General features: G+C 41.7%; 3 protein-coding genes across 4 annotated transcripts in view; 1 reads left to right on the top strand and 2 right to left on the bottom strand.

Moving 5' to 3' along the window:
- Positions 1-10,484, bottom strand: part of LOC142199927 (patched domain-containing protein 3-like) — a 10,614-nt gene extending 130 nt beyond the window's left edge. The window contains exons 1-4 of the mRNA XM_075269858.1: positions 9,738-10,484; positions 7,918-8,039; positions 5,016-5,161; positions 1-1,646 (exon numbers count right to left, since the gene is read on the bottom strand). The exon at positions 1-1,646 is cut by the window's left edge and continues 130 nt beyond it. Coding sequence (XP_075125959.1) covers positions 1-1,646; positions 5,016-5,161; positions 7,918-8,039; positions 9,738-10,484 — 2,661 coding nt within the window. The remainder of the gene's footprint in view (positions 1,647-5,015; positions 5,162-7,917; positions 8,040-9,737) is intronic.
- A 14,334-nt stretch (positions 10,485-24,818) lies between these two features.
- On the top strand, positions 24,819-50,702 carry LOC142199926 (mycolipanoate synthase-like). Of its 2 annotated transcripts, none has more exons than XM_075269856.1 (7): positions 24,819-24,897; positions 26,846-26,919; positions 28,455-28,608; positions 31,341-31,501; positions 32,671-32,874; positions 37,006-37,187; positions 44,362-50,702. In XM_075269856.1, exons 2-7 carry the CDS (start codon positions 26,862-26,864, stop codon positions 49,837-49,839), a joined length of 6,237 nt encoding a protein of 2,078 aa, XP_075125957.1. In that variant the 5' UTR covers positions 24,819-24,897; positions 26,846-26,861; the 3' UTR covers positions 49,840-50,702. The 2 variants fall into 2 exon arrangements, with proteins under 2 accessions (XP_075125957.1, XP_075125958.1); XM_075269857.1 differs by lacking the exon at positions 24,819-24,897 and adding an exon at positions 24,924-24,943.
- Positions 50,703-58,646: 7,944 nt separating this feature from the next.
- On the bottom strand, positions 58,647-67,650 carry LOC142201181 (patched domain-containing protein 3-like). The gene is made up of 4 exons (XM_075272008.1): positions 66,913-67,650; positions 65,004-65,125; positions 63,443-63,588; positions 58,647-60,442 (listed from the first exon to the last, which is right to left on the bottom strand). The coding sequence occupies exons 1-4, from the start codon at positions 67,648-67,650 to the stop codon at positions 58,647-58,649; spliced, it is 2,802 nt and encodes a 933-aa protein (XP_075128109.1).
- Between the last annotated feature and the right edge of the window lie 4,439 nt (positions 67,651-72,089).

The raw sequence follows: 72,089 nt of genomic DNA, 5'->3' as shown, positions 1-72,089 counted from the left end.
TGTTTTGTCCTCTTTTAAGTCCATTTCCAATGATTTACCACTTATTTCTTGATTCCAGTTAGAATTTAACCTCTCATCGGGAAATTTATCTAAATGAGGATTTATCTTTGCGGTGTCATCTTCACTTCTACCACAATTCCGGAAAAATGTTAAAAGGACAGGCAGGAAAACCAGACCATGCAACATCCCAAATGCAATAACTAGAAACATAATTTTAAAAAATGTTCTGAAGATGTAACACTCAGCTGCAGAAAGGGCAACCACCCCCAAGATGGTGGACACAGCACCCTGTACTATAGGATAGCCAAGAGAATGTAATGCATCAATGACCCGCTCATTTACGTTGGCTTTCTGACTGGAGACATAGGCATAGGTAATGTGAGCAGAAAAGTCTACGGAGAATCCGATGCAGATGACAAGATTGATCATGGAGATGGAATCTAAGTTAACGTTCCAGTAAGTCATAAAACCTGTAACACCTACTATAATAGAGGCTATGGTAAAGGTCACCCATATGGAACACAAGGGATTTGGTATTAGCAGGATTGAGACTACAAGCATGGCGCCTGCAGCAACAGCAACATTCTGTATGGTGTTCTCTATAATAACAGCATATTGGTCAAAATATATAAATGCTGGATGATAGACGAGAACTGGGATCTCACAACTCTTTGCTATATCTCGTACTTGGTTTAACATGTCTCTCTCATCTACTGCTGAAGTAACATTTACCGTCTGGATGAAGAAACGAGACGCCATTATACCTCCTGACTGAATGTCCACATCTTGCATATAGTCCAGTCCACTAAGTAATAGTGACAAATTACCAATAAAGTTACTTTTATCACTAATGTTTAGTTTCATCTGGTTAGCTATCATTCTGTACACATTGAGCCAGGACTCGAAGAAAGATTCACTAACATAGGAGTTATTTAGAAATGACACCAGACACCTGTCAAGTTTACTCTGGACACCTAAATCCCAGTATGAAACCTCTTCAGTCACCACAACCATAACTCTAGGACCATACTCTGAAAAGTATAAATCATCATTGTCATAGAAGGAACGAACATAAGAATTATCAAGGGCTAAATTTCGTAAGTCAATTCCCTCTTGGACCTGAAAACACCCAAATATACTGCCGGCCAGATATCCTCCATATAGAAGTACAACAAAGCATTTGGTCCAGACGTTTGTCAGAAATGGGCCATACTGATTACGAAAAAAACTAGTGATGGGATGGTCGGTCTCTTTACCGGTGACTTGGTTATATCCTCCTCCAACACAACACACGTTATACGAAGAAGAACGATGGTCATCTTTTACTTCTGCCACCTTCGTACATATGAACCAGTGTCTGTTACTTTCTTCTCTTCTACCATTAAGAGCTAAGAAAGCCCCAAAGCAAGTGATGTTATACAGGAAACAGAACAAGATGGCAGTGCCGGTGTATATACAAAACGACTGCACTGACTGGAAAGAGGTCAAAATGCCAATGTAGAAAGCTAGAACATCTGTGAGAGTTGTGATAGTTATGGAGACGGCAGCTTCAGCGTATGTGGCAGCCATTCTGTCTTCAACTTTATCCTTTACCCTAGTTTGTTGCCAGCAGGAGATCATAATGAACATGTCATCGACCCCGACACCTGAAAGTATTTGTGAAAGCTTTTATTATAATATATATGTTTACAGAAAGCATTCTAATTCATTTCTATTGTCACATACACAGTCCAGTCCTATTAATGTGACCAGCGACTACTTTTGACGTCAACGTTAAATAACCAATCACAGAAGGCACGTGTCATCAGCCATCTGGGTACACTCATCATTGTGGAAGGCACGATGGATCAACACAAGTATGCATCTATCCTTGCGGACCATGTTCACCCCTACATGCAAAATGTTTTTCCTCAGGATGATGGCATCTACCAGCAGGACAATGCGATGTGTCATAAAACTCGCAGTGTACATGCGTGGTTGGAGGAGCACCAGGATGAGTTTACCATACTCCCTTGGCCAGCAAATTCCCCGGACATGAACCCAATCAAGAATCTGTGGGACCACCTTGATCGGTTTGTTCACGCCATGGATGCTCAACCACGTAACCTAGCGCAGGTAGCCATCACACTGGAGACGGCATGGCTCAATATCCCAGTGACATCATCACAACATCCCCTCTCTTCCTGCACGTCTCACAGCGGTCCACTCTGCCAAAGGTGGTTATTCTGGATTTTGACAAATGGTCAGATTCCTCAAAGTGAAACTATGAAAGAGGGACGAACCTCTCAAGATTAGTTTAATTTTGGGTTCATCAGGTGGATTAGCCCCAGATTTGTCACTGTCAGGACTCCCAGGAACCTATCTATTAAACTTAGTGTATAATACTGTTAGGGCCCCTAGGAACCTATCTATAAAACATAGTTCATAACACCGTCAGGGCTCCTAGGAACCTATCTATAAAACATAGTGTATAACACTGTCAGGGCTCCTAGGAACATATCTATAAAACATAGTGTAGAACATTGTCAGGGCTCCTAGGAACCTATCTATAAAACATAGTGTAGAACACCGTCAGGGCTCCTAGGAACCTATCTATGAAACATAGTGTAGAAAACCGTCAGGGCTCCTAGGAACCTATCTATAAAACATAGTGTAGAACATTGTCAGGGCTCCTAGGAACCTATCTATAAAACATAGTGTAGAACACCGTCAGGGCTCCTAGGAACCTATCTATAAAACATAGTGTAGAACATTGTTAGGGCTCCTAGGAACCTATCTATAAAACATAGTGTATAACACTGTCAGGGCTCCTAGGAACCTATCTATAAAACATAGTGTAGAACACTGTCAGGGCTCCTAGGAACCTATCTATAAAACATAGTGTATAACACTGTCAGGGCTCCTAGGAACCTATCTATAAAACATAGTGCATAACACTGTCAGGGCTCCTAGGAACCTATCTATAAAACATAGTGCATAACACCGTCAGGGCTCCTAGGAACCTTTCTATAAAACATAGTGTATAACACTGTCAGGGCTCCTAGGAATCTATCTATAAAACATAGTATCAGGGCTCCCTATAAATCCCTGATTATAATTAATAGTCCCCTCTTATCTGCATTTGTCCCCTCTTGTAAATAAAAGTCACCCTTTTAAGTAATAGCCCTTCTTCGTCAATTAAAATCTCCTTTATAACCCCCATTATAAAAAAAGCCCCTCTTTGTAAATAATAGTCTCCTCTTATGAATAATAGTCTTCTCTTATAGATAATAGTCTCTTCTTATAAATATTAGTCTACCTTTATAAATAGTCCATCTTATAAATTATCCTCATTCGAAAATAATAACCTGTATAAATAATAGTCCCATATTATAAATAATACTGTAGTTCCTATTTATGATTAGCCTCTCTTATAAATAACATTTCACGCAGCCTTATAAACACTAGTTCCTCTTTATAAATGGCCTTCCTTATAAATAATAGTCCCTATTATCAGTAATTGCACCGCTTTGACTTTTCAGAAAATAACAAATCTTCTGCTCCCCATACCCCGATCCCACAATAAGTGTAGCAGCCAAAGCTGCTCTCTGCTATTGATCTCTGACCCCCTGTGCATTACTTTCTATGGTAAAGCAGCTCCCTGTTCTGCCATAAGTTTCAACACTATTGGTGTACACAGCACACCAAGACATTTGTAGGGCCCTCAATTCCACTGTGCTAGTTGGTCACTGTTAGTATTGTATTTGTTTTGTATATTTTGTGTACTGTATTTATACCCTAAAACGTAGAACACCATGGAATGAATATAATAATGTACAGCACCATGGAATGAATATAATAATATACAGGACCATGGAATGAATATAATAATGTACATCACCATGGAATGAATATAATAATGTACATCACCATGAAATGAATATAATAATGTACAGCACCATGGAATTAATATAATGTACAGCACCATGGAATTAATATAATAATGTACAGGACCATGGAATGAATATAATAATGTACAGGACCATGGAATGAATATAATAATGTACAGGACCATGGAATGAATATAATAATGTACAGGACCATGGAATTAATATAATGTACAGGACCATGGAATTAATATAATAATGTACAGGACCATGGAACTAATATAATAATGTACAGGACCATGGAATTAATATAATAATGTACAGGACCATGGAATTAATATAATAATGCACAGCATCATGGAATTAATATAATGTACAGGACCATGGAATTAATATAATAATATACAGGACCATGGAATGAATATAATAATGTACAGCATCATGGAATTAATATAATGTACAGGACCATGGAATGAATATAATAATGTACAGGACCATGGAATTAATATAATAATGCACAGCATCATGGAATTAATATAATGTACAGGACCATGGAATGAATATAATAATGTACAGGACCATGGAACTAATATAATAATGTACAGGACCATGGAATTAATATAATAATGTACAGGACCATGGAATTAATATAATAATGCACAGCATCATGGAATTAATATAATGTACAGGACCATGGAATTAATATAATAATGTACAGGACCATGGAATGAATATAATAATGTACAGGACCATGGAATGAATATAATAATGTACAGGACCAAGGAATGAATATGATAATGTACAGCACCATGGAATGAATATAATAATGTACAGGACCATGGAATGAATATAATAATGTACAGGACCATGGAATGAATATAATAATGTACAACACCATGGAATTAATAAAATAATGTACAGCACCATGGAATGAATATAATAATGTACAGGACCATGGGATTAATATAATAATGTACAGGACCATGGGATTAATATAATAATATACAGCATGCTGGAATGAATATAATTATGTTCAGCACCATGGGATTAATATAATAATGTCCAACACCATGGAAACAATGGTTCTTTATGAATAAATAAATGAATACTAAGACATAGAGATATTGCTGCTTTTATACACTAACTTACCTAAAATAAGAAATGGAGCATTTCCAACTGTGATAACAAAAGGCACCCCACATAGCAATAACAGGCCGAAACTAGAGAGGACCGCTAATCCAGAAGAAAGGACTCCAAAAACTGCAACCCAAGATTTGTTCCTCACACAATCTAGTCTAAAAAGAAAACCAAAACGAAATTAGACAAATACACAACAAACATAACAGTAAAGATATAGAAGTGTCCCACTGATCCCACACAGCTTAAACTGTAACTAAACACTCACACAACTTGTGATTTTCTGGCAGTATTAGTGTCATTATTAAAATGTGTAATATACTTGATTAATGAATTTTAGCTCCTTTCTGTGAAATCCTGTACTTCTTTATTTCTTCACTTGTTATCTTTTAGAGATGCCCCTGCTTCTCATTGTGTATGGTGCATGGCCTTGTGTGTAATGCAGAGAAAATTAGGGAGAGAGTCACTTCAATCTCGGGCATTATAACACATGGAGACATGTTTCTGGTGTCTCATATGACAATCATATAACATTGTAGTTCTACCTGTGTTATTTCCGGAGATATCAACAGTTGAAAACGTAGTTAAGGCTGGAAGCGGCTGCAGCTACTTATAAATATCCCAATCTTGTGTTTTCAACTGATGACATCTCTGGAAATAATACAACTAGAACTACAATTTTATATGAAGCGATCACCCTCACTCTTATTTTCTCTGCATTATACACACGCCTGTACATCATAAAACAGCAAACATCAGCATTCCACATACTGTAAAACTACAGCTCCCAGCATACTCCATTCACTACTATTGGAGTTCCAAGAAGAGCAAAGCAAATAGACATGTTGGACTTGTAGCTGCGCAACTACTGGTCCAGTGGATGATGATGATGGACCCATGCCACAATCCTTGGATCACGTGATCGGAAGCAGCTCTCTTTACTATTGTATTACCAGTCAGATCAGGGGAAGAGGGGTCAGAGTGACCCAGGGTCAGAGTAACATGAGTTCAGATCGCTGAACCAGGGGTCATGATGTGGCCAGAAGCCCCGGATCCATTCTCATCCTTCGCTGGACCAGGTAAGTCAATTTATAAATATGATAAATATCATTTTGTATAGTTTACAAAAACGCAAAATCAAATGTAGTTATCACTTTTTTGGATATAAAGGTGAAGACACACAAAACGGCACCAGCCGCACATAAGGTCAGCTGCCACTTTCCTTCCTTGGATTGTTAATCATTCATGAATTATTCCTTGGTCCACCATTAAAGGCAGGTGCCATAAAGAGGGGTACCATGGATACTCCATAAATGATTAACATCTGGGCATGAAGTTACTGGTGACCCTGCATGGTGTTCCCCCGCCACTATATTTTGTGTTTTGAAAACCTTTAGAATAGAATTTTTATGATTACAATTGTCAATTATTATTATTTTTTTAATGTAGAGTGTGAGCCCCACATAGAGCTCACAATGTACATTTTCCCCCTATCAGTATGTCTTTTTGGAATATGGGATGGAAATCCATGTAAACACGGGGAGAACATACAAACTCCTTGCAGATGGTTTTATGCCCTTGGCAGGATTTGAGCACCAGGACTCCAGCGCTGCAAGGCTGCAGTGCTAACCACTGAGCCACCATCTGGCCCCCATCAATTATTAAATTTAACTCTAATGCATCCTATCAGAATCTAGCATATATTGTAAAACTGCTGCATATGCTTAGCTTTTTTCTATGTAATATATTCTGCTCCTTTTTATGCATTATCTTATTTATTGCCATATCTATCTATCTATCTATCTATCTATCTATCTATCTATCTATCTATCTATGATCTATCTATCTATCTATTTATCTATCTATCTATCTATCTATCTATCTATCTATCTATCTATCTATCTATCTATCATCTCCTCTATCTATCTATCTATCTATCTATCTATCTATCTATCTATCTATCTATCTATCTATCTATCTATCTATCTATCTATCTATCTATCTATCATCTCCTCTATCTATCTATCTATCTATCTATCTATCTATCTATCTATCTATCTATCTATCTATCTATCTCCTATCTATCTATCTATCTATCTATCTATCTATCTATCTATCCATCTATCCATTCATCTATTGCTGTCCATCTATATTGGTAGTAAATATGATTATGTAGCAAATGAACTCAAATTAATAGGCACGTTAATAATGGAATATTATTATTGGAATGTTATTAATAATGGAAGTCTTTTGAACAGTAAAAAGTAACTGTTAATGAATTGCAGAATAATTTTGTGTACTACATTTCACGGTTTGTACTGTACGGTTTTACATCTATGACCAGCTGCAGTATAAATGTATAGAATTTCCCATAAAATAGTGGGGAAAAAAAGAAGCTTTAAATTTTTTTTTTTTTTTTTTAAAGTTGTAAATCCCTCCTTTCCCTAGAATACATACATAGTAGAAAATTACTATGAAACACAAACACATTAGGTCTCCCTGTGTCTGACAGTGCCCGGTCTACTGAATATAGGGGATCTGCAGTGCTCCTGTTCCATCAGGAAGGGGTTAATAGGAGCACTGCAGATCCCCTATATTCAGCCAGGCTGAATTCCAAGCAGGGGGGGAGGGGGGGGGGAGAACAGTCCTCAAGCTCAGGGAAGGGGCAGACAGACACCCAAAACACCCCCTCCCCTTCCCCAGCAACTACTGCACCTAAAGACTCCGACCATTTTAATTTTGGAAATTTTCCAGTAGCTGCTGCATTTCCCCCCCTCGGCTTATACTCGAGTCAATAAGTTTTCCCAGTTTTTTGTGGTAAAATTAGGGGTCTCGGCTTATATTCGGGTCGGCTTATACGTATAGTATATACGGTATTTATGCAAATAAAATATAACAAAATTAGAAGTCGTACCTTAGACATGACACAATGGAAAAGAATATGGTAATAAAGTATGTTATGGCAAATAGTGGAATCACAGTTGATGTTATGCCTTCAAATTCTTGTTGCCTTGATAATGATGAGAAGTAAGATACCTAATAAAAAGAAAATAGAAGTTTATTGCGCACTTACATCTAATATAAGATTTCTACTGTGTATTTCTTTCTATTTGAAATAGAGTCAGGCTAAGACCCCACATTGCAGAAACACAGCTTTTTTTTGTTGCAGATTTTGTTGTGTTTTTTTAAGCCAAACCCAGTAGTGGATTGAGGAGAAGGGAAAGGTATAAGAGCGTCCTATATATTTCCCATTCCTTTTGTGGTCATTCTTGGCTCTGGGTCAAAAAAACGCAGCAAACTCTGCAACAAAAAAGCTGCATTTCTGCAAATTATTAAATTTCTTTATTGATAGCATTAACTAAATATTTTAAAAAACATTTGCTGTTTTATTTATAGCATATAATTTCCTTTTTTTATTTAATTTTTTGCTTTCCAATACAAAACAATGTTTGGAAGTCTAAAGTAGACAAATTACGGTAAAGTTCATGAAAATGTTGTATGTGACATCATTTGCAAAGTTTAAAATTAATTTTATAATTAAAAAAAATAATAAAATAATAATAAATTAATAAAATGAAATTAAAATTACATTAATTTAATAAAATAAAATAAATCTTTGGATTACTATAGATCAGGGGTCCTCAAACTGCGGCCCAAGGGCCACATGTGGCCCGCCAAGCACTTCTGTCTGGCCCCGCCGACAACACCGGCAGGCGTGCATTTATAATGAAGTTCCTGGGGAGCTCGGGCCAGGCCATGGAGCGCACTTCACTTTACCTATTGGAGGGCACCGCTCCCGATGTCTGTGCGACCTGCTCTGCCTCCGGCCCACTGTTTAAAAAGTTTGAGGACCCCTGAGATCATACATAAATACAGAAGAAAAAAATAGAACTACAATACTAAATCTGCTAAGTCTTGGTGTATGTGGAGATGTTCTGTAGATGAATCTTTCACTGGAAGCCTTTTTAACAGTAAAAAGTAACTTAAATAATTGTAGAATAATTTTGTGTACTATGGTTCACGGTTTGTACGGTGCGGTTTTACATCTAAATGTAGGAGCACAATAAAAAAAATGATAATATATAAAAAATTAGAGATCGATAACAAGCAAAAAAAAAAAAAAAAGAAGAATCAAAGTGTATGCTGTCTGCTTAAAGATTTTCCTATTTTTTTTTTTTTAAAAAAAATGTTCTGAAAATTAGATTTTCATAGTTATGCTGCTATGTATTAAAATGATGTATAGGGAATGTCTGTTAAATGTACATTGTTACAAATTTTTATTTTTTTTCACCAATTATTACATAGTAGTTTGAAAACTACACAGACCTTAAAATATAGTAATAGTTTAGGGGTTTTTTTCCGCAGATATTATATAAAAGGCTATAATAATACAATGTTAGGCTTACAAGTAAATTACATAATTTTTATGAGTATTGATTATTAATATCAGTATCAATAAATTACATTTTTAAAAGATAGACAGACAGATGATACATAGATAGATAGATAGATAGATAGATAGATAGATAGATAGATAGATGATAGATAGATAGATAGATAGATAGATAGATAAATAGATAGGAGATAGATAGATAGATAGATAGATAGATGATAGATAGATAGATAAATAGATAGATAGGAGATAGATAGATAGATAGATAGATAGATAGGAGATAGATAGATATATATATAATAGAATATAATAAATTGATAGAAAGTATATGGTTTCTATACCTGTATAGTCTTTAGTTGTAACTTGTCTATATTTTCGGAGATGGATTTGATGACGTAGTTGATCCATCGCTGGCTATTGTCTCGGTCCTCATTGTTGTCTTCTCTCAGGTAATACACTAACTTTAATGCTTGGGCTTTCTGCAGCATTGTGCCTGGACCCAATTTCACCCCACCTATGTATGAGCCTAGAAATATTCTATCTTGAAACATTGGGTATGTTATGTGCATTGTCTCTATTAAAGTAACATTATCTTTTACGATTGCTAGGAGAGGATTAGCTGGAATACACTTCATAGACTGGTCATATGCACAGAGTCCCTGAAAACTAAGAGTTGTACCTTGTCCAGGTTCTGTCACTGTGATGTTCTGCACCATCTCATCCAGCTTGATAAGTTCTTCGAAGGTGTTAACATTAATAACATTATCAGATGTGCTTACAGCTAGGAGAGAGACAAAAGTACCTTCTGTGTACAATCGCTGTGCAGAGAACTGCCCTGAGTCATTGGTGGCAAAATGCGTATTTACAAATTCTCGCTCAGTTTTGGCAGGACCTCCAACTGGTGTGAATTGTTCTTCTATGTCATTGGTTTGTCTCTTAGGTAAAAAGTAAAAGCCAGCTCCTAACCCAGCCGATAAAGCAAATGGAATTAGTAGGAACCACCAAGGGTACCGACCGACCAGCTTACCAAGCCGACTAAAGGCAGAAGAGAGAGGTTTCTGGACACAATCCGTCCGACATTGAGCCATTCTTCATACGTAGAAGTAAAGTAACAGCACGGCTTACAGACACCATAATAATAACATAGTAACAGAGTCATTGCCTTAATACGAACGCTAGATAAGTCTCAGTGACGAGACAAGTTTATGACTAGTACATAAACATTAAACCAATATAGCTTCTTGGGAATTCTCATGACATTCGGATGACGAATAATAAGCCTTCTATCTATTTATAGGTTAATTATTACCAATACAGTTATGAGAAAACAAAGTCCACGCTCTCTCTTCTACGGTTTCACATATCATAAAAAAAAAAAATATCTATTCCATAGAAAGTCTTCGATTTAGGTAACCACAAACTCAAGTAAACAACAAACACATCAGATAAGATAAGATAAGATAAGATAATCCTTTAATGGTCCCACATTGGGGAAATTTTCAGCATGTTACAGCAGCATAGTAATACAGACATAGGCACACATATGCTGAGAAGACAAGATATACTAGGAGTCCATAGCAGCTAAGGAACGGAAGAGAAAGAAGGAAGACTTCATGGTCATCGTCATAATCATTAGTCCTCTGTGCGGAGTGATCTTCGCTTGGTTTGATGTAGATTATACAGCCTGGTCGCAGTTGGAAGGAAGGACTTGCGATAGCGCTCCTTCTCACACTTGGGGTGAAGCAGACGGTCACTTAAAGTGCTGCCAAGTCCCATCAAGGTCTCATACATGGGGTCGGATTTGTTCTCCCGCATGGAGGTCACCACAGACAGTATCCTTCTGTCACCCACCACCTGTACTGGGTCCAGGGGGCTCCCCAGGACAGAGTTGGCCCTCCTGATCAGCCTGTCAAGTCTAATTCTGTCCCTGGTTGATATACTGCTCCCCCAGCAGGCCACACCGAAAAAGATGGCTGAATCAACCACAGAGTTGAAGAAGAGTCCCCTGGATTCCGAAGGCCCTCAGCCTTCTGAGCAGGTTGAGTCTGCTGTGGCCCTTTCTGTGCAGCGCCTCCAGGTGATCAGCCCAGTCTAGTTTAATATTGAGGAGCACGCCCAGATACTTATAGGTCCTGACTATCTCAGTACATGTTCCTTGGATCTCCACTGGGTTCGGAGCACCTCTCCGTTTACTAAAGTCCACCACCATCTGCTTGGTCTTCCCAGCATTAATCCTGAGCTGGTTCTGCTGGCACCATTCAACAAAATCCCAGTTTAAGTCTCTGTATTCCCTATCGTCGCCATCAGTGATAAGGCCTACTATAGCAGAGTCATCGGAGTACTTCTGTAAGTAACAGCTGGATGAGTTGTGCCTGAAGTCAGCAGTGTACAGTGTGAAAAGAAATGGGGCAAGAACTGTACCTTGTGGTGCCACCGTACTACAGATCACAGTGTCAGACACATAGTCCTGGGCTCTCACATACTGAGGGCGGTTTGTCAGGTAGTCTAGGATCCAGTTGGACAGGTGATGGTCCACTCCACCAAGGTTCAGCTCAGTAGTCCTGGCTGAATGGTATTGAACGCACTGGAGAAGTCAAAGAACATTATTCTCACAGTGTTCCCGGGTTTCTCTAGGTGAGAAAGAGCTCTATGAAGAAGGTGGTTGATGGCGTCATCTACCTCAATGCCCGGCCGATAGGCAAACTGGAGGGGGTCCAGAGCAGAGCTCACTAGGGGGCGTAGGTGTGTCAGGACCAGTCCCTCTAGGACCTTCATCAGGTGTGAAGTCAGTGCTACAGGTTGGTAGTCATTGTAGCCCATCGGGTTGGGTTTCTTTGGGACTAATAATGACATGATCCCATCATGTCATTATTTATTCAGCAAAACGAAGCCAAAATAGAAAAAAGCCAAATGTGAAAAACTAAATCCACCCCGTGAACATGATGATTTGATGGGTTTCCGTATGACTTTATCCATTTCCCATATCATTCTGGAGGAAGTTTGGCGAACTCATCATTACAATGCTGCCTCAGTTCATTGAGGCTTGTGGGCATTCATATATACATAACTTGGGATTATTGTCCTGCTGTATGACCCAATTTCAGCCAAGCTTAATGCGTTGGATACATGTCCTCGAAACTGATTGTAGATTACTTTGGTATACAGAGGAGATCATGGTTGATTCAATATCTGCAAGATGCCCAGGTCCTTTTGCTGTAAAACAAGCCCAAGACATTGCTGGTGCATTGCCACCATTGCATTTGACAATTGGTAAAGGAAGATGAGTATGACTGTCTTTTTCCTTATTACACCTCCCCTGGGCCGCCATCTATTATAGTCTCGGGTCTGAATAGTATATAGTATAATAGTGTCACTTTCACATTGACATAACTTTAGCTTTGTTTTACTTAGCTAGAAATTAGATAGATAGGTTTCTAGGAGCTCTGACAGTGTTCTGCACTATGTGTCTCGTCAAGTTAAGCAATGTCATCATTTTCCCCACTTTTTTCTAACTCATCATGGCAATAAGATTCTCGAGATTTCCCCCTAATGCCTCTAAAAGCATGACTACCACAAGTACCCTAATCCCTGCCATTCACTGCCTCAATGACCATTGACAGGCATAACCTTCACCTTTGTATCCACCACAGTAAAAAAGGCTGATTATTCACATTCAACTCCTCAAGAAAAGGAAGACTTGGACTAGAAGAAATATGAACATGGCTGTGTGGGTCATGGAGCCTGAGCACTGGTCCAACAGCATCCTCAAATTCAACAAGAGCTGAGGATTTGGGTTCACTCTAGAAGATGGTACAAATGAATGGATTGTTAAGTAGCTGTACCAACTGGACTGGTTCCCCAAGCTCCATTCTGGTGAGGAATTGCTATGATGGGGGCTATTTGGCTGCAAGTGTAAATTGCCTTCCAGGTGGGATTCCACCCTGAGAACTGGGAGGACTTCTTCTGTGAACAAGCAGTCTCACAAGCTTATTACTACTTTTGAGGGATCTAAGTTTGGTCCATGCCTTTCAGCATGTGGAGCATGCCCACTGCAACCACATCCCTAGAAGCACCCGGTGAGTAGCATTTGGGCTTCCCTGCAGGGGCTTCTGCCATCACCATCATCTGTAGGACACAACCTACCCATTATTCCTTCCATAAGTTGATCCTACATTAAAGGGGTTGTCCAGGCTAAAATTTTATTTTTTAATTAGGCCGAGGGAGGTGAAAAAAGAAAATATAAAACATACTCACCTGTCCAAGTTGCTCCAGTGCCTCCCAGCACAGTCCGGTCATGCTCCAGCTGAAGTCCCCACCATACCTAAGGAAGGCCCCAGGGATATCACTACTTTCCAACCAGTGGCCTAAGAGGTCATGTGCAGTGGCGGATCCAGGGTTTGCGGGGCCCTGGGCAATTGACTTTCGCAGCGCGCATCAGCAAATTAGGCCCCACCCACTTTTATGTTGACTCCGCCCCTTCTCATTCATTTTTCATGTGATTCCACACAGTATAATCCTCCTACAGTCACCTGTAAATTATATGTCCCCCCTCCATCTCTCCCCATTTTCATATACACCCTTCATCTACCCCTAGTTTCATGTCCCCCCCCTCTATCTCTGTCCCCAGTTTCATGCCATTCTCCCCCTTTATCTGCCCACAGTTTCATGTCCCCCCCCCGTCTCTGCCCCAGTGTCATGCCGTTCTCCCCCCTTCATCTGCCCCAATGTCATGCCATTCTCCCCCCCCCTCATCTGCCCCAGTGTCATGCCATTCTCCCCCCCTTCATCTGCCCCAGTGTCATGCCATCCCCCCCTTCATCTGCCCCAGTATCATGCCATTCTCCCCCCTTCATCTGCCTCAGTGTCATGCCGTTCCCCTCCCCTTCATTTGCCCCAGTGTCATGCTGTTCTCTCCCCCTTCATTTGCCCCAGTGTCATGCCGTTCTCGCCCCTTCATCTGCCCCAGTGTCATGCTGTTCTCCCCCCTCCATCCACCCCAGTGTCATGCTATTCTCCCCCCTTCATCTGCCTCAGTGTCATGCCGTTCTCCCCCCTTCATTTGCCACAGTATCATGCTGTTCTCTCCCCCTTCATCTACCCCAGTGTCATGCCGTTCTCCCCCCTTCATCTGCCCCAGTGTCATGCTGTTCTCCCCCCCTCCATCTGCCCCAGTGTCATGCCGTTCTCCCCCCTTCATCTGCCCCAGTGTCATGCTGTTCTCCCCCCCTCCATCAGCCCCAGTGTCATGCCGTTCTCCCCCCTCCATCTGCCCCAGTGTCATGCCGTTCTCCCCCTCCATCTGCCCCAGTGTCATGCTGTTCTCCCCCCCTCCATCTGCCCCAGTGTCATGCCGTTCTCCCCCCTCCATCTGCCCCAGTGTCATGCTGTTCTCCCCCCCTCCATCTGCCCCAGTGTCATGCTGTTCTCCCCCCCTCCATCTGCCCCAGTGTCATGCTGTTCTCCCCACCCCCTTCATCTTCCCCAGTGTCATGCCGTTCCCCCCCTCCCCTTCATTTGCCCCCCAGTTTCATGGGCCCCCTTCATTATGTTCCACCTTAATATTTAATACAAAACAAACACTTACACTCACCTTCTATCACTCACCTTCCATCGTTCCCCCGACGCTCCTCTCTCCAGTCACATACGCGATGCAGGAGCTATGACCTCAGCTCCTGCTTAGCTGCGACCCGGCTTGCGTGTGTAAGCGTGATGTGATGACGTCATCGCGCCTACACACGCAAGCCGGGCCGGAGCTTTAAAGCAGGAGCTGATCTCACAGCTCCTGCATCGCGTATGTATTCCAGCTCATCGGCGGACGGACGCCGATGAGCTGAAATCTTGACAGGCAAGTGCCGGGGGGCCCCCAGAGGCTCTGTGGGCCCCGGCACTTGCCCGACTATGCCGAGGCTGACCGGGACCATTGTGTTAGGGCCGGGCCGCGGGGCCCCGCTAAGCGCGGGGCCCCGGGCGGTTGCCCGGCTCCCCCGGCCCTGGATCCGCCCCTGGTCATGTGATCGCTGAAACCAATTAGTGGATGCAGAGGAAGGGACCAGGGATGTCACAGGTAGCAAGAAATTCCACTGCTAGAAGGTAGCAGCAATACCGGACTGCACTGTGAGGACACCGAAGCGCCCGGAAAGGCAAGCATGTTTTTTTGGTTTTCTTTTTTCGTTTTTTTCACGTCCCTGGCCTAATTTAAAAATAATATTTTAGACTGGACAACCTCAGTTACGTGTTGAAAAACAACACTACCTCTATAGCCCTATCTCAGGGAAATTTGCACTTTTATGCCTCCATGGAAACAGTTATTGATTATTATACAGTTTTACTTCTGCATTTCTTCTGCAGAACTTGATACTGTTTATATTGCCACCAAGACCTTATCTGACTTCTAAGGTACAATTGTTTCATTCGCACACCTCATCTCCTTATCTTGACTTCTGAACTTTATTTTGTTCTAGCATTTAATTATTGATTTTTTGCAAGATTTATGTGTCATATAATATTTTATATAGATGATCTAATATTCCAAGTTGACTCCAGAAGATGTGACCCCCAGGATGGTAATATGTTGGTACTTAAAGGGGCTCTATCACCAGATTTACGGATTATCAGCTAAAGATATGCCTCAATAGCTTTTAAAAAGGCTATTCAGGTGCTGCTATTAGTTTGTAAAAAGACCCCCCCTTTTTTGTTAATTACCTTGGCAATCGATATGTATATGAGCTTGATCGTGCACGGTGGGCGTGTCGTGCACCCCTTAGCGTCATAGTTTCTGGACGCCCACCGCTGCCTCCAAGCCCTCCTGCTTATTCATGGTGGTTTCTATTGAATGCTATTGAAAGCACGCGTATGCGCAGTAGTGCTCCCTCTGGCGCGCTACTGCGCATGCTCCAGCTCGCAATGTTCTCTATGGGAAAATGGCGCAAGTTTATGATGACAACTATGCTGGCCAAGAAGACCAACCATAGCAGGCCTCTGGGTTCCTGTACACATTTACATAGTAACAGGCATGTTATTAGCATAAAGCAGAGGGAAGAGTACTGGATCGCAGTCCTTTTAGAATTTGGCATCAGGATAGGATGTATAGACAGATTGCTGCAGCTATTAGGGAGACCACTGCAAGTGCCTTTTGCCCGTCTGTCCAGGAGGCTTCTGCAGTTTCCAGTCCACCTTATTCAGTCAGCGCTCCACCACACCTTCCAGTGCCACATTTACAAGTAGGTGGAGCAGCATCTGAAACATGACTGATGAACCAGATATTTTTCACCTTGTAGTGTCGATTAGACCCACAGCAGGTATCTGACACCCACCAGCAGCACCAGCAGGTACAGTCATACCTAGAGTGTTCCTACATTCCAGCAGATAACTCTGATCCCCCTGGAATTCTGGGCTAATAGGTTAGAGCGTTGAAAGACGTTGGCCCAGTTTACCATGGGAGTTTTATCTTATCCAGCTTAGAGGGTGTTCAATGCTCCAGCTGGCACCTAGGTGGACCAAACTGCCCACCACAAGTGTGCAAAAAACTACTTTAATCAAAATGAATCAAGTATGGATCTCTGAGGATTTTCACAGACCTCCGGGTAATGCCACGAATTGCATATGCCAATGTTTGTCTCCCTGCATTATATTCCCTATACTTTACTGCTGATCTGCCTACTACCCCAAACAGCTGGACGTCATCTCCCGCAGCCTGGTCTATCACGTTATTCCATACTGCACAGCCACTTATGACCACAAACGCCACCACTCAGCCAGACATGTCCTGCAGGCTGGTCCATCACATTCTACTACTCCACACTGTTGGTGCCACAACATTGGCACACAATATTTTACTAAATTGGGGCCCCACCGCAAAAAAACAGTGCCTTGCTACTTCCAATTTGCCATTTCGGTGTCACATCTGCACTCAGATAGGGGTAATGTTTTGTGACAATTTTATAAGATTAATCATTTATAACTTTCCAACTGGCAGGATAACCGCCATATGCCACAAATTTTTGTGGCACCTTGGTGCTGCACCTGGTCATATAAAGGGATCATCTTTGGTGGCTTTTTATAAAGTTCATTCTTTAACACTGTTTAGTTTACACGCACAATGAAAAGGCAACTACGGAATATGGAAATTTTTTTTCAAAATTCTGTAATTGCCTCTACCACACTAATGACATAAGAACAACAAAATGAAACAAAACAACACCATTGCTTCTGCAAATATCAATGCCATGTCACTGCAAAATTCTACTCCCAAGATTGGTGACTTTTTTTTGGAAAGTCACTTCTTCTAAATCACTTTTCAACCGAGCACACTGACATGAATATTTCTTCAAAATAACAAGCCTGTGCCCTTACAAGTCCCTGAAACTTTTGTACAAAACCATTGCTTTTTCCATTACAATTGCTGTGTGTGTATAAAAAAAAATCAGTGGGTAAGCAGTGTGCACCTTCTCCCAAAACACACTAATTCTTGGAGTATTAAAATGTTGAAATACACATAAGAAAATGGCAGCGCAGTGTATGCTTATACTAGCAGCTTGTATCCACTGCTCACCATCCATTTTTCCATAGAAATACATGTCATTTTGACATAACTTCAGCTGAGTTTGCCTTAGGCTGGGTTCACACAGGGATTTTTGGACCGGATTTTGAGGTGGAGGCCTCAGAATCCGGTCCAAAAAAACAGCTAGCCGTAACTGGATGCCAGTGCAATGCATACAGTGCAAAAGTATACAGTCGCAGCATTCTGCTCCAAATTAGGCCCAAAGGAATGGGCCTAGTCGGGAGGGAGTGTTGCGCTGCAGACGTCTGTGGCTTATTCAACCGTGGATTCCACCTGAAGAAAGGGCATGTCGCTTCTTTTTTCTGTGAGCAACAAACAAACTGCTCGTGGAAAAAGGAACCCATTGAATTTAATGGGAGGTGGTTTATTGAGATGGATTCTAAGGCGAATTCTGCGTCAAATTCCGGCCCAAAAAACCCAGTGTCAACTCGGACTTAGAGAGCTATAAATGGATTAGATAGAGTCATAGGAGCCCTGGCATGCACTCTATTTTAAGCCAAATTAACCTCTGGTTTGTGATAAACTAATTTGACCCAAAAGGAATCTTTCAACAGAACCGCCTGGAACCAAAACAAATCTTCAGAGGTTTATTCATTCTAGCTGCCTCCAACCTCTTTCTCTGATGTCACCTTGTCATACTCACCAAGTTGCCAGGTCCTATTCACAACTTAGACATCATGGGCAATGGCATCATTTCCCCCTCCTTTTTCTAACTCAACATGGCCATAAGATTCTCGAGATTTCCCCCTAATGCCTCTAAAAGTACAACTACGACAAATACCGCAACCTCAGTCATTCACTGCTTCAACGACCAAAAGACATAACCTTCACCTCTGTATTGAAAAAGGCTGACTATTCTCATTCAACTCATCAAGAAAAGGAAGACTTGGATTAGGAGAAATTTTATTTTTTAATTAGGCGCAGGAAGATGAAAAAAAAAATCCAAAATATTCTCACATATTCCCGATGCTCTGGTACCTCCGAACGTGGTCTGTTCCTGCAGCTCCGTTGTAGCCCCATCACACCTAAGGAAGGGACCCTGGAACATTACTAGCCGCCAACCAATGGCCTCAGAGGTCATATGACCACTGAAGCCAATTAGTGGCCACAGCAGACGGGATCCTGGATGTCACAGACAGTGACCAATTCCAATGCAAGAAGACAGCAAAACAGCAGGATCGGATTGCACTGAGAAGACACCGGAGCAGCGGGAACAAGTGGGTGATTATTTATTTTTTCACCTGATTAAAAAATTATATTTTTGTCTGGACAACCTCTGTAACTTGGACTGAAAAATGAAACTATCTCTATAATCTTATTTTATAATCTGCACTTTTATGCTTCCATGGAAACATTTACTGATTATTATACAGTTTTACATCTGAATTTCTTCTGCAGAACTTGATACTGTTTATATTGCCACCAAGACCTTGGCTTCCAAAGTTTAATTGTTTTATTCGCACAAGTCATCTCCTTATCTTGACTTCTGAACTTCATCTTGTTATAGCGTTTAATTCTTGATTTTTTGCAATATTTCTGCTTCATAATGTTTTTTATACATGACCTCTTATTCCACTTTGGCCATTCACTCCCGAAGATGTGAATCTGAGGATGGTCATATGTTGGTACTCAATGTTTGATCATGCCTGATACTGTCTTAATATGCTTCTGCCTTTGTACCTACACTAGTGGCCAAAATTGTGGACACGGTGCAATTTTTTCATTGAATTTTAGACGTCAGAAACACGCTGGGAGCTCAGCTGTTGTAACAATGAGTCAATATGGATATAAAACTTTATTTAAAATAGCATAACAAAGTAAAACGTTTAGCAATATCTAAACATTAATGTGTGGCTAAAATGAAGAAATTCACATACCTGTCCAAAAAGACACGAAACAAGAAATTCTTCCGATATCTTCAAAGTTTATAACCCTCCAAACACAGTAAACATAACAGTAAACAAACATAGACTGAAAAACATTAAAGACATAGCAAAACCATAGAAATATCTCAATTCACAAACGAGTCCACAATTTTGGCCACTAGTATACAGTATATGTATGTATGCTGCCACTAGAGATGAGCGAACACTGTTCGGATCAGCCGTTCTGAACAGCATGCTCCCATAGAAATGAATGGAAGCACCTGGCACGTACACTTTGCCGGCGGCCGGTCGCAGTGTCAGGTGCTTCCATTCATTTCTATGGGAGCGTGCTATTCGGAACGGCTGATCCGAACAGTGTTCGCTCATCTCTAACTGCCACTATTGCCACTATGTATATACTCATTAACACTGAAACTGCTATTACACCAAGATGGACAAGCTTAGGGCAGTAACTACCGGGGTAGCAGCGGTAGTGGCTGCCACAGCGCCCCTGATGTGTGTGTTTTTATTTGTTTTTTTGTTTTTTAATAGGATGTTACCTGCTGGAGTAACCCCAGCAGGTAACAGGCCCTATTTACTTACCGATCCTCACTCCTGCTCACGGCCGTCTACACTTCCCCTTCTGTGGATGTGGCTGTGAGCAGGATCAGGGATCGGTAAGTGAGGCTGCGGGCCCATGAACTGCCCAACCACTGCTATCATTATACTCTGGGGTCTTTTTAGACCCCGGAATATAATGATCGTTAGACCAGGGGAGGCAAGAGAACATAAAAAACACTGTTACCTACCTCTCCTGTGCTCCGGAAGGCTTCGGGCCTGTTTGGTGATGTCACAGATGTCACATAGCTCAGGCCAACGTCATTATGCATCACGATGCGATGAGTCAGGGAGTCTGCGGGAGTGCGCTGGAGCCAAGGAGAGATAAGTAACACAGTTTTTTTTTGTTGGTATCCTCCCCTGGGTCTCTGATCATTATACTCTGGGATCTAAAAATGCACAGTCTAAAAACTATTTTTCCTTTACTGTGAACTCCATAGCAGAAAGAAAAAAAGAGCCGAAATGCAGTTTTTTCTTTTTTTCGCCTCTGATAAAATTGGAATAAAAAGTGATCAAAGCAATCAACATTCCCCAAAATGGTATAACTAAAAGCACATCTGGTCCAGCAAAATAAGATGTCATATGCATCCCCATACACAGAAATATTAAAAAAAAGTTACCGGTGTCAGAATATGGCGACTTTGATTGTAGTGACCCGCAAATACAGGTAACATGTAGAGATGAGCGAGTAGTATTCGATTGAATACCTCGCTCCCATAGGAGTGTGTGTAAGCGGCCGAACACCAAGGGGTTAAGCGCAGTGAATATTCGATGCGCTTAACCCCTTGGTGTTCGGCCGCTTACACGCACTCCTATGGGAGCAAAGTAGAGATGAGCGAACGCCGTTTGATCTAATAGGTATTCGATTGAATATCAGACCTTTCAGGATATTCGATTCCAATCGAATACAAGGCCGCAAACGCAGTAAAAATTCGTATCCCTTCCCACCTTTCCTGGTGCTTTTTTTGCACCAATAACTGTGCAGGGGAGGTGGGACAGGAACTACGACAACGGAGGCAGTGAAAAAAATTTAAAAAACCCATTTCCTGCCGAAAACATGTAACCTCTGATTCATAAGAATAGTGTCGGCCATCTTCGTCTCATTTTTGTTTTGGAGTGATACGGAGAGAGCGTAGTCTCAGGGCGATACAGTGCTTTCATGGCTTTGGTTAGGCAGGAAATAACTGCTCTTTTCAGAGCTTAATTAATCTGCAAATCATGCAGCGTAGCAGCAGGGGACGTATGCGAGGATGTGGACGTGGATACCCAGCTCTATATCCACTCCACAGTCCAGGTACTGGAGAGGGGCTGCCAGCAGTGCCCCTCGTCAGTAGAAGCAGGGGACGTGGGCGAGGACATGGACGTCGATATCCAGCTGGGTATCCAGTCCACAGTCCAGGTACTGGAGAGGGGCTGCCAGCAGTGCCCCTCCTCAGTAGCAGCAGGGGACGTGTGCGAGGATGTGGATACCCAGCTGTATATCCACTCCACAGTCCAGGTACACATCCAGCAAGGTATCCAGTCCACAGTCCAGGTACTGGAGAGGGGCTGCCAGCAGTGCCCCTCCTCAGTAGCAGCAGGGGACGTGCGTGAGGATGTGGATACCCAGCTGTATATCCACTCCACAGTCCAGGTACATATCCAGCAAGGTATCCAGTCCACAGTCCAGGTACTGGAGAGGGGCTGCCAGAAGTGTCCTTTGTCAGTATGAGCTTGGGACGTGGGCTAGGATGTGGATACCCAGCTGTATATTCACTCCACAGTCCAAGTACTGGAGAGGGGCTGCCAGCAGCAGCAGGGGACATGGGTGAAGATGTGGATATTCAGCTGGGTATCCACTCCAGAGTCCAGGTACTGGAGAGAAGCTGCCAGCACCCAATTTACTCTTCCTCCTCATCCTACAACCCCAGCCCCTACTCCTGAATGTGATTTTTTTTTTTTATATTAAATTTTTTTCCCCCATTATTCCCCCCCCCTCCAGGGGCTTGCAACTCAATTTTTTAGGGCTCCAGCCCAAGGGCCTGCAAAATAATTTTTTAGAGCTCCCCCCAAGGGCCTGAAAATTAATATTTTAGGGCTCCCCCCCAACGGCCTGAAAATTAATGTTTTAGGGCTCACCCCCCAAGGGCCTGAAATCTAATTTTTTAGGGGTCACCCCAAGGGCTTTTTAAAGGCTGTACTGATGCCAAGGGCCCAAAACACTGCTTTTTAAATATAACCAACAAGTAGATATATTTCAGCTCACCATATAATATGAATTTGAAACGTCCGCTGGAGAGCACGGTACACAGTGAACTCAATCCCGTGATAGTGGTACTTGATAAAATGGTCAAGGAAACCAGCTGCATCCAAGACGGTAATGAAGAGCTTCTCGGTAGTTAAAATTTAACTTTTATTTACATACATAATATATATAGTTACATAGTAACTGCTATATTCAGCCAATCTCACTAAGTGACGTGTTTCGGGAAAACCATGTCCCTATGTATGTAACTATTTTTATTATGGATATAAAGAAAAGTTAAATTTTAACTACCGAGAAGCTCTTCATTATTGTCCTGGATGCAGCTGGTTTTCTTCACCATTTTGTTAAGTACTACTTTTTAAAGGCTCTACTCACTCCAAGGGCCAAAAACTAAATCTTTGCAGTTTAAAGGCTCAACTCACCCAAAGGACCAACAAATCTCTGCTGGTACAAGGCTGAACTAAGTTAAAGGACCTAAAACTCTGCAGGTAAAAGACTGAAGTCACCTGAAGGGCCTCAATCTCTGCTCAGCTTAAGGCCGGGTTCACACGGAGTTACGTGCCGCGAGATTTGGCACGTAGACGCCGCGTGACCCTTTGCGTGCCGTACACGCTCCCATTCATTTCAATGGGAGCGGGGAGCGTATGCGCCGCGCTAGTTTGCGGCCGTGAATAAATGCACGGCCGCAAACTAGCGCGGCGCATACGCTCCCCGCTCCCATTGAAATGAATGGGAGCGTGTACGGCACGCAAAGGGTCACGCGGCGTCTACGTGCCAAATCTCGCGGCACGTAACTCCGTGTGAACCCGGCCTAAGGGCCTGTAACTTAATTTGGAAGGGCTCATGTTAAGAGCTAGAAAAGTGAATTTTGGAAGGTCTTACCACATCATACACACACACACACACACACACACACACACACACACACACACACACACACACACACACACACACACACACACACATCCACAATGACAGTTCAGGGTGGGTACTGTTGGATTTCCCATTGTCTATTCCGTCTGTGGTTGTCTTGGGCAACGTGATATAAAGGGGTGGTTGTTACTGTTTGTTGAGCTTAAATTGGGGTTTGTGTCCATCCATTTGGGGAGTAAAGAAGGTTTCCAGGTATTTTCCCACTTTGATAGAGGTTTTTTTGAATGTGGAAAGTGTGTAGTTGTTAGGCAGTGATGTTGGGGTAATAGAGGGTCTTTGGTGTGTTAGATGCCCCCAGACATGCTTCCCCTGCTGTCCCAGTTGCATTGCAGACGTGTTGGCATCATTTCCTGGGGTGTCATAGTGGACTTGGTGACCCTCCTGAGTCGAATGGTGGCTTCCCCTGAAACGAAGCATTTTCCCCCATAGACTATAATGGGGTTTGATATTCGTTTGAATAGTCGAATATTGAGATGCTATTCGGAACGAATAACGAATATCGAATATTTTACTGTTCGCTCATCTCTAGAGCAAAGTATTCAATCGAATCCTACTCGTTCATCTCTAGTAACATGTCAATTTTAACACACAGTGAATGCCGTAAAAGTAATCAATAAGAAATTGGCACAAATGCGTTGTTTTCAATTCCACCTCATTCTGATTTTTTTCCCCAGCTTTCCAGTACATTACCTAGCAAGCTTACTATCACTGTAGTGTGGACGAAAAGCTTCATATACTGTATATACTTCCACCTTTGTTGAACTCTACACGCTCAGTGTTTGGGACACAGAATATTGTGGTCACTGTATACCAATAAGCAGGGGATCGATGATAATCATATACCCGGGCATTTCACCATTTTTGTGTCCTTATCTTGTCTGGCTAGGTGTATTAGACTTTGCTACATCATTGATTCAATACGCAGACTGTCCATAAAAAAACATCATGGTTATTATTATCATAACAAAGACAAAATGAACTCTAGATAATATAGTTACCATGACTCAAGATTGTAATGTGTAATGTTTAACATTTATATTATTCTGATGACGCAATTATTCTCAAGAATTTTTTCTTATAAAATAAGGAAGAACTTTATAACCGTTTGGGATATTTCAGTAGCTTCGCCTTTAGGGTATATAAGGGAGGATTGGAGACATGGAGACAGAGTCAGATTATCTGGAATGACAGCTGAGCATCCAGAACCCTCTAATCTCTGAAGTCTGAAGACGCTGGGAGTTGGTGAACGACTAGAGGATTCCCTGAATCATCAGAGATAGGTGACTACTTGTGCGTGTTTATCCACTTTGTATGTCTACCAGGGCTGTATGTATAGCTGACCTTAAATACACATCAATATAGACAATGGAGTAGAAATTGGGAACTATCTCTAAATATACTGTATATACTGCATTTTCCATAAATAATTGCTTTTTCACAAACACTAATTTACATTTAATAGTACAATGCTAACAAATACTATGCATTGTAATGTGACTTACTAAGGCCTGGTTCACATTTGTGTTGGGGAGTGCGCTTGAGGACCCCGTCCCGAACAAAAACCTATATGCATTAACCCTTTCCCGCCGATGGCATTTTTTGATTTTCATTTTCCGTTTTTGACTCCCCTCCTTCTATTTCTCCGCTCCCAGAGCCATATGAGGTCTTAATTTTTACGGGACAAATTTTTCTTCATGATGCCGCCATTAATTATTCTATATAATGTACTGGGAAGCAGGAAAAAAATTCAGAATGGGGTGGATTTGACGAAAAAATGCATTTCTGCGACGTTCTTACGGGCTTTGGTTTTACGGCATTCACTGTGCAGCCAAAATGACATGTCCCCTGTATTCTGTGTTTCGGTACGATTCCGGGGATACCAAATTTATATGGTTTTATTTACATTTTGACCCCTTAAAAACAAATCCAAAACTGTGTTAAAAATGTTTTTTTTCTAAAAGTCGCCATATTCCGACAGCCGTAACTTTTTTATACTTTTGTGTACGGGGATGTATAGGGTGTCTTTTTTTGCGGGGCCGGGTGTACTTTTTAGTTCTACAATTTTCGGGGAATGTTATTGCTTTGATCACTTTTTATTCAAATTTTTATCAGAATCAGAACATTGAAAAAACGGCGGTTTGGCACTATTGACTATTTTTCCCGCTACCGCGTTTACCGAACAGGAAAAATATTTTTATAGATTTGTAGAGCGGACGATTTTGGACACGGGGATACCTAACATGTATGTGTTTCACAGTTTTTAACTACTTTTATATGTGTTCTAGGGAAAGGGGGGTGATTTGAATTTTTAATACTTTTTATATATTTTTATATATTTTTTTTACTTTTTTTAATTTTTTTTTCCGCATTTATTAGACCCTAGGGGTGTTGAACCCCAGGGGGTCTGATCACTAATGCAATGCATTACAATGCTAATGCATTGCAAAAAATCATCCTTTCTTTTGCAGGCTGCATAGACCAGCCTGCAAAAGAAAGAGCTTGCAGACAAGCCTGGGAGCCTTGTAAAGGCTCCCGGCTGTCATGCCAATGTGACGTCGGCCCTGGAGCAAGCCCATGCGCCTCCGGGAAAATGGCGCCTCTGGCGCCACGGTCAGAGGGGTTAATGCCTCCGATCGGTCCGGATAAAGCAGTAGACATCCGGCGGCTATGGCGGCTGCCCGGCTCCCAGGCCGACATGCGCCATACTATTACGGCGGATGTCGGGAAGGGGTTAAAAAACAGTTAGCTAAGAAACCTCACGGACTCCGTAGACTATAATGAGGTCCGTGTGGTTTCCGCTCGATTTCTGCATAAAACATACGGAGAGAGAAAGTGCTGCTTGTGTTGGGAAGGTTGGAAGAATTTTGGAAATATAAGGAGTCTACTGTACTATGTCTGGTCATGGCAAAGTGTTCACGGCGGTCTGGGCAGAATGGAGATTTAAAAAAGTGTAATTTTACATGTAGAGAAGACTGTGATGTTTGCTGTATTCTCTTCTACAGTATATTCCATAGTGCCGAAAAGTAATACTCATCCAGAAACAGTGTCTAAACCCATATTCACACAATGTTACAGAAAAGTTAGTTCTTAACCCCTTCCTATCGTGCACCATATGGAGTTCCCACAGCGAATGTATTGTAAACCAAAAGATGGTACCAGGTCAGCAGTTGACACCATAAAAATTGTTCTATCTTAGAGCCGTATCCAACAATAATTTATCTTTTACAGCTAGAGAATTAACAAGATGGAGGAGCCAGAGGATCCCATAGCAATAGTCGGCATAGGATGTCATTTTCCTGGAGGTGAGTGTTACACACTATGAAGGGGGGCATTTAATGTTCTTTTTTCTCCTGTAGCTGGGTGTGATACAGTTTTTAGGCTCGATATGTTTCTGTAGCTGTGTTATCGGTGTATATAAATTCAGAGATCCTTGCTAGAATGAGCTGAACGCCAGGAAAGGAGACAGGAGGGGAGCTGAAAGCGGCTTTTCCCCAATGTGGGGCCATAGACTGAGTGTAGCATAAGTCTGGGAATACCTGCGGAAAACTGCCTCAACAAATAGAGGGGTAAAGTAAAATTGTAACAGGATTGTCCTTATGACAGTCCAATATATCCAAAGGCAACAATGGGGGTGATGTGTATGGCCGGAAAGATCTAACTAGACATACTTACCGTGTTTTTCAGACTATAAAACGCAGCTAGGTTTTAGAGGAGGAAATAGGGAAAAAAAATTTGAAGCACAAAATGGTACAATATTTAATATATGGGAGTTGTAGTTTTGCAACAGCTGCAAGGCCACATTGACAGGTGACCCTGCAGATGCATAGAGCATTTTTTTGCAGGGCCAGATGTACTTTTTAGTTCTACCATTTTGGGGAATGTCTATTGCTTAGATCACCTTTTATTTAAATCAGAGGCAAAACGGTGAAAAAACCCCGGCGCTTTAGCACTTTTGATTGTGACGTTCACCGTACAGGAAAATTATTAGTAGACCAGGCATTTTCAGACACAGGATACCTAATGTGTTTGTGTTTCACAGTAATTTTCTACTTTTATATGTATTCTAGGGAAAGGAGGGATTTAGAAATTTTCTTTATTTTATTTTTTTCAAGCTTTTTTTAAAACTATTTTATTAGTCCCCCCTGCCCTTAGGGGGCTTGAACCTGCAATCATTTAATTGCAAGTCCCATAGATGGCAATACAAGTGTATTGCCATCTATGGGAGATTCTGTATATTACTACTGAGGCTGGTCATAGACCTTAGCAATAGTAATATAGCAGTGACAGGCCTGGGAGCCTTCAGTAGGTCACAAGTCAGGTCAGCTCCAGCAATATCGCCATGCAGGAGCTGGCCTGCAATTTTACAGGTATGGGGCTGGTGGGGAACGGCCCCGGGGGGTATTTTACACTTTGGAGGGAAGGGGGGGGGGGGGGTACGTTTTTATGCCTACAATTAGAATGCATTCTGATTGCGGGTATTAGCTTCGGGCCTCCGCGTATAGCGGAAACCTGGTTGCTCTACAGCAGAGCGGCCGCTATTACAAACTCGGCGTCCGGTTTAATAGAACGTCGGATGCCGGGGAGGGTTTTAGACACCGACACAGGTGCCGTGGCCTGTGGCATCACTACGCTCTTGCCCAGCAGGAAGCCAGCAGTGGCAGTAGCGTGGCGTTGCTGCAATTCCACTCCTCCACCCTCCCTTAAAGTCCACATTCGGACTATAAGATGCACCCTCATTTTCCCCTCAAATTTTGGGGAAAAAAAAGTCCGTCTTATAGTCCGAAAAATACGGTACATTATTTTTATGTAATACATTTATGACACCTTCATTCTACAGGTGAAGGAATTGAAAATTTCTGGAAAGTTATTATAGAGGGAAGAAATTGTACAACAGAGATACCAGAAGAAAGATTTGATCTTGAGAAATGGTATGATTCTGATCACAACAAACCGGGCAAAATGTACACCAGGCGAGCCGCTTTTATAGATGGGTGAGTAGACTATGTGTATGAGTATTATTGAGTAACTAATCCTTAGAAAGTTACTCTAGTTACTATAAATGATGACATTTCCAAGTCAGAATGATTCCTACAGTAACAATGTAATATTTAGACATTGTCCCACATTTACTAAGAGTAGTAGCCATTCTTGGCTTTAGCACAAAAAATTGCAACAAAATTTGCAACAAAGAAAAAATCTGCGTTTCTGCAATGCATTTCCTCAACAGTATCATTTATCCTCATCTATGCTCAGTATAATACATTGCAGGAGGCCGATTGACCTTTGATTATTTATATTTTTCCTGATTTGCCATACTGAAACACTATTGTAGTAGAGATGAGCGAACACTGTTCGGATCAGCCGTTCCGAACAGCACGCTCTCATAGAAATGAATGGAAGCACCTGGCACGGCGAGATGAACCGTCTAAAAATAGGTCATGGCCTATTTTTGCCACTTTAACTTAACACGTATGAACCCGACAGCCTCAGCATAAAATGCTCAGTTAAAGTGTTGCTCCATAAAAATACACCTACTCACTATTCGCAGAACAGGGATGTGTCTCATAGTTTGGGGCCCCATCTCTAGCACCCCCACCAATCCTGAGAGCAAGGGTCACGTAAAGCCTTGTTTGAATCCAGCAATCGTCATATACACACACTGCTGCTCATCTAAAACTTTCATCTATAAGCCACAGATGAGAATGAATATAAAAAAAACATTTCTCATTCTAAAAACTTTGGTGCATCGTTGTGATACATGGACATTGAACTGTGTAATGCTGTGGTGGCATTGCACGGAAACGAAACAATCGCTGCTGGCAGGGGCCTAACTATCGGGGTAGCAGCAATAGCCGCTGCCACAGAGTCTGGGACATTGTCTTTCTAATAGGCCGTTACCTGCTGGAGTAACCCCAGCAGGTAACAGGCCCTATTTACTTACCGATCCTCGCTCCTACTCATGGCTGCCTGTGCTTCACCTTCTGCAGAGGAGGCTGTGAGCAGGAGTGGGGATTGTAACTGAGGCCACGGTCCCGCGAACCTCATTATACTCGGGGGTCTTTTCAGATACCGGAATATAATGATCGTTGTTCCAGGGGAGATGATAACTTCACCTGGGCTCTGGCAGGCCTCGGGCCTGTCTGGTGACATCACAGATGTCATGTGGCCCAGGCCAGTGTCATTATGCGTCACGATGCCAGCCTTGGTCAGATGACGTCTGGTCCAACAGTGAAGGGGTCTGCAGGGATTGCACCGGAGCCCAGGAGAGGTAAGTAACAGTTTTTTTATGTTTGTATCCTTGTAACATCTCTGCCTGTTCGGGTCACTGCACCACCCTCTGCTCGCGTGCTGCGGCGCAGGAGGCGCGTGCAGTTTGGTTCTTGGATTAAAGTTTTTGGTCGCACTGTGTGAACTCGGCTCTAGTTCTGTGATTGCATTTGCACCACACCCGTCTTCTGCCTATGTTGCCTCTGTCCATTAAGTGGTTAATCTGGCCTTGCCCTGTGATTGACAGCTGCCTTTCTGTGAACTCCATGGGCGGGTTCTTCCTCCCTATTTAGCCTTGGTTCCCATTCACACCAGTGCTTGTTATTGCCGTGCGCATACCTGCTCTTACTGTCCCTGTTTTGCTTATACTATTATACTTGACCTTTGGCTTTCCTCATTGACCATTCTCTTGACTCCGATTTGGCACTGCATCGCTCTACTGTTACTGACCCCTGGCTTGCTGACCTTCCGTTGTTGTTGTTCGTCTTGTCTGCGTTTTGTGTTTCACGTATTTAGGGAGGGACTGTCCTCGTGGTTGTTGCCTATTACCTAGGATAGGGTCTGGCAATAGGAAGGGAAAGTGGGGGGCTTCAGCTTAGGGCTCACTGTCTCTTGTGCCCCTCCCACGGTTTAACAGTTCTGGGAATTGCTGTCTTAGCAATTCCCTTTCAATCCTCCTCTGGGTCTCCGATCATTATACTGTGGAGCCTGAAAAGACCCTAGAGTATAATAATTGTTCATGGGTGTCCACAATGGGCATATTACTATGTGCAGGGGCCTCTATTTGGCATAATACTGTGTACAAGGGCCACTGTGGGGCATAATACTTGTTGCAGTGGCCACTATGGGGCATAATACTGTGTGCAGGAATGTGGGGTTTGTGCGGGGAGGGGAGGTTCAGGAGGCCCCATGACATATGTTCGCCATTCCTAGTTACGCCACTGGCTGATGGATTCTCCCATAGTTGATCTATAGTTTTCTATCAAACAGACACCCTGTCATATACTGCAAAGAAAAAGATAATTCAGATAGGGCACAGAACTGCTAAGGCTAGGTTCACATCAGCATCAAGAGACTCCAATGCAGAATCCATCGTTGACGGGAATAAAAGTCCTGAAAACCGTCAGAAACCTGAGGTACACCCAGTAGACCCCATTATAGTCTATGAGGTCTGCGGTTGTCCACGGGTAACCATTGTTTTAGTGGAACTCTGTTGCTCGAATTCTCTGATGGACCTGAACAATGGAGAGCCCAACGCAAATGTGAACCCAGCGTAAGAACTAGCTTTTGCTTCACTTTTTGTGTTTGAATAGAAATAGTCAAGTTGCCACAATTTAAAGGAATCATGTATTAAATAATAATATGTTGATAGAATTATATAGAAGCTATAAAAATAATATATTATATAGAAGATATTTATGAGTATTGGCTAAAAATGGTTTCTTTATTAATTAAGGATTACTGAATTTGACAACAAAGTATTTGGAATGAATAATGCGGAGATTGACAAGATGGACCCACAACACAAGCTGCTGCTTGAGTGCACATACAGAGCTCTAGAAGATGCCGGCTATGCCTCAGAAAGTATACAAGGAAGTAAAACTGGAGTCTTTATAGGTAAGACATCTAATGTAATAAATCTTCTAATAATTTAGATTGGCAGGGTTGCAAAGAGGAGTCAGAAAGAGAGAGAACACTCTAGGGTGCCAATGACATTACATTCAGTAAATGGGGCTGAGCAGTAGATATATACACCCGTTAAAAATACTGCCAATTCCCAGAACCAGGGAGAAGAGGTGCCCTAACCCTGTCTTGAGCCATAGGCTTTCTGCCCTACCACTTTCCTATTTGTAGGCCCAAAGCTGCCTTAGGCCTGCGACCTACAAGTTTCCAGGAACACACAGGAGATGTCTGCGTAATCCCAACTCCTTGTAGGTAGCTGTGGCTCAAATGTCTTTCTGTATTTTCTTGAGGTCACCGGCTTCGGCACCAGAATTTCCTGTATTAGCAAATTGACAGATTGGACACAAATATCTATAACAACTACTTCATAGATTGTTCCTGTCACACAGTGATAATAGAGATGACAGATTATGATCTGCTAGGTCATGTAGGAGACTATATATAATACTATTATAAGGATAATGGTCCTGTCCCTCCACAGGCATAGATGGTACTGGCTCTAGCGGCCCATGTAATGCTCTACAGATGCATCACAGGACTGATATGTGCCTTCTCACTTTCAGAGAATAGAAAGGGGGGCAAACCATGTAGCATTACAGACTGCAAGACAGATTTAGTGCTACATACATGTGCCGAGGCCCCCTCACAATATAATGCCTCCATACTGCCCTAACAGAATGCCCCATTAGTGCCCTCACACAGTATTAGGTCCCAATGATGCTCCCAGACATTATAATGCTACATTAGGCCAGTGATTGGGAGGGGGAAGCAGAGGAGATGTGGAGTACACAGACCCAATATCATTGTAGCCAATTAAACATAACCTGAAGGGAAGACCTCGCAAAATAGGTAATTATCAGAGATAATTCGAATACTAGATCCATAGGAATGCATGTTAGCGGTCGGCGTCACCGGCCGGCACTTAACCCCTTGCAGTACGGCCGCTCCCATGCATTCCTATAGGAGCGGAGGTATTTGAAACTATTCGAATCTAGTATTCGAATCATTTCTAGTAATTATTATTATTATTATTCCACTACATGGAATAATTAAAAGAAAACAACTGTTACTACAGATCAATGTTCTATTTTACACATTTACAGGTCTCATGAACAGAGATGCAGAAATTATTTATAATGATTCTTCAGAGAACATCAATCATTTTAATGGCACTGGGACGGCAACAAGTATAGCCGCTAACCGGATATCATACTGCTTTAATCTGACGGGTCCGTCCCTAGCTGTTGACACTGCCTGTTCTTCATCCTTAGTTTCCTTACATTATGCATGCCAGGCCATCAGACAAGGTAAAAACAATGAAAGGGTTTTGCAAATTTAACAGAAATTTTCCGTACAGGTTTTGTTGTTCAGTACCAAGATGTTTTTGCAAACGCTTACAAGTGTTGCCATAATAGACAAATTACCCCATTACAAATTACCCTACAAATTACCCCATTTTGATAACTTCATCTCTTAAGGTATTAATTTGCTTGAAAATCTTTCAGGTCCCATTTTGCACTTAAACAGGCATTTATTTACTAAAATGATTGAAAGCATGGAAAAAAAAGAAACAATGAGTCATACAATAAAATGACGCTGCCTACAATGACAGCGCTGTTGCAAAAAGTAAGGGGGCCTGACTAAAGAACCCCTTTAGGCTGAGGCCCTGCATAGCAAACCGCTGCTAAGAAAGGCTGTGGGAAAAAAAACATAGCGGAAATGCATTGCATTTTTTTTTGCACTGTTTTTGCTGCATTTTTGCTGTGATTTTTATTCCTCTATTAAATCTATAGGAAAAATGTTCGCATTTCTGAAGGTAAAATTGACATGCTGCATTTTTCAAAAAAACAGTTTTTCTGCAGCGTTATTTTCACTGCACTTTGCAGGTAGTGTTAAACACATTGTAATTTTTTGTTGTTTGCAGAAGGCAAAAACACTTTCCCTGTCGTCATACAGCAGCACAATGTGGGGGTATTTCTATACCTGCGTGCTGATAGGACAGATGGAATATTTTATTCAGCAATTATTTTAATTATGCATGACTATGCCCTATAAGAGCGCAGAGACCTCCCCCCCCCCCACGTTTTTTTCTGTCCTTCGGACGGTAGGACAGGTGGGGAGGACTTTGTGTCCTCCTTGATCGGGGTTTTGGGCGTTTTGTTACCTCTCCTCGGCCTGTGTATGAGGTCCTTGTCCTTTTCTTTTGTTCATCTTCTTTGTTTTCTGCGGGTGGCAGAAATGAGAGAAGAAATTTCAGTTTGCGGGCTGCCTATCTGGTCAGTTAGCCGCAGTGCTGCCTGGTTCAGTTAGGCTCCTCCCGCTTGTGGTTAGACCACGTTTCTGTCTGGGAGGGCTGCACTTGCGGCCTTGTTTGGACCGCGCTTGCCGCCTAGTTTAGCTACGCTCGCGGTCTCGCCGCGCTGCGGCTTATTCTGGCCACACTTGCGGCCTAGCTCGCAGCCTAGACTGGCTTGTCGCTTACCTTAGTGGCAGGATCTTGCAGCCTACTTCCAGTCCCTTTCTCCACTTCCAGCCTACTACTAGGCCGTCTGTCTGGTGAGGGGCAGGCCTTGGGCAGTGTTGGTTAGCTCCCCACCCCTTGCGGCCAGCTCCTTGCTTGTGGGGCAAGATCTTTTTGTTTTATCCCTGCTTTTCTTGCAGGGTCTCAAGGTTCTAAGCCCCTTTGTTCTCATTATGTTTTGGCGTGCAGGGCGCTGTTGGCAGCGGGTGGCCACGCGCCTTCCAGCCCCTTCCCTATTGGAGATCCCTACTCTGGAGGCTCTGGACCTTACTAGTTACTAGTGGGGCTTGCTGGCACTAGCCTGTATTTGTGTAGTGGTTGCTTCATTGCTTTGGAACTTCTTGTGCTATTCAGCTCAATTATTCAAGCTCTGGGTGGCCTCTTTAGTGAGTATGCAGGTCTTGCTATTATTCCTATGGTCATACACTAACGTGTTTGTTCCTTCTGTAGAGTGAGTGGCTTGTAGCCCAGTATGTCTTCTACTACCCCTCCTCCGGAACACCATAGAAGACGGAAATCTCCTCTAAGAGGAGGCATCAGGCCTTTTTTCTCACCAAATCCCCCTTTTTTCTCACCAAAAAACCCCAAAAAAACAGAGGGAAATAAATATTTTTCTTTCCCCTTTGGCCCAGGCTATGTATGGGCCCGCAGCCGATCTTGCAGAGGCCCTCTTCCCAAGAACATTTCTACTCGAGATGTTATTGTCTGGGTAAGAGACTTCATGATGAGTTTTTTTCTTTTTCATGACCGTCCAGCCATTGGACAGCCCTTTTTTCTTTCTCTTTTCTAAGGACTCCAGGGATTCCATTTCCCACATCACCAAGAAACAGCGCACTGAGAGGCGCTCTTTGTCATTAGCCGTCATTAACCATGGACGACCAAACTGTTTCTTCGGACGAGGATGTCAATTCCAGCAGACCCATACTCCCCATGGATAAGATGGGGGAAACTTCTGAAGTCCATCCGGTCAGGCAACCAGGATGTTGATGGGGAAGCCTCCTCGTCCACCTCTGGGGGGCGTAGGGCCTTCCATGTGGACGCAGCCCTAGCCAGGTTGATGGAAACGGAATGGAAACATCCAGAAAGAGCTCATCTAGCCTCCAGAGTATTTAGAACCCTGTATCCGATCTCCCCATTCCAGCTGGATCGATGGAGCCCTCCATCTAAGGTGTATATGGCTGTGGCGAAGCTCTTCCGCCGTAGTGTGGTACCTCTGGATGATGGCTCTAATTAGCAAGACCTGCTGGACCGACGCGTGGACGGGACCCTCAGGAAATATTATTCGGCCTGCTCTGTGCAAACTTCGGTGGCCATATCCTCCACCGTTGTGACCGACAGTCTTCGCTCCCGACAACAACTGGAACAAGATATCGATTCCGGGGTTCCTAGGGATGATATTCTCTCATCAATGTCCTCCCTGTTCACTACTACCGATTATCTGGGCGTGGCTTTCCGTCAACAGTTTCTAAGGGCATGGCACTGCCGCCCGGAGACCCCTCTCTTTGGAGAACTCCATCAAGAGTATATTCAGAAGGGCGTCTTGGAAAAGGTCCCTCCTTTGGGCAAGGGGAGGTGAGGGTCACACTAGACCAAAGGGTCTCTACCTTGCATGTACCCATTGTTCAACCACACAGGAGGTTCCTCAGGATTGCCAGCCAGATCCCCCGTCACAGGGAGAATTACCAGTTTGCAGCTTTACCCTTCGGCATTTCATCCACTCCTCACACCTTCACCAATTTGGGGGCTCCAGTCACCGCCGCTCTCAGGCTTCAGGGCCTGTTCATAGTTTCCTATCTGGACGACTGGCTTATAAAAGCTCGGTCACTCCCAGTCCTCCAACATTATCTTCTGTTAGCCACCTCCTTCCTGCAGAGGTTATGGTGGCTAATCAATTGGGAGAAATCAGAGGTGACACCATCCACCTGGAGGAAGTTTCTAGGTTTCCTGATCTCACTTTCCATCCCAAGGAGATTAAGAATTCAATCTTTCTGCAATGTAGGGCCTTAACCGTAAGGCTAAGGCCCCACGGGCCAGAAATGCAGTTCTAAAGCGCTGTGGGGACAACTATGGCGTAAACGCATTGCGGTTCTTCCCGCAGTGCTTTGAACAGAAAGTTGATGGAGTTTTCCTCCGCGGACTTTCTGTTACAATTATATCTATGGGGAAGCCGCCGGCGTATCCGCACTGCGATTTTTTTCCGTAAAGTGGGGATGAGATTTGCATGAATACCATCCACTTTGCAAGTACTGTAAAATTCTGTGATTTTTCCAGCGTTTCTGGACCTTGGGGCCCCGGCTTAAAAGAGTTATCCCAGCTAAAATTGTATTTTTTAATTAGGCCGGGGCAGATGAAAAAAAAGAACAAAAACAAACATACTTACCTATACTCAATACTCCGGTGTCCGTCAGCGCAGTCCAGCCCTGCAGCTCTGTTGTTTTCTTGCAGCGGACGTCCCCACCGTACGTGACTGCTGAGGCTACTGATAGATCTCAATGTTCATGTGACTGTTGAAGCCAGTCAGAGTCCTCAGCGAGGGCTTCTGCAAAAGAGGAAAGCGGAGCCATGGGAATGGACTGTGCTGGGAGACAGCGGAGAGGCGGGGACAGATGAGTATGGGTTTTTTTTTTACCTCAAAAATGTTTATTTTTTCTTGGACAACCCTTTTTAAGGTTAAGGCCCCGTGTTACATAAGCACTTTTTGGTTTGTGTAAAATGAATGAATGCATGAATGAATGAATTAATTAATTAATAAGATTGATTAACAACTCATCATAGAACGTCCTCTCTAGCCTCATCTGATCTGTGTTTATTGTTTTTAACAATAAGTTACCCCTTAGTTTGAGAAATAGGGGATAATATTGTATAATTGCATTTAATAGATTTAAATTTAATAATTTATTTTATGTACATTTAAAAGGTGATTGTGAGATGGCGATATGTGGCGGTGTCAGCTGTATCATCGAACCTCGCATCTTTGTTGCCCTTTGCAAAGCAAAAATGCTCTCTGCTGATGGCACCAGTAAACCTTTCTCCAGTAGAGCTGATGGATATGGAAGAGGAGAAGGATGTGGCATTGTTCTTCTAAAACCTTTAAGAAAGGTATTACATTTTTACTGTCTCAGTATTTTCTACAAACCTCTTGCAAGGCTTCTTGTCATACAGTAACTTTTAGTTTCAAATTTAATGTAAATCTAATACTTGCCCCTTGTATATATCTCATCTACTGTTCACATGAACCCTCTCCACACTGCAGCCATTTGTCTTTTTTCTTTTTTACTTCCCACCTTCCAAAAACAATAACTTGTTTTTTTTTCTTCTCCGTGATTCAAGGGCTTGATTTTATGTGGACTAATTTTACTTCCTAATAACTCCATTTAGAACTCTGTACAATTGTACAAGGAAATTGAAAAAAAACCCTGAATGGGGTGGAATTAGAAAAAAAATTACGCAGTTCTAAATTTTTTTTGCTGTTATTTATTTATTTATTTATTTTTTACAACATTCATTGTACCTTAAAAATGGTTAAAGGGGTATTCCCACATTGCATACTCACCAGTCTTCACTGCTGTAAAATCTTCTTTCATCCTGGTTTCTTGCGTCATTTGGTGGGCGGGGTTTCACATGCAACCTGCCGTTTAGCTCCGCCCCCAATTTAGCGTGTAGCGTGTATGACGACTTCATTAGAGATGAGCGAAGTTTTAGGAAATTCGATTTTGACACCGGATTTTGCCTTAATTATTTAGTGGCGCATAGCGTTAAAAAACAGCTATTTCCTGGCTGCAGAGAACCTGTATAGTCGTGTAGTACACTGTGCCTTGCAGTAACATGCATAGGGAGTCTGCTGTAGTAGTTAAACAATACAGTGAGTCAGTATGACACGCACATGACAGGTTTCGGTCTTAGAACCGCTGCACACTTCACTTATTTGGCCAGTTACGGGGCCAAAACTGACCAAGTAACTCAAGTGTGAACTCAGCCTTAAACGTCGATGTTAGTGCCAAGTATAAGAAACTGTGCATAGGCTCAAGATCCTACTGTAGCGTGAAAGAGTGCACTACTTTGACACCCTCATCTGCTGATTCAACATAGATGTCTACAGAATCTGTTCTAGTAAATGATTAAACAAGTAGAGCCCCCCTTGTGGAGAGGGCAACATAGTGACATGGCGACATACTGTTGATGTAGTAGCAGCATTAGGAGGCCAAAGAGATGCAAATCTATTCTCCTGGATGGAATTAGGAGAACAGAGTGCACTCTGTACACCACCCTATAGAGGGCAGCATCCTTAACATCATGAACGACTCAGTTATAAAGTCTTTTAATCATGATATGGATTTAATTGCCAAATCAGTATTTCTGTCCCAAAAGGAACAGATTCCCAACTATGGACAGCGCTGTTTCGGCCTATTGGGCCATCCTCAGCATAGTGTAGGGATAAAGAGAGGCAAGGTGATATAATGTGGAGGTAGCAGCAGCCTTAGGAGGCCATACAGTGACCCAGTGGCAGAGTGGGGAGGCGGCAGTAGCGTGAGGAGGTCATACAGTCACCCAGTGGCAGAGTGTGGAAATTGCAGCAGTCTTAGGGGCCGTTCACACGGAGTAAACGTGAGCTGATTATGGCAAAATACACATGTAAAAGATACACGTGTAAAAATCAGACTCTCATTGGCTTCAATGCCATTTTTTACACGTGTAGTAACAGCCTTAGGAGGGCATACAGTGACACAGTGGCAGAGATTACTGGATAAGAATTATGATTTTTTGGAAGTACTATAATGCAAAATGACTTGCAATTTTATACTTGAAACAGAACGGCTAATATGCCCCTTATTTATTTCCACACTAATAAACACCTTTAAATAAGTGTTAGAATAACAGCTAACTGCAGAGATTGGTGGCTAAGAATTATTGATTTTTGCCACTACTATATTGAGAAATAGCCTTTAATTTTATACTCTGAACAGAATGGCTAATATGCCCTTTATGTCTTTCCCCACTAATAAACGCCTTGAAAAAGACGTCAGAACAGATGACTGCAGAGATAACTGAATAATTCCATACTGAAAGATGGCCTGTAATGTTATGCTGAAATGACTGTACCTAAAATGGCCGCTGGTTTTTATAGGGCTGTGACACCACAGTGCCGGCTGGCTGCTGATTAGCTGCACGCTTGGCATTGTGGGTGATCCCACAATATCAGAGTTCCCTGCACCTTGTGAAGCAGCTATTTTATTAAAAAATGCGATTTGATGCATTGAAGCATGAGGAAATCCAGATTGGCGAATTGAAGATTTCCTTAAATTCGGATCGAATTCCACTTCTGCAGCTTCAATTTGCTCATCTTTAATCTTGATCTTGTTATATTCATTTTTTTGGAAGCCAAAAAAAGCAGCTATTCATGTATTTAGATTTTATGTGCGCTATATACTGATGGTCTCAAACACAATTTGAAGACAATATATTCAACAATTTACTCTTGACAAAGCATACCTATTAAGTAGGGTTGAGTGATCGGGATCAGAAAAGATCGGATGCCGATCGGCGATCGAGTAAATTTCATGATCGCGTTCAGAATTCTGATCCCGATCTTTTCCGGCGGGATCGAGGTCAAAGGTTAGTTCCCACAATGCTTGGCTACTGGCTAATCCTTGTGGGGAAAAGCTAACATGATGCCTGAAACTCAGGCACCATGCTAGCTATGGGCAATAATGTGATTGGTTGTCGGCAGCATCATCACACCCCTCTATATAAGGGCTGTGATTATGCTGATGCCACCATTGTGCTGCACATTGTAGCTAGGGAGAGGAGCTCAGTTGTAGCTAGGGTCAGTGTAGGCAAATGCTTAGCTGTGCTAGCTGTTCTGTCAAGAAGGGAGCTGTGTTCTCAAAGTATATACACCTTTAAGAAAAACCTATACCTTTTTATCAGAAAGACAGCAGCTGTTCCCATCCAAAAGGTAGCTGTGTTCTCAGACTATATACACCTTTCAGAAAAACATATACCGTATATACTCGAGTATAATCCAACTTTTTCAGCACAGTTTTATACTCAAGTCAAGGTCCACGGAGCACAGAAACTTGAAGGACCTGCATAAATTAAAATGCGGAGGTCCTTTAGTGCTACTGCTCTGTGATTGGCTTGTCATGTAAGGTCACGTGACTGTGATGTCATCAAAGGTCCTGTAGAAACTAGAATGTAACATCTGCAGATAAGTCAGTGGCCATTATGTGCAGGATTCATTGTGCTATATAGAAGATGTCTGTCATATCGAGGAGAGGAAGTACAGTAAAAGGAAAGTAACACACACATATACCTGCGGCTGCCTTCACCAGCATCCAGGCCAGTCCATGCCATAGTGTGGAAGATTGTTCAGAAGAGCCAATGGATGATGATTATGTGAAGAGTCTCCATGTTTAGGTCTCCATGTGAAGAGGATCAGGGAACTACTCCTGAGGATGACGTTCATGTTCGTTTGCCAGTGCCACCAAAATGTTATCCAATTAATGCACAAATCCCAGTTATAACACGCACACCAGTAAACGCTACTCCCACCGGCATTGTGCAACCCAAAGCGCCTAAAAGTGTTAATCCAAAAAAGAAAGGCTCCAAACAAACTGTGTGGTTATATTTCACCAAAGATAAAAATGACCCAACGAGGGTGATATGCAAGACTTGCAAGCAGTCGCATAGCCGAGGCGAGGACACTAGGCACCTCAATACAAATGCTATGCCTAGGCATTTGAAATCTGTACACCCAGCACTTTATAAATTATTTAATGAACAAGAAAGTAAAGAGAGGGATGTGCCTGTGAATGTTGATCCACCACAAGCTTTGGCAAGTTCTTCCACGTACTTTTCCAATGCCAGTGCCACGTACACACCAACTTCATGTATGCCAGGCGGCAGTGCTGGACAGCAGTCAAGCAATTGGCATAAAAGAATTACAGGAGCCACTGGCCAAAGAGCCACATCTGAATTCCGCATGCCAATTGCTCCAACATGTTCCTCTCTTTCTGGCTCTAATATTCAGCACACCCTCCAGCAAGTAGTAGAAAGGAAAAAAACCTATTCAGCCACACATGAGCGTGCTAAGCTGCTTACCTCCAGTATTTCAAAATTACTGGACTTGGAAATGGTCGCTTTCCGCTTTGTTGAATCAAAGGCTTTTTGCTCCCTGATGGCCCATGCTGTGCCCCAATATGTTGTACCCAGCCGCCATTACTTTTCACAAAAAGCGGTCCCTGACTTGCAGGAGCATGTCAAGCAACAGATCAAGTGTGCTCTAAAGCAATCTGTTAGTGGATTTGTGCATTTGACAATGGGCACATGGACTAGCCAGCATGGGCAGGGTCACTACCTATCTCTGACCGCACATTGGGTCAACATTTTTGACCCTTGCTAATATGTTGATGGCAGTTTGTCGTCTGTTCTTCCAACACCAATGAGGGTCGTTCATGTCATTGGGGGTTCCAACTTCCCCTTCAACAAATTCGGAAACTTCATTTCCTGAGAGTTCCTGGGACGGAATGAGTTCCTGAGTTCCACACCAGAACCTCCACCAAATCATGGGTCTGGAAATGCACTTCATTTGTATCGGCGTGCTAGCGAGCGAAGGCTGCAAGCAGTACTCAAATTAATTAGTTTGGGGGAACTGAGTCACACTGCCAAAAACATCAAGGATACTATAATTGGTGAAACTGAGTTATGGTTTGGTCCGTTAGACTTCAAAATAGGCAACGAGGTCTGCGACAATGGTAGAAATTTGGTGGCGGCCCTGAATTTGTTCCCATTGACGCATATACCTTGCCTTGCTCATGTATTCAATTTGGTTTTGCAAGCATTCTTGTAACACTATCCCGATCTTGCACCCCTGATTGACAAAGTACAAACATTGTGTGCCCATATACGATGATCTAAGGTAGCTTCATCTCTCATGGCTCAGTTTCAGCGCAAACACCTCTTGCCCATTCACAGGCTCATATGTGATGTCTCCACCAGGTGGGGACATCAGGCATATGTTGCAGAGGTTTGTCGAATAGAAGCCAGCAATAATCGATCTTTGGATGATGAGAGGGGCCCGACGTACAAATGTTCTCCCAGTATACCTCCATCTTATGGCTGTGGAGCGGGAAAAGCTGCATGACGTCTGTTTGGTTCTTCAGTGTCTGGAATACTGAACAAAAGTGGTCAGTGCAAACAACACCAGCGTCAGCATGACTGTGCCACTTTTGTGCACATTGAAGTACAGTCTCATAACTTTGAGGGATCAGGCGTGTGCAACAGGTGGGGAAGAGAAGATTTTCTTTGAAGACACTCAGGACTTGGAAGACCACCATGGCTACCATGATTCCAGGGCAGGACAGATCTGGCAATGGTTGGAGACTGGGTCACAGGCTCGAATAGCTTCTGTGGGTACTTATTCACAGCAGGAGGAGGGGGATGAGGATGAGGACGATTTGGATCAGGAGATTGATGTTATTGAGGAGGAGTCATTCCAGCAGTCCCAGTCAACAGGCATTGTGCGTGGATGGGGGATGCAGAAGAGACTATAGTCAGCTTAGATGAGTTGGACAGTGATGAATCGCCGCCAGGTACATTGGCACACGTGTCATTTCACGCTAAGTTGTGTTCTGGAAGATAAACGTGTCAAAAACATGCTTGCAGATCCTGAATACTGTGTGGCAACCCTACTTGATCCTCGTTTCAGGGATAAAGTTCCGGGCTTCATTTCCATTACACCATAGGCTTATAAGGATATCGATATGTATCATCAAAAACTGTTGGACAACTTAATGGACACATTTCCTACAGAAAGCAGTGAGTCAAGATCATCTCCAACTCCTGCACACCATTCACAATGCCGTGGTGGTCCCAGAGACAGAAGCATAGCCTGTTGCGAGGGAAATGTGGGCATAATGGCTAATGCTTGGCTGTCTTTGTTGAGGCCTACTACAGCAACATTAAATGTAGAGATATCAGACCGAGACAGCATTTTTTGTTGCAAGTGGAAGACTAAATGAAAACTCGCATAGACCTCTTACTTCAAGAGTCTTTCCTGCTGGACTACTGGGTGTCGAAGCTGGAGATGTGGCCTGATCTTGCCCAGTATGCCCTGGGGTTACATTCATGTCCAGCAGCTAGTGTCTTTTCAGAACGACTGTTCAGCACTGCTGGTGGTGTTGTCACAGAGCTTCGGACAAGACTCTCTGCTGACAATGTCGATCGCCTGAGTTTCATAAAGATGAATAAGTCCTGGATTGAGAAGGGCTATAACACACCGTTGGCAGATACAGCATTATAAAGAAATCAATGTTGTTACAAAATGTCTCATCGATTTTCTGTAGCTCCTCCTGCGCATAAATTTTTTTTTTGTATAAGTTATACATTTTCAGAGGCTCATATGCTTCAATTTTTGGACTCTATGCTACTAAAAAACTATATTTTAAGGCATATGCTTACTTTGGAAGAGGTCACTCATATGACTGAGGCTCATATGCTTCAATTTGTGGACTCCACTCTGTGTAGTGATTAAAAAACAATGTTTTATGGCCATTTAAGTGTTCCATTGCTCATTCTGTTCATTCTAAGAACTTGTATGTATTTTTTGGTAACTTTTCATAGCTTTTGAAAACGGTCTTAAAAAGAAAAAAAAACCCATTAATTTGCATTAGGATCAGAATTGGGATCAGGATCGACTGGAAAATGATCGAGATTTTAAAATCGATCCCGAAATCTCAAGATCGGCTCAACCCTACTATTACGTAAAAAGCATTCCAGATGACTACCTCATGAAGCTGATTGAGAGAATTTTGATTCGATATGTGTTCCTTCATAGCTAGGGTTAAGCCTATCTTGAGATTTCAGGATCGTTTTTAAAATCCGATTTTCAAACATTTTCCAGCAGATCACAATTGTCAAATTTGCTCGATCGCCGATCGGAATCCAATCTTTTCTGATCCCGATCACTCAACCCTAATGTTAACTTTTCTCACAATGGTTGGCCAGTAGTGTAACGTGAAACCTTGATCCCGCCTAAAAAGATCAGGATTGGAATTCTGATCGCGATTGTGAAATTTGCTCGATCATGATCAGAATCCGATCTTTTCTGATCCTGATCGCTCAACCCTATTCATAGCTATCATATCTTCAATATGAATTTCCAACGCAGAAAATTAAGAAAAACAAGAAAAAGCATAGACTGAAAAGGTGTGTTTTAACTTTTGATAAGTATTTCACGTTTGACATTTCTTTCTTTATTTTTTACATTGCAAAGGCTAAAGAAGAATGCTGCAAAATCTGGGGAGTTATAAGTGCAAGTGCTATAAACCAAGATGGACGCTCAGTATCACCAATCACAAGGCCATCTCAAGAACAGCAGGAAAAATTATTACAACACATCTATAGTAGGATAAAACCATGTTTTCTACAATATCTGGAGGCCCATGGTACTGGAACACCAACTGGTGACCCAACAGAAGCTGCCAGCATAGGAAATATCATTGGGAAAAAACATAATAATGGAAAAAAGCCACTGAAGATTGGATCTGTTAAAGGAAATATTGGTCACACTGAATCTGCTGCTGGAATTGCTGGGTTGATAAAAGTTCTTCTCATGATGCATCATGAAATTATCCCTCCATCTCTACATTATTCAAGAGAAAATGGCATCAAAATGATTGAGGAATCCAATCTAGAAATTCCAACTAGTCCTGAAAAATGGCAAGAAGACATCAACTCTGGAAGAATGGCAGGAATAAATTGTTTTGGGTTTGGAGGAACTAATGTTCATGTTGTTGTTAAACAAGAAAAACAAGAATATCCTAAATATCATTCAAAAAGATTTTCTGAACTATTCATATTATCAGCAGCCTCAAGCAGATCCCTACAACTCTGTATTGAAGACACAAAAATGGCATTAAGTAACACAACATCCTTATCCCTGGAGAACCTGGTCTACACAGCAGCTTGTAGAAGAAGTCATCGACATTACAAATACAGAGCCGCATTTCTGGCCTCTTCCTTAAACCACTTACACCAACAACTACAAGTTGTGACCAAATACGCTCCTGTGGTTAAATCCGATCCTCATATTGTGTTTGTGTTTTGTGGGAATGGAGTCCTTTATAAAGGGATGTGTAAGATGTTACTAGAACATGAGCCAATGTTCAGAAAAAAATGTGTAGAGATAGATGAGATGATCAGAGGTTATACTTCACTTTCTGTGCTGCAGTTATTAGAGGAAGAGTTTGATGACTTCTCGAGGCCCGATGTGGCTCAGTTGCTGCTCTTTACAGTTCAGGTATCATTAGTTGCTCTTCTGACTCATTGGGGGTTGAGGCCAGATTGCATTGTGGGACATTCAGTTGGAGAAGTTGCTGCTGCTCATTGCTCTGGAGTTCTTTCACTTGAAGATGCTGTAAAAGTCATTTACTACAGGAGCAGTCTGCAATGTAAAGTTACTGGAGGGAAAATGTTGGTAGTTGGAAATATAACAGTCAATGAAATATCAAATATAATTGCACCCTACAAAGGAAAAGTTTGCATCGCTGCTTATAACAGTCCGACCTCATGCACTATTTCTGGAAACAGTGAAATAATAGACCAACTTAATAAATCTCTGTCCAAAGATTACAGTTCAAACAATGTATTTCTCCATATACTTGATGTCCCTGTTGCTTACCATAGCCCTATGACGGACCCTATATTAAGTGACATACAGGAGAAGCTGAAAGATCTACAGGCAAAAAAAATGGAGGTTAATCTTATTTCAACAGTGACAGGTAAACCAGCATCCAAAGGAGATTTCACCACTGGTGGTTACTGGGCTAAAAACATTCGTGAACCAGTTGTCTTTCAACAAGCTATAGAAGTTTTAGCAAAAGATAAAGAAAACCTTCTGTTTATTGAAATAGGTCCTCGGAGAGCGCTACAAAGGAACGTAATTGAAAATTTAGGATCCAAAACAACAGTCTTACCTGCTATACAACCTAAGAAAGAGTACGAGACCATCTTTTCTATGCTGATTTCACTGTTTACCCAAGGATACAATCCTGACTGGTGTAAAATATTTGAAGCATATAAATCTTCTCCATCCACAATTCCAAGATACCAATTTGATTGCAGCACGAAAGATATTAAATTTGAAAAAATTAGAATTGGAAAACAAACAGCATCAAGTCCCAACCATCCATTGATCCAGACCATGAGTGAAGATTTTAAGTTCAGGTGTACAGTATCAAAAGAAATGACACCTTATGTCTATGAACACAAAAATTGGGGCTCTGCCCTTATTCCAGGCGCATTCTATGTAGAACTTGGGTTGGCAGCTGCAACGACCAACCTCAAACCTAAATTGCCTTTAAATTCTCTGGAAATCAGTGCAACATTTTCCAGCCCCTGTGTCCTTCACCAAGACTCTGTGGACCTGGACATAAAGCTGCACCATGAAGACAAAGCAACAGTTTTTGAAATTCTAACATCACATGTATTTGCAAGTGGACAAATACAAAAACGTGACTGTATAGCAAACAAAGATAGAAAAATCTCAGTGGAAAATCTATTCACAAGATGTACTTCGGTTTTCAAAACAGAAAAGATTTATGAGCGTCTCTCTGAATTTGGATTTGAATATGGGAAGGCTTATAAGCAGCTAGGTGATGTTCATTGTGGAATAGACCTGAAAGAAGGAATCACCAGAGTAAAAGTAAGTGAAGACGTCAGAGACACAATGTATGAGTACCATATACATCCAGTCATTTTAGACTACTTTCTTCAAATGGCAGCTTGTGTGGGAGCGGCTACAAAAGAATCAGTGATCTTCCCGTCATCTATAGGAGGTTTAACAATTCTACAGCCATTGCAAGAGGAAATGATCATCTACATGAAAGCAATAAAAACAACAGAGAAATACATTGAGTTTTGTGGATGTTTTGCAGATACAAATGGTTCCATTTTAGTGGAAATAAAAAGTGCTAAGATGGCTTTTGTAAAACAAACCCTGAACAAACCAGAGAAAACATTTTTCCAAGTTAAATGGACAAAGTGTTCAGAACCCAGTCATAGGCGAGAAAATGAGCCAAAAATGTTGATTTATTCAGACAATATTGGAATAGGTAAAAAATTATCAAAGTACTTGAATAATGAACCAACCTACATTACCTTCAATGGTATCAATTTAGATATTCAAGCACAAAAGCTTCTTGATAGTGAATGTACAGATGTTGTGTTTATGTGCGGAATCCAAACAGTAACTGAAGATATTCCAAAGAATCTTACTCAATATCTAGCAAAATACTGTGAAATCTATCGACAGCTGATTTTAACAGTGAGACAAAGGAGCCCAAAGCCTTCTATCCGGACAGTGACATTCAGGACAGTGGACAATACTGTGGATCAGATTAACCCAGGATTTACTTTTGCTGGAATGACAAGAACTTGTATCATTGAAATCCCGGATATAACATTTCAGCTGATTGACATTGGCTCCACAAGCCCCCAAGATATGGCTGCACTCGCCCAAGTTCTTCTTTATTATAATCCAGAAGACTATCCAGAGATCTGGATTAAAGAGGGTTCTATTTATACCAATGAGATAACTCCAACAGACATGGAAAGGACAACACAACAAATACAATCTTTACAGAAATCTGATCATTTTACCCTTTACACTTCAGAACCTTATCACATTACTAAAATTTCTGCAGAAAAAACGAACTACAAAATTTCTGAGCTGAAAAGCAAACACGTAGAGATTTGTGTCGATAGAATTTGCACCCACACAGATGATTATTTTCCTGTGAGCATTTCAAGCTGGAAATATGGGAACACTTTGTACTGGCACTCTTTGTCCAGTGATAAGCATGAACTTGTTGCTTTGGACCTTGCAGGTATTGTGACTGCAGTTGGAAAAGGTGTTAAAACTATCCAGCTTGGTGATCGAGTTGCGGCTTGCTATCCCATAACGGCAACCTCTAACATCAGGCTTCCAGAAGATGTTTGCTACGTAGTCAAAAAGGCTCCAGTAATAAGAAACGCTCCATGTGTCTCATTCTTTGTCTTAGCTTGGGAGATTTTGAGCAATCAACTACCACGTGCAAAGCATAAACCGAAACTTGCAATTCTAACATCTGACACAAAGTCAGTCTTATGCACAGTTTTGTCCAAGACCGCAAAACAGAGTGGATGGGAAACTGTAATATGTACTGGCAGTATGGTGGTTGATAAGCAATGCACTTCCTTGGTTATTCTTCCTACAGCTGGATCTGACATTAGAGAAGTTCTTAATGCATTACCGCTTCTCAAAGATGTGGTTGTTTTATCTAATGTTAAAAAGGTTAAAAACTGGCACAATCTTATTCTGAGCAGCAACCAAGACTTTCATGTCCACTTGCTTGATATTTCTGCTATTTTGCAGAAGGCATATTTGCACCAGAATGCCAAAGAACTGCACAAGTGGCTTCACTCCATAGCTGCAGAAGGAAACATTATAATTCCAAAAGTTTTAATTCAACCATCATGGAGGGAACCTAGCTTTGGCAGTAAAGAAACCAGCTCCTTTATAACCCAGGCCATACCTGTAATTGAGTTAGACACTAGTACTATCTCTAGGATTCCAATGTCCACACTTGATACCATGCTTTTCAAAGATAATGCTGTTTACATAGTCACAGGTGGTCTGACTGGTCTGGGGTTGGAAACTGTGAAATTTATTGTGAACAATGGTGGTAGCAACATTGCCATTCTATCCAGAAGAAAGCCAAACCCAGAAATGGAACAGGAGCTAGCTGAACTTCAGAATCAAAAGGAAACCACCAAGATAGTCTCTATACAATGCGATGTATCCCAATACCCTGAAGTAAAAAAAGCCATTTACTTCATAACACAAAGATTTCCAAATATCCCAGTGAGAGGAGTCTTCCATAGCGCTGCTGCTTTTCATGATGGGATTCTGCAGAATCTAAACTTGTTACTGTTTGAGAAAGTTCTTAGCCCAAAAGTAGACGGAGTTGTTAATCTTCACCGTGCCACACTGGACATGAAGCTTGACTACTTTGTTTGCTATTCATCTGTTGCATCATTTGTTGGAAATCCAGGACAAGCAAATTATGCAGCCGCCAACTCTTTTCTAGACATTTTCTGCCAGTACAGAAGGAATATGGGCCTCTGTGGACAATCCATCAGTTGGGGAGGCCTCAATCTGGGAGTATTAATCAATCAGCACCAAATTCATAGACTCTTAGAAGCAAAAGGAATACTTCTTTTAAATACTGAGGAAATCCATCAGTCTCTGAAGAAATGTCTTCAAATGAATAATTCTAATCAAGCAATAGTCAGATTTAACTTGAAGACCATGTATGAAAACCTGATCTCATTGATACCAGCACTGAAGAAGCGGTTTTATAATTTGGTAGTGGAAGAGATGAAAAGCTGGGAACAGACATCAAAGGAAAAAGAATCTTCCAATGTTACGGTAGAAACCTGCGAAGATTATATTTTGTCAGTAGTAACTGAAGTCACAGGAATCAGCTCGAATGACATCACTACAAATACTCTTCTTGGTTCTCTGGGGATTGACTCAATGTTAGCTATGACATTACAAAGTCGTATCTTCAAAGAGAAGGATGTTAACATACCCCTGGTCCAACTATTGGATCCCAACATGGCAGTCTCAATGTTAATATCACTGGTTAAAGAAACTACTAGTGGTGAAGAAGAGAAAAGTAGCGTAATAATAGAGGAAACCTTTCTGTGAAATGACAATTTCTACATTGCTGCTACTTATTTGTATTTTAGGTGTGAAATATTATACTTCTATAGGCTATGCTAATATTGATACCTCCCATAGCAATCATGACTCTATACACCTCTATATTACATAATAATCTAAAGGGCAAAACTATTGTTCTGCTATCCTGATTAGAGACGGGCTAATCACTTTGTAACAAGCCAGGTTCATTTCAAATATTCTCAATTGTTTGGTTTTTAAATGAAATCTAACAAATCACGATTCGCTTTAGAGGAAAAAAATGGCCACAATAAAAAAAAATGGCTGACCCCACATGAAGGAAATACAGAGCACACAATGTAATGTGTTGAGTGACACATACATCACATGATAGCAACATCTGACAGTCTCAGCCAATAGACAGTGGTAGGTAGACCTTACAGTGCTGATGTCATATACACTATATAGTGTGTGTACACTTGTCACAGTAGTGCAATGATAGAATAGAATTGAATAGAATATACAGACATAGATAGATACGTTCAGTCAGTGAGTCTTCAGACAGTTAACCTAACCCTTTCATTGCTAGCCAATAATCTATATTATCTTACAGTACTTGTAATAGGACAATTTAATCTCTTCTCTACCCATAGTTACATAGTTACATAGTAGATGAGGTTGGATAAAGACATGAGTCCATCAAGTCCAACCTATAACCCTACAATCCCCTACAGTGTTGATCCAGGGGAAGGCAAAAAAAACCCCATGAAGCTCATGCCAATTGCCCCATTTCAGGGGAAAAAATTCCTTCCCGACTCCAAATCTGGCAGTCAGTATAAAACCCTGGATCAACGTGTCCTTAAAATCTAGAGACTATAACCCGTTATATTTTTTCTCTTCAAGAAAGGCATCCAGGCCCACTTTGAACTTGTTCAGTGAATCCTCCATCACCACTTCCTGGGGCAGAGAGTTCCAGAGCCTCGCTGTTCTTACTGTGAAGAATCCCCTTCTATGTTTCTGGTGAAACCTTCTCTCCTCCATACGTAGAGGATGTCCTCTTGTCACTGTCACTGGCCTAGGAGTAAAAATATCCTTAGAAAGTTCTTTGTATTGTCCCTTCATGTATTTGTACATTGTTATTAGATCTCCCCGTAGACGTCTTTTCTCTAAACTGAATAACCCCAAGTTTGTTAATCTATCGTTGTACTCCAGTCCACCCATTCCCCTAATCATTTTGGTTGCCCGTCTTTGCACTCTTTCAAGTTCACTTATGTCTTTCTTGTATATCGGGGCCCAAAATTGCGCACAATATTCTAAGTGTGGCCGTACCAGTGATTTGTATAGAGGCATAACTATGTCCTTGTCATGAGAATCTAGACCTCTTTTGATGCATCCCATAACTTTATTTGCCTTGGCAGCAGCTGCCTGACACTGGTCACTAAAGGTAAGCTTGCTGTCCACCAAATCCCTAAGTCTTTTTCATTGGCAGCCTTACCCAGTAATTTACTATTTAGTACATAGTCATACATTTTATTACGTCGCCCAAAGTGCATTACTTTACATTTGTCAGCATTAAACTTCATTTGCCAAGTCTCCGCCCATGCTTCCAGTTTCCTTAGATCCCCTTGTAATATTCTACTATCCTCCTCATTATTCATTACCCTACAAAGTTTAGTATCATCTGCAAATATAGACACCCTGCTTTGTAAACCCTCTACCAGGTCATTAATAAAGATATTAAACAAGAGAGGACCTAATACCGACCCCTGTGGCACCCCACTGGTGACTGTGGCCCAGTCTGAATATTTACCATTAACAAGTACCCTCTGTTTCCTATCAGTGAGCCAGTTGCCAACCCAAATGCATATGTTTTCCCCCAGTCTCAACATTCTCATTTTGCATACCAACCGTTTATGTGGAACAGTATCAAAAGCCTTTGAAAAGTCCAGGTACATCACGTCTACTGCATTACCCATGTCCAGTCTTCAACTTACCTCCTCATAGAAGCTGATCAGATTAGTCTGACAGGACCGATTCCTCATAAACCCATGCTGATTTGGTGATATAAGATTATTTACATTGGGATACTCCAGGATAGCATCTCTTAGAAAGCCCTCAAATATCTTTCCCACCACAGAAGTTAAACTTACTGGCCTATAGTTTCCAGGTTCACTTTTACACCCTTTTTGAAAATTGGCACCACATTTGCTATTCGCCAATCCTGTGGAACAGACCCAGTCATTACTAAATCCTTAAATATTAGATACAAGGGTCTATCTATGACCATGCTTAATTCCCTCAGAACTCGGGGGTGTATACCATCTGGACCGGGCGATTTCTCTATTTTAGTGTTTTGCAGGCGGCGCTGCACTTCTTCCTGGGTTAAGCAGGTGACATTTAATTGAGAGTTTACATTACCCCTAATCATGTTGCTAGCCAATGGATTTTCTTGTGTAAACACTGTAGAGAAGAAGGCATTTAATACTTGTGCTTTTTCCTCCTCCTCCTCCTCCACCATTACACCCAGATTATTTTTGAGAGTGCCGACATTGTCAGTTTTTATTCTCTTATTATTTATGTAATTGAAGAATAATTTTGGATTACTTTTACTTTCCTTGGCAATGTTTCTCTCAGCCTCAATCTTCGCCTCCTTTATTTGTTTTTTGCACAATTTATTTTTCTCCTTATAGTTTTTTAATGCTGTGTCGCTACTTTCTTGTTTTAGTACATTAAATGCTTCCTTTTTACCCCTCATTGCATTCTGTACTGTTTTAGTTAGCCATATTGGTTTTCTATGATTTCTAGCCCGCTTATTCCCATAGGGTATGTGTTTTCTAGTGCTCTTATTTAGTATATTTTTGAAGATGTCCCATTTAGTTTGTGTTCCTGTCACGTTGAGGACATTGTCCCAGTTTATGCTGCTAAGCTCCTCTCTCAGCTGGTTAAAATTTGCCTTCCTGAAGTTTAGTGTTTTTGTGCCCCCTCTAATGAACGTCTTCTTAATGTGTATAAGAAAACTTATTATGTTATGGTCACTATTACCCAGATGTCCCCCAACCTCCACTTTTGACAGTGTGTCAGGTTCATTTGTTACAATTAGGCCTAGTCGTGCCTCGCCTCTTGTTGGGTCCTGTACTAGTTGCGATAGGTAATTGTCTTTTATTACTGACAAGAACCTGTTCCCTTTGTTGGATCTGCAGGTTTCTGCCTCCCAGTTGATATCTGGGTAGTTGAAATCCTCCATAATAATGACTTTATTCTGCTTTGCGGCCTCATCTATTTGTTTTACTAGTATATTTTCAGCTTCTTCCGTTATATTTGGAGATTTATAACAAACCCCTATCAGTATTTTATTATTATTTGTTCCACCCGTAATCTCCACCCATAAGGACTCCACATAATCATTTTCCTCCCAGATGTCCTCACGCAGGACTGGCTTAAGGCAGGATTTTACATATAAGCAAACCCCTCCCCCTTTCTTATTTGTACGCTCATTTCTAAACATACTGTACCCTTGTATATTTATAGCCCAGTCATAGCCAGAGTCCAGCCATGTCTCACTTACCCCCACCATGTCATAATTGTCTTCCAACATCATCACTTCTAGTTCCTCCATCTTGTTAGTAAGACTTCGGGCATTCGTATACATACATTTCATAGATTTATCTTCCCTACTCTTCCACTGCCTACTGACTGTTCTAACCCCATCCCCCGCTCCACCCCCAGTTACAGTATCTAGCCCTCTTTCCATTTCTACCCTATCTTGCCCTCTACATCTGTTACCCTCCCCCCCAGTACCTAGTTGAAACACTCCTCCAACCATCTAGCCATCTTCTCCCCCAGCACAGCTGCACCCTCCCCATTGAGATGCAGCCCGTCCCTAGCATAGAACCTGTAGCCCTCAGCAAAGTCGGCCCAGTTCCCCAGGTACCCAAACCCCTCCTTCCTATGACACATTCTTTCTAGCATTGTAAATCTGAAGAGTATAGTTTAATCCTTTCTCTGTATGCACAAGTGCCCTGTATGTGCCTATGTAATCTATAGATATAAAACTTAAATTCTGTAGTAGTCTGCTCTATACAAATCCACAGTTCTCGCCCTATTTGGGTGAAATTTGGCACGCCCTCTCTCCACCCACAGGAGAAGAATACTGCGCATGTTACATCTCGCTAGCGTACCCCCGTCATGAGATTGGGGCTCCCGAAGTTAGGCCCTATACATATAATGGGGAAATGTGAAAGTGAAAGCACTGAGGGGAAAACAACAGTTGTGACTGACAGGAATGGATTATCACTTAGGCTGGGTGCAGACGGGGTTTTTTGGTCCAGATTTTGATGCGGAATCCACGTCAAAATCTGGGCCATGGATTTTGCGGTTCCATAGATTACTTTGTGCACAAAGCTGTGAATTTTGGCAATTATGGCTCAGATTTCCAGTGGAAATGGGGGACTATTTTTCCTAGATGCACCAGGAGGTTTTGGTAAAATATTTTTAATTAATTTGCTGATTGCAGAAATTCGCTTAAACAATGACATTGCCTTGGCTGTTGCATCATCTGGAATTGCGGCCACTTTTTTAGATGGAAGGCGCACGGCTCATTCAGCATTAGGATTGCCCTTTAATCTAGCGCTGTCTGTAATATCACTTAGGCTGGGTTCAGACAGGATTTTTTGGTCCGGATTTTGAAAAAAAAAAATCGCCTCCCATTAAATTCTTTGGGTTCCTTTTTCTGTGAGCGGTTTGTTCCGGCTTGCGGAAAAAAGAAGCAACATGCCCTTTCTTGACACGGATTCCGCGGCGAGACACTCTCTCCCGACTAGGCCCATTCATTTGGACCTAATTCGGAGCGGCTAACCGTTTTTTGGACCAGACTTTGAGGCGGTCTCTGTGTCAAAATCTGGTCCAAAAAACCCCATCTGAACTCATCCTAAGGGCTCTGGGAAAGCTACGGTATTACAAACTTGTAAAGCAATTGTTTGGGATGAATGTACCATGGCACACAAGAAAGCAGTCAAGGCCCTTGATCGCACCTTGAAAGATCTGCAGGGAACCAATTGTTTAATGGGGGGAATTGTTGTAATTTTTGCAGGTGACTTCTGCCAGACATTACCTGGTCTTAAGGGAGCAACACAAGTGGATGAGCTGAATGCCTGTCTAAAATCTTATCTGTGGATACATGTTCAGAAGCAATCTCTTACTACCGTGTTTCCCTGAAAATAAGACAGTGTCTGATATTAAATGTTGGGCCTAAAGATATATTATGTCAATATTTTCGGGGGATGACTTATTTTATTTTTGTGTGCTGCTGCCACCACTGCGCTACGCTTACATGTGCTCAAAGACTGTATGAAGAAAAACATTGCAGCCGGCTGAACACTGTGTGCCGTGCTCCGTGTGCACAGGAAAGCCAGCTGCTGCCGCTGCTGTGATACCGTATGTTGTATTCACTGTTCCTACTGCTGTGGGATGAGCTGGGGGAGTGGAGCCCCGCCCCATACGATGCTTAGTGTATGCACAGCGGGCATCTCCCAGCTCATAATACTGGTACAGCAACAGAAACAGTGGATACAATGTATCACAGGCATACCTGTGCACACGGAACATCGTACAGCACAGTGTTCAGCTGGCTGCAATGTTTTCCTTCATACAATATTTGTGCAGAAATATTATTATTATTGGGGGATGTCTTACTTTTGGTGGGTGCTTTATATTAGGCAATTCAACAAAACCCCTGCTATGTCTTACTTTCGGGAGATGACTTATTTTCGGGGAAACACGGTACTAATATGCGGGGATATGCATTTGATGGGAAATACAACTGTGGGCAAATTTGCACACCAGCTACTGTGTCTTGGAAACGACAAGTTCCCTACTGATTCCATTACTGGTCTCATTTTCTTTCCAGAAGAAGTTTTTTGAAATGACTTCTTTGGTAATGGAACTTATTGACCAAGTTTTCCCTGATATTTGTAACTATTTTAACTACCATCAGTGGCTTTGTGACGGTGCAATCCTAGCGCCTAAAAATAACAGTGTCAGCTCCATAAATCTGCTAATTCAGGTAAGGCTGCCTGGTCTAGCAACCAAATACATGTCCATTGATTCAGTCATGGAGAGTGAACAAGCCGTAACGTATCCATTGGAGTTCCTGAATTCTTTGGAGCCTCCTGGAATGCCTCCGCATAAGCTCACTTTAAAAATAGGAGCCACAGAAATTTTGCTTCGGAACCTTGACCCACCAAAAATGTGTAACGGTACAAGATTGTGCATTAAGAGTCTCATGCCCAATGTTATTGAAGCCTCTATACTTATGGGAAACTCTAAGGGAGCAAATGTTTTCTTTCCGCGTATTTCTTTGCTACCAAGCATGCCGCATGCCCTTCAATTTTAAGAGTCTGCAGTTCCCAATCTGACTTGCATTTGCTAAGACTATAAACAAAGCACAAGCTCAAACACTTAAAGTATCCGGCATTAATTTGGAGAGCCCGTGTTTTTCACAGGGACAGTTGTATGTTGCTTTCTCTAGAGTGGGTAACCCCCAAAATCTTTTCATATACAGGTATGCACCTGAAGGTAAAACCAGAAACATTGTTTACCAAAAAAAATACTGCAATAGATAGTTGTGTAACTGGAAACCAATTTTACGCTTTTGTCCGTGAACTACTTATAGATTGCACTGGAGGGAGGGAGGAAGAGTTGCACTATTTTGTTATTTGGGTGTAAAGGTTTTATATGTTTGTTTAAGGTACATAAATTTTAATTTTTGATAAAAAAAAAATGGCTCAAAAAATAGTTGTAATACTTTTTATTACATAATATGTATTGAATATGTAAAATCAATAAAAATGTTCAAATAAAAAAAAATTGTTCACATCAATGTTACGACAATTTAGGAAAATGACAAAATAATAAAAATTTGAAGTGGGAAAAAAAGATTTACTGTAGCACAATGAAAATGCAAATTTTAGTGTGACACTGAAAATTTTGCATTAGCTAGCATAACCAACAATTCAACATATTTTCCGCGAGCGAAGCCGCGGGTATTCTACTAGTTCTATATATATATATGTCACACAAAATAGTAAAGTAGTATTGATGGCCAAGGTACTACAAGTAGTGCATCCTTCGCTAATGTAAAAAAAAAATCTCTGTTATTTCAGTGTGTTTTTGGTTAATAATTAATCACTGTGTGAATTAAAAAACTGAATCGAAAAAAACAGGGCAGGCAACAGACTGCTTCTGGTTTTGGTTTGCATTGCCAGTAGCCGCAGGACTGTTGTACTTCTTGAGAATGTTAATGAAGTTTATTTAGCTGGCTCAACTCACACAGAAAGATATTGCATACAAGAGTGATGTGATCTTAAGTCAGGCTTCTGTGTGTTCCGCCTCTTACTGTATGTTCATTCTCCTACATCAAAAGTAATTTATCGCAGGACTTTTCTGGACTGTCAACCATGTCTACTTCACATTCTTCACTGACACAGATCCCTGGTAGTGATGTGGAACATGCTGAGCAATCTATTTTTCCTAATCAGAGCAGTCACTCTCCTCTTTTTGATGAGCTGGATGAAAACAGTCTTTATTGTGTGCAAGCAGAGGAGGAAGACATGATGACTGTTGGTCGTGATGGGGGTACTAGTGGCATGGGGTGTAGTATTACTACTACTGGTAATCGTTCTGGTAGGGGAGCTAGGCGCGTATCTGTATTGATTTTGAAAGAAAAATATTTATCCAAGTGGTATTTGATAAAAAAATAAAAGCATGAAGCAGAATCTTGTTGGAGTGTTGTTCTACTGACGTTACTTATCACCACCCATATCTGATTGTACTCTAGATCTCACACTAGCATTTGGGTCTCCATCAACTATGATACCGAACGCAACTGCAAGTGGTGTGCAGTGAAAGCACAGGGACCCCATAGACTATAATGAGGTCCATGTGCTGACTGCGCACTGCCCACATGAATCATGCAGGCAGGAAAGTAGATTATGAACTACTAGTATATCAACTACTAGTATATCAAAACCTCCTAGCTATCTACTGTTCAATAAATTCTCCAGGCCATCAAAAACTGCCTATAAGAAAATGAACGGAAAATAAAGGATGGCGGTCATCAAAACAGAGTAAATTATTTTTATCAATTACTTTCACATACAGGTCTGTTACAATCTTGCCATCCACTAGTGAGACATTCACATTTAAGAACTGTACCATTATCTTAGAATTCACCAATATAAATTCAGAATTCAGGTTTACCTGTTAATATATGTATGCTCTCATTGTCCAGACCAAAATCTCTCAGTCCTAATTCAGAAATATCAGTAGATAAAGTACCAAGAGTATCGTTTTCTACTTAATACAGTGAACAAATCTCTGTAAATTTAATTCTAACTTAAACCAATTCATAGAGTTATTGAGACAAAAGAAACCCTGTTTGTAACTCAAACAAATGAGAACAGGAGTAGGCATAGACAATGATCTGAATGACAACAGTGATAACGATAATGATATAGAAGATATGTCTGCCACAAATTCCTGTCCCATCTCGACCCTTGAGATTTGTTAGTATTCAATATCAAATTGTTGCTTCTTAGTTTCACACTCCTCCTACTCCTGCACCCTCCTCACCTGGTGGGTTTCCTTCTGTTGATGGTGAAGGTCGTCTTTGGTTGTGATAAGAACTGTTTCCGTTGTCTTTCTCTTGCTACTCTGTCCAAATTCTCAGGCTTGTATAGAAGTATTTCTTTCATCTTGCAGTTGCCATTTTTAGACCTTGCCTAACCTGTAGTCCCCCTGATGATGGTACAATTTCTTCCTTTTGCCCTCTTCTAAATCTATTTTATACATAGATAAATGCACAGACAACTTTGCAAATTTTTGTCAAAGTCTTGTCCAGACATACTATCCTTCAAAGACGGTTCTATATCTTGTGATAGTGGATAGTCTGGCTCTGGATAGAAACAATTATTATGATGACAGGTCGATATTTTATCCTCATTCGCGTTCATTTCCCATGAGTTAACACTTATTTCTTGTTTGCATTTATCATGTAACTTCACATTGGGAAATTTATCTAAATGAGGATTTATCTTTGCGGTGTCATCTTCATTTCTATCACAACAACAGAAAAATGTTAAAAGTACAGGAAGGAAAACCAGACCATGCAACATCCCAAATGCAATAACTAGAAACATAATTTTAAAAAATGTTCTGAAGATGTAACACTCAGCTGCAGAAAGGGCAACCACCCCCAAGATGGTGGACACAGCACCCTGTACTATAGGATAGCCAAGAGAATGTAATGCATCAATGACCCGCTCATTTACGTTGGCTTTCTGACTGGAGACATAGGCATAGGTAATGTGAGCAGAAAAGTCTACGGAGAATCCGATGCAGATGACAAGAGTGATCATGGAGATGGAATCTAAGTTAACGTTCCAGTAAGTCAGAAAACCTGTAACACCTACTATAATAGAGGTTATGGTAAATGTCACTGACAAGGCGCATAGGAGATTTGGAATTAGAAGGATTGAGACTACAAGCATGGCGCCTGCAGCAATAGCAACATTCTGTATGGTGTTCTCTATAATCACAGCATATTGGTCAAAATATATAAATGCTGGATGATAGACGAGAACTGGGATCTCACAACTCTTTGCTATATCTCGTACTTGGTTTAACATGTCTCTCTCATCTACTGCTGAAGTAACATTTACCGTCTGGATGAAGAAACGAGACGCCATTATACCTCCTGACTGAATGTCCACATCTTGCATATAGTCCAGTCCACTAAGTAATAGTGACAAATTACCAATAAAGTTACTTTTATCACTAATGTTTAGTTTCATCTGGTTAGCTATCATTCTGTACACATCGAGCCAGGACTCGGAGTAAGATTCACTAACATAGGAGTTAGTTAGAAATGACACCAGACACCTGTCAAGTTTACTCTGGACACCTAAATCCCAGTATGAAACCTCTTCAGTCACCACAACCATAACTCTAGGACCATACTCTGAAAAGTATAAATCATCATTGTCATAGAAGGAACGAACATAAGAATTATCAAGGGCTAAATTTCGTAAGTCAATTCCCTCTTGGACCTGAAAACACCCAAATATACTGCCGGCCAGATATCCTCCATATAGAAGTACAACAAAGCATTTGGTCCAGACGTTTGTCAGAAATGGGCCATACTGATTACGAAAAAAACTAGTGATGGGATGGTCGGTCTCTTTACCGGTGTCTTGGTTATATTCTCCTCCAACACAACACACGTTATACGAAGAGGAACAATCGTCATCTTTTACTTCTGCCACCTTCGTACATATGAACCAGTGTCTGTTACTTTCTTCTCTTCTACCATTAAGAGCTAAGAAAGCCCCAAAGCAAGTGATGTTATACAGGAAACAGAACAAGATGGCAGTGCCGGTGTATATACAAAACGACTGCACTGACTGGAAAGAGGTCAAAATGCCAATGTAGAAAGCTAGAACATCTGTGAGTGTTGTGATAGTTATGGAGACGGCAGCTTCAGCGTATGTGGCAGCCATTCTGTCTTCAACTTTATCCTTTACCCTAGTTTGTTGCCAGCAGGAGATCATAATGAACATGTCATCGACCCCGACACCTGAAAGAAACAGTAGTAACAACCATAATAAATATATGTTAGTGTAGTATCTTACTAATAAACGTTACATAGATAAAGGAGGTTTTGAGATAATTGAACAGCAACAAAGAAAAAATCACTGGAAATTCACTTTGCAATAAATAAACAAGGAGTTCGCAGATATGCATTTTGTGGATGTGGACCCCACTTAACTACTTCAGTACTGGGCCAATTTGTGGTCCAGGACCAGACACATTTCCGTTTTCTTTTCTATGTGCGGTTTTGAGGGCTGTAACATTTTTCACGTATGTCTCATTCAACAAATTTTTACGTCTTTTTTCGGGGACACATAGGGCTTTAATTTTATGTTGTTTTTATTTTCAAATGTGTTTTAATTTTTTTTCATATCCGGGAAAATATAAACATAATAAGAGGGAAATTGTGTCTAGTTTTCACTTTATTTTTTATTTAATAACACAAAGTGCTACTGAAAAACTTTATAAAATAGTTTTTCCTCTCCTTTACGGTAATTTTTATTTTGTATGGTGTTGTCGGGGGTGGGGCTATAACCTTTAATAATGGCGTTTTATTAGCGTATTATTTTAATTATTTTTTTAATTATTTTATTTACTTTTTTTAAAACTTTTTGATTTATTTATTTATTTCAGATTGTTTCAGATTATTTCAGACAGCCTCCTGCACACTGTTCTTTATACCTACAGAGCTGATCTGGGTCCTGTAGTACCCAGAAGCTCTGAATTGATGCTGACACCGGCGGATCACGTGACCGCCGGGTCAGAGGTCGACCCCATCATGGCGGCACTCATAGCTGTGAGTTCATTGAGCGCTGTATACACAGCGATCGAGAAGGCAGGGAAGGTAATAAACTTTCCCTGCCTTCTCTCTGGGAGCTCCGGCTGAAGTTACAGCCGTCTCCCAGTGTCAGCAACTGCACGATCTCTGTGCAGCTGCTGTGTTCTGACTGGACGTACTGGCACGTCCTATCAGAACAAGGCAACCACTTCCTCAGAATTTAATTTTTTTTTTAAATGTTTTAGATTTTTTTAAAGGTGTTAAAACATAAAAAAAATTATAAATTTGGCATCACCAATCCATAGAATACAGGTGACATGTCATTTTGGCTGCATAGTAAATATCGTAAAAAAAAAAAAAATAGTAAGAAATTAGCAGAAACTCGTTTTTCTCCTATTCCTTGTTCTGAATTTTTTTCCCAGTACATTGTACAGAATATTAAATGGTGCCATTATGATTTAAAATGTGTCCTGCAAACATTAAGCCAAACAAAGTTATGGGGTTTGGAAATTGGGGAATCAAAAACAAAAAACGCCTGCGGCCAGAAGGGGTTAAGAAGTTTGTTAATTCTGGACCTCCCTCCTAGTCCTGTGAGAAGTGCTGTGCTGGTGGTTGCTGCGAGCGGGTGCACTCTTGCTCCTACTGTTCTGTTGCCTTCTGTTCTCTGGTATCGGACTTCTGGCCTCCCTCACCCCCTCCTTTAAAAAATAAATAAATATATATATTATTTTCTTCTCTCTTCCATGTGTCTCTCCCATTTTTTTTAACTTCCTCCTATTATGACTGGACCACTTCTACCATTATTATTTTTTATTTATTTATTTTTTATGTAGATTGTGAGCCCCATATAGGATTTTTTTTACTATTGTAGAATGGGAGGAAATCCACACAAACACGGGGAAAACATACAAACTCCTTGCACACGTTGTTCCTGGCGGGATTCGAACCCAGGGACACCAGAGCTACAAGGCTGCAGTGCTAACCACTGAGCCACCGTGTTGCCCCATTATTATTTTTTATTTGAATGTACTGTTCATACCTGTGTTTTTCCTTTCCATGTTTCTTTGTTTTATTGGCCTATTTCAGGCCTTGTTGTACTTATAACTTGCAATAAAACTTTGAATTGAAAAAAAGAAGTGAGTTACTGGCATCCTTGATTTGAAGCGTTCCCCACATGTAACTAAACTGGCTTGGGTCATGAATGCTATATGCTTTAAGTGTGTATATATATATATATATATATATATATATATATATATTTTTTTCTAGGGACAGGAGGTGATTTAGAACTTTTATTTATATTTTTAAAGCTTTTTTTTTTTTAACTATTTTATTGCCCCCCGGGGGCTTGAACCTGCGGTCGCTTGATTGCAAGTCCCATAGACGGCAATACAACTGTATTGCCGTCTATGGGACATTCTGTCTATTACTATTACGGCTGGTCATAGAGACCAGCCGCAATACTAATACAGCAGTGACAGGCCTAGGAGCCTCATTAGGCTCCCGGCTCTCACCCGAACAGGTCGGCTCCTGCGATATCGCCGCGCAGGAGCCGGCCTGCAACTTCACAGGTATGGGGCCGGTGGGGACCGGCCCCAGGGGAGAAGGGGCCACCGATACTGACCCGGCATCCGCTGTACTAGAGAGGCGGATGCCGGGGAGGGATAGACGCTGGCACAGGTGCCGGGCCTGAGACATCGCTGCGCTCCTCTGCCCTGCATGAAGCCAGCGGCGGGGGGGACGGAGGAGCAGAATAGCATCACTCCTCCCGCTGCTGGCTTCATGCAGGGCAGAGGAGCGCAGCGATGTCTCAGGCCCCGGCGTCTATCCCTTGCCGGCATCCGTCTCTCTAGTACAGCGGATGCCAGGCGCCACATTCGGACTATAAGACGCACCCTTCTTTTCCCCCCAAATTTGGGGGAACAAAAGTGCGTCTTATAGTCCGAAAAATACGGTAAATATTAAACAGTTCCCCAGTCAAGGTTAGTCTTGTAAACGTATAACACAACCTGTGGATATGCCATAAAGGATTGAACTGGGGAAAATCCTTTAAAATTACTTTTAATTTTACTTTGACAGGTGCAAAAAATTGTCTTAGGTGTATGATATGTGGTTCAATGCAAGTGCGCCAATTTTTGAGGATGTTTTAGTAAATTTACTCTAATGATTCTATCTATTTCTGCTACCACTCATACTGTAGAAACCTACCAAGAATTAGGAACGGAGCATTTGCCACAGTAACAACAAAAGGCATTCCACATAGTAACAATAGGCCAAAACTAGAGAGAACTGCCAGACCTGAAGAAATGACTCCGAACGCTGCAACCCAGAATTTGTTCCTCACACAATCATATCTGTAAGAAAATGAAATCAGAAATTTACATTCAAGTAAGCTGTGTTCTGTTACAAATGAAACTATGATACATTACATACTGGATATAATTATGGGAGGAGTATGCAAATCTGTCTCCCAAGATGTAAATAGGGAGACAGTGCCTCTGTTATGCTGCCCTCTATAGGAAGCACCCTGAACATCATGCCCGACTTTCCCAGTAGCATAATGTGGGATATTTACCAAGTCAATTTTTCAGCTACAGAGGGCCGTTTCGGTCTGGTTGGACCTCATTAATGAAGCGTAGAGAGAACTGACTTGGTAGAAGTGAGAGGCTGAGAGACCAGATTATGGGGATAATGTTCCTCCTTAAGGAGAAACCACCTATTAAGTGTGTGGAGACTTATACAGCCATAGTCACTCCACTGCAAGGGAACATGGGAGGAATATGCAAATCTGTCTCCCAAGATGTAAATAGGGAGACAGTGCCTCTGTTATGCTGCCCTCTATAGGAAGCACCCTGAACATATCCCACATTATGCTTCTGGGAAAGTCGGGCATGATGTTCAGGGTGCTTCCTATAGAGGGCAGCGTAACAGAGGCACTGTCTCCCTATTTACATCTTGGGAGACAGATTTGCATATTCCTCCCATGTTCCCTTGCAGTGGAGTGACTATGGCTGTATAAGTCTCCACACACCTAATAGCTGGTTTCTCCTTAAGGAGTAACATTATCCCCATAATCTGGATATAATAAGAGAGGAGAGAACTTTTCAAAACATTTTCTAGTTTCAGATTCAGCCAATTTAGACTCAAGATTCATTTTGATCCCAATAAATTAATTCTGCATCAGAAGTGCTCAAATTGCCCTGAAAAGTCATGTATTACACTCTGAGGTCTCCTAGGACTGTATCCAACTACTTTCAGGCTAAGGCCCCACAGAGTGGGCTGCAATGAAAAAGTACTGAAACACATTGCAGTTTTTCCCATAGAGTTTTTCATAAAAAATTCCACATAGGAAAACTCTACTTTAATAACACCTATAGGCAAACCGATGGCATTTCCGTAGCAAAAATTCACATGCAGCAATTTACAAAAATGTGATGGTTTTGGAAATAGCAGCATTTCCACTGCACATATTTTTCTGCTATGTATTGATAGGATTCTCTAGAATCCTATCAATTTTGCAGGGACTGTAAAATCCCCGCAAAGTGGATTAGCATCCCCACGAGGATTAGCAGTGGGTCTCCACTATACATTACGCCATCTATATGGAGCCGGTATCGCCATAATAGAATGGCGGATGTCAGGAAGGAGTTAATGCACAGCTTAAGACAAGATGCCCCAGAATTGTTATTTTATGACATGACACAAATATGTAGTAATATCAGACAGGCCAGAAGAGAGAACATGTCTCGCCTTAGAAAAGTTATCTTACCTTTTACAAGATAGAATGGAAAAAAATATGGTGACAAAATAAGTAATGGAAAACAATGGTATTATAGATTTTGTTGTGAGATCAAATTCCTGCTGTCGCGACAATGATGTGAAGTAAGATACCTAGCGGAAAAAAGAATGGTATGAGTTAGTGAGGACAACACCAGTAATTTATGGATGCTACCACACAGTGCCAGAGTTGGGCAAACCTGGCACGATTCGTTTTGACAAATTTTTTTGGGTTCGTCTGCCTATAGTGTTTGACTGAACAAATGGAAATGCTATTATTATTCTCTTGGGTCCCTAACTGTGTCATGATGTTGGCGTGCCCCATGTGATTACTGAAGCCCAATCATTCAAGAAGCCGGAAGTGTCCCAAACAAGACACCAAAGGATCCACAGATGTCATGATGGTGCCCAAGAGAGGTTAGCAATAGAGATGAGCGAACACTGTTCGGATCAGCCGATGCGAACAGCACGCACCCATAGAAATGAATGGAAGCACCTGTGACGCCAGTCGGCCGCCGGCAAAGTCAGCGTCACAGGTGCTTCCATTCATTTCTATGGATGCGTGCTGTTCGCATCGGCTGATCCGAACAGTGTTCGCTCATCTCTAATTAGCAAGCCAACTGCTGGGACACATATTAATCACAAGAATGAGAGTACACATGTCCCCTGTGTGCATGGAGCATTACACACTCAGTCCCATTGGCCACATTTTATAATTAATTTAGTGGTCAAAAAGTAATAAAATCAGTACATTAATACAGAATAAAGTCTAGGATCATTTCTTAGTACTCAGGGCCTGATTTATCATGGCTTACGTGATATAAAAAGTGGTGTGCGAGCCATGAAAAAAAGTCCCAATATTGGTCACAAAGTCTGAAAGTAAGTCATGTCATGCTGTTACATAGCACTAGAGATGATCGAACAGTAAAATGTTCGAGGTTCGATATTCGTTTCGAGTAGCCCCTCAATATTCGACTACTCGAATCGAATATCGAACCCTATTATAGTCTATGGGGGGAAAATGCTCGTTTCAGGGGTAGGCAATGTTCGATCAAATTATACTTAACAAGTCCACAAGTGAGGGTCAGGCTGGATCATCCAAGAATTCTTCTCTGTGCAGCGTCCCCACGGCATCTTCCGGCTCTTCATTCACTCTGCCAGGCATCGGGCCTGGGCAGAGCCGACTGCGCATGCTCGCACTACAAGTGGACATGCGCAGTCGGCTCTGCCCAGGCCCGATGCCTGACAGCGTGAATGAAGAGCCAGAAGACGCCACGGGGAAGCTGCACGGAGAAGACTTCTAAAGGTAGGAGAAGAACCAGCGTTGATTGGCCGACTGTATAGCATTCGGCCAATCAATGCTGGTTCTGCATCGAACTTTTACATTCAAACAGCGAGTGGTACTCGATCGAGTATGAGTATTTCGAATACCGTAGTATCCGATCGAATACCTACTCGATTGAGTACTACTTGCTCATCTCTACATAGCACCTAATGCTAGTGAATGCCATTATGATACAATCCACAAGTTGCTGTGAGGGAACAGTTTGCAGAAACTAAACCCTCCTGGATTTTTGCACAGCAATATCCCCTAAAATTAGTTATCACTACCAGCACAACATTTGTGATCCTATTGTTCGTAAATTGTTGTGTAGTCCTAGCCTAATACACAACAATATAATATAATCTGGATAGTAACAATACAGCATAAATTAAACTAAATGCTACGTAAACAAATCAAATACATCTAGGTAATAGATTCTTTATATTTGCTTATACTTACATGTATGCAGTGTAAAATTTTCAATTTGACAAAAATTTAATTTTTGGGGGATTTTTAGTATTTTTACATACGTAACCTGTTGCAATTTATTATAAAAAAAATAAAATAATAATCTTACCTGGATTTGATTGAGTTGTAGGGAATTATTGGAGAAGAATTTGATACATTGGTTGATCCATTTCAGGCTCTTATTTTTGTCACTCTCCCCGTCTTCTCTCAGATAATATACTAACTTGATGGCTTTGGCTTTTTGCACAGTAGTATTGTCTGAATTCCGTATCACTCCACCCAGATATGGTCCTATGAACACTGAATCTTGTAACATAGGGTAAGATATTGTCTCTATCAGACTCTCGTTACGTTTTACTTTAGATAGGAGAGGATTCACTGTCATACATCCTTGTTCCCCGACCTCTGCACATAGTTGCTGATACGTGAGAGCTGTGTTAGCTCCAGGTTCTGTCACTGTGATGTTCTGCACCATCTCATCCAACTTTATAAGCTCTTTAAATGTGTTCATATTAAGAACATTATCACATGTGCTTATAGCTATCAGAGAGACAAAAGAACCCTCTGTATACAATCGCTGTGCAGAGAACTGCCCTGAGTCATTGCTGCCAAAATGCTTTCGGACAAAGTCTCGTTCAGTTTTGGCAGGACCTCCAATTGGTGTGAACTGATCTTCAATGTCATTCGTTTTTCTCTGCGGTAAAAAGTAAAAACCAGCTCCTAACCCAGCAGATAAGGCAAAAGGAATTAGTAGGAAAACCCATGGATACCTTCCCACCAGCTTACCAAGCCACCTGAAGACACGAGAGAGAGGTTTCTGTATACAGTCCGTCTTACATCTGACCATGTTAATCCTTTATCTACAAAAAATAAAGAAATGCAAAGTATCTACTGTTAAAACCCTATCTATCTATCTATCTATCTATCTATCTATCTATCTATCTCCTATCTATCTATCTATCTATCTATCTATCTATCTATCTATCTATCTCATAAATCTATGGGAACAAGTAAATACAAAATAAATCAGTGGCAGACGAAGCTATGGTGAATGAGGATGGCAAATGCTTTTCTTCTATATAAATAAGCTGCAACAAGGAAGTTTCTCATATTTTGAAGACACGATAGCTAATAAACAACAGACCATTGCACGGGTCACTGCATTCTTCCAGAGCTGAAAGTTACGAAAATACCGATGACATAGTCCAGGAAATAAATTTTATTTTTTGGTTTCAAAAGTTTTTATTAATAGTAGTTAACATTAGATTACAGAATCTACAACACATCTTCATACAAGACAACATATCCTCATACTGGGGTCAAAAACATAAGGAGGAAATAAATTTTGGGATGAAAGATCTACAGACTTGTGGTTTGATAGTTCTAATATTGCAACATATACACTCACCGGCCACTTTATTAGGTACACCTGTCCAACTGCTCGTTAATACTTAATTTCTAATCAGCCAATCACATGGCGGCAACTCAGTGCATTTAGGCATGTAGACATGGTCAAGACAATCTCCTGCAGTTCAAACCGAGCATCAGTATGGGGAAGAAAGGTGATTTGAGTGCCTTTGAACGTGGCATGGTTGTTGGTGCCAGAAGGGCTGGTCTGAGTATTTCAGAAACTGCTGATCTACTGGGATTTTCACGCACAACCATCTCTAGGGTTTACAGAGAATGGTCCGAAAAAGAAAAAACATCCAGTGAGCGGCAGTTCTGTGGGCGGAAATGCCTTGTTGATGCCAGAGGTCAGAGGAGAATGGCCAGACTGGTTCGAGCTGATAGAAAGGCAACAGTGACTCAAATAGCCACCCGTTACAACCAAGGTAGCCAGAAGAGCATCTCTGAACGCCGCACAGTACGTCGAACTTTGAGGCAGATGGGCTACAGCAGCAGAAGACCACACCGGGTGCCACTCCTTTCAGCTAAGAACAGGAAACTGAGGCTACAATTTGCACAAGCTCATCGAAATTGGACAATTGAAGATTGGAAAAACGTTGCCTGGTCTGATGAGTCTCGATTTCTGCTGCAACATTCGGATGGTAGGGTCAGAATTTGGCGTCAACAACATGAAAGCATGGATCCATCCTGCCTTGTATCAACGGTTCAGGCTGGTGGTGGTGGTGTCATGGTGTGGGGAATATTTTCTTGGCACTCTTTGGGCCCCTTGGTACCAATTGAGCATCGTTGCAACGCCAAAGCCTACCTGAGTATTGTTGCTGACCATGTCCATCCCTTTATGACCACAATGTACCCAACATCTGATGGCTACTTTCAGCAGGATAATGCGCCATGTCATAAAGCTGGAATCATCTCAGACTGGTTTCTTGAACATGACAATGAGTTCACTGTACTCCAATGGCCTCCACAGTCACCAGATCTCAATCCAATAGAACATCTTTGGGATGTGGTGGAACGGGAGATTCGCATCATGGATGTGCAGCCGACAAATCTGTGGCAACTGTGTGATGCCATCATGTCAATATGGACCAAAATCTCTGAGGAATGCTTCCAGCACCTTGTTGAATCTATGCCACGAAGAATTGAGGCAGTTCTGAAGGCAAAAGGGGGTCCAACCCGTTACTAGCATGGTGTACCTAATAAAGTGGCCGGTGAGTGTATAAATAAGTGATATAAAGGTTTAGAAATATTGTAAAAAAATTGGTCATATTATAAGAACAATATGCTGGAGACTAGATACGCTTAAGTAAGCATCTCAAGGTTATCTAGTAGTGGAAAATACTAATATAATATTTGGACTAATAGCATGAATTTTTTCCATTTGGAATCATGTAAAATGAGAGCATGTATAATCCTACATATAGATGAACAAAGTTATAAACTCCAACTCCACCACAAATATAGTGCCTATCTATAAAGTTCAGAGATGAGCTAGTGAAATATACCAAGGAGGAGTTGTGTATATGTAAGGGATTACAATAATAGAAGGAAAGGAAACAGTAAAGCTTAAAGAAGGCTCTGGTACTCTGCCAGGACACCGCTAGCCTGGATACACGATGAGATATGGTTGGGCATGGAGGTATACAGGCTCTGTATGGTATCCTGTGCACATTTGTCCACAGATGTTGCAGCTGGGCCTGTAGAGCCTACATACTTAGGGTAAGTTCACACAGGGTTTTTTGGTCAGGATTTTGAGACCGTATCTGCCTCGAAATCTTGACCAAAAAGACGGCTCCCATTCAGTATCACTCCACCCAGATATGGTCCTATGAACACTCCTGGAAAAAAGAAGCGAGATGCTCATTCTTCAGGCCGAGTCGCTTCACAATTCGGCCTGAAGACACTCCCTCCTCCGAACTAGGCCCAATCATTGGGACTAATCCGGAGCGGAGTGCGCGGCCGGATGATGGTGCAGTGCACCGGCTTTCAGTCGTGGCTACCTAGCCTCCGCCTCAGGTTCTGGACCATAAAACTCTTTGTGAACTTACCCTTATAGGTTGCTGAAGCTGGTGTCCCAACTGGTCCCATAAATGCACGACTGGTGTTAGGGTTCTATATATATATATATATATATATATATACATATATATATATATATATATATATATATAATTGTTTTTAACGACCACAGAACCGCTAGACAGCAAGGCACTGCAGTAAGGTCCACAAGCCCCTGAGGGGCAGCCGTGTGCCTGAAATGTTCACCACCAGTTAACTTCACTGGCCGTGGTGTTTATGCGGTTCTAGTGGGAACACAGTGCAACAAACTCTCACCAGTTAACCTCACTGGGAAAAAGCACCTGTATATAGCTGCTGGGTGAAGCTGAGTGAAGCCTTGCAGCAGACCTCTGCTAAACAGCAAAGGTTGCCAGGGGTTAACCGTCACCCCTGGTCAGTAACACAAAAGCGCTCCACAACAGCTAGGAGCTTCAATGTAACTTAGACAGTACAAAAGGCTTTTTGGGTCCCTAACGGCAGTGCCCTGGTAGGCCAAGGAATCCTATCCTAGATGCCATATCTGGCAACCTGCCTTCTCTGGAACCTAGCCTTGACCTCCTGTCTCAAAGTATTTTAGACAAAGTGTGAGCACCCGGTGGGCGTCGGCTCACGCTATAAAAAGGCAAGTCCCCGCCCACAGGGCGGTGGTCATAACTTCACTGAACATGCTCAGTTTGGGCAAAATGGGGCTTAGCTTCTGAGTGCCTCAAAAAAGACTGAGCACGCTCAGTAGGGGAAGAATGGCACTTAGCCTCTGAGCGCCTCCAAAAGGTCTGACCATGCTCAGTAGGGGAAGAATGGGACTTAGCCTCTGAGCGCCTCCAAAAGGTCCGCGCATGCTCAGTGGGCAGAAAGCTGGACTTAGACTCCAGACATCTCGCTGCATGACGCCAAGGGCGAGAGTTGGATTGACCCGCAGGTGGCGCTGTGCGCTGGGAAGGAAACCTGCGGGACCCCATCCTAACAACTGGTTATAAATCTAATGACTGGTAAAGCCAAGGAAGCATTGTAATCTGGCGCACACATTCCTAGGAAATGCTTGCTTTGTGAAGGCAAACATAATCCAAAATGTTAGGTTCATTTTAAACTCAATATTATTAGAAAATAAAAATAATTATTATTTTTCGTAGTTTTCTTTATTTCAGCGATACTATACCATTTAAAATGAAATACAAAATACTGTCCAGGTTTACAAAGGCCTAACAGATATGTCAAATATCTGAGCCATCTTAACTGGATCTGCCTCAGAAAAAAGAACCATACTCAAGTTTCCCTAGAAGTTGTGGGTCATTGAGTGCCAGTAGGTCAGGTAATGGAGGAGAGAACCCACAAACAACTAACCATTAGGAACCCACCTCAGATAGTAACAGCAAAACTCACAAATACGACCATGGGAGGTAAAAAAAAAAGTTCACTAGTATTGAAACATATTGCGGCCTTCTTATGTTTTAATGAAACCACTAAAGTCAGGCCTGAGAACTAGTGAATTGCCTAGAGGGGAAACTGAGCTGGAGACAGAGAATGACAAAAGGTTCTAGAAGGAACAGACCAAAAAGAAAAAGTCTTCATGAGCTGATCCTCCTCCCTTCAGGGCCTATCTATTCCATGCCAAATGTTATTCTGATACGGAACTAAAATTTCTATGCATGAATGTTGTTTAATAATAGAAATAAAAAAAACATTTCTGAAGCAAAACTATATTGTAGTGCTATTCTACCAACTTTATTTGTGGATCAATATTTGTCGGTAAGTGGTCAGTCCTACTGAACGGGCACTTTATTTCAAGTATCAGAATGGAGAGTGCTGCCTAGAAATCTGTAT

This window comes from Leptodactylus fuscus, chromosome 4, assembly GCF_031893055.1.
Source record: "Leptodactylus fuscus isolate aLepFus1 chromosome 4, aLepFus1.hap2, whole genome shotgun sequence".
Lineage (NCBI taxonomy): Eukaryota > Metazoa > Chordata > Amphibia > Anura > Leptodactylidae > Leptodactylus > Leptodactylus fuscus.
This window is presented reverse-complemented; position numbering and strand designations above follow the sequence as displayed.

Bases quoted from the DNA above. Each gene is read 5' to 3' on its own strand.
- LOC142199926 (XM_075269856.1), top strand. From the start codon at position 26,862: ATGGAGGAGCCAGAGGATCCCATAGCAATAGTCGGCATAGGATGTCAT. The intron at 26,920-28,454 runs GTGAGTGTTACA...TTCATTCTACAG, and splicing joins AGGATGTCATTTTCCTGGAG to GTGAAGGAATTGAAAATTTC. The intron at 31,502-32,670 runs GTAAGACATCTA...ACACATTTACAG, and splicing joins TAAAACTGGAGTCTTTATAG to GTCTCATGAACAGAGATGCA.
- LOC142201181 (XM_075272008.1), bottom strand. From the start codon at position 67,650: ATGGTCAGATGTAAGACGGACTGTATACAGAAACCTCTCTCTCGTGTC. The intron at 65,126-66,912 runs GTAAGATTATTA...TTTTTCCGCTAG, and splicing joins TACAACTCAATCAAATCCAG to GTATCTTACTTCACATCATT. The intron at 60,443-63,442 runs GTAGGTTTCTAC...TGTTTCTTTCAG, and splicing joins TGCTCCGTTCCTAATTCTTG to GTGTCGGGGTCGATGACATG.